The sequence below is a fragment of the Capra hircus genome, chromosome 20 (genome assembly GCF_001704415.2).
Source record: "Capra hircus breed San Clemente chromosome 20, ASM170441v1, whole genome shotgun sequence".
NCBI classification, from domain to species: Eukaryota; Metazoa; Chordata; class Mammalia; order Artiodactyla; family Bovidae; genus Capra; species Capra hircus.
Genome location: NC_030827.1, coordinates 24,592,392 through 24,664,480, shown reverse-complemented (window position 1 = coordinate 24,664,480; position 72,089 = coordinate 24,592,392). Strand labels below are relative to the sequence as shown.

General features: G+C 43.3%; 1 protein-coding gene across 1 annotated transcript; it reads left to right on the top strand.

Annotated features, from left to right (window-relative positions):
* On the top strand, positions 24,723–55,097 carry SNX18 (sorting nexin 18). The gene is made up of 2 exons (XM_013972781.2): positions 24,723–26,520; positions 51,391–55,097. The coding sequence occupies exons 1-2, from the start codon at positions 24,894–24,896 to the stop codon at positions 51,642–51,644; spliced, it is 1,881 nt and encodes a 626-aa protein (XP_013828235.2). The 5' UTR covers positions 24,723–24,893; the 3' UTR covers positions 51,645–55,097.

Below are 72,089 nucleotides of genomic sequence, written 5' to 3'. Positions count from 1 at the left end.
CCATCCATGGGTTCACAAAGAGGTGGACATGACTTAGCAAATGAACAACAACAAAGCTTAGTGATTTCGAGGTTTTTTGTTTCGGGTTTTTTTTTTTTTTTTTTTTTTTGGCCACACCTCCAACTTCCCCAAACAAGGATAGAACCTGTGCTCTAGGCAGTGGAAGTGTAGAGTCTTAATCATTGGACTGTCAGAGAAGTTCTATTTGGAGTTTTTTTTAATAGCTAAGAGTTATTGAGCACTGTCTAACTCTATGTCCTTTTATTTACACTGCTTGTATCAATTAATTTAACCCCAATAACAACCTTATGAGGCAGATTAAAGATGGGGAAATCAAGCTTAAAGGTTAAGTAACTTGCCCTGGGTAAACTGTGGAGCCAGGACTGAATTTTGGGCAGGCTGTTTCCAGAGTCTGCATGTTTAACCACTTTGAGAAAATCTGAGAACATTGAAAAACAAGAGAAGATGTCTCTGGGAAAAGAGGGAAGATTCTGGAAAAGATAAGATGAGGGAGGGAGCTCTTAGAAGAAGATGGGAAGGGCTGGAGAGGAGAGGACAAGTGAGTGGTTCTATGAGAAAGTCTACGCTGCCCTAAGATTACATCAGCCAAGCTGAAACACTGTTGTACAGTCTGTGTCTGACGATTCTAATAGCTGGATTCCCTGTGGAGCTGTGGTCTATTGTGTCTGTTGGTTCTTATTCAGGGCCTTGTCTCCTCATGTTTCTGGCACTCATTGAGAGGTAGAGTTGTACTTTAAAAAATAACTTATGGAAATATTTTTAAGTCTAGGCTTGTGTTAGTTATCCTCAAAAAAAGACTTTGGTTTATTTCTGGGAAATGCTGGCAATCTGGGATCAGCTTACTTCAAGTTCAAGGCCTGAGGTTTTTCTGAACCACCAGGTAATGATAAACCTTGCCTGGTATAAGCTGGCTTATTTCTGATTTACTCTTTCCCTTGTGGTTATGGGAGAGGTCTTTGGGGTCATAGGCCATAGCAAAGGATTGCTTGCCATGGAAGAAGTGCTATTAGAAATAATGAGAAAGCAGTGGATGGATCGCTGCACGTTTATCATGAGCTGATTCTGCATTTCCCCTCAGACCTCTGCTTTCTCTTTCCTATCAACTCTTGTTGATTGTTGATTCTGGGCTGTGGACTGAGGCAGGTGACGTGGGGAAAGGTCAGGGTGGGGTCACAATCAGTAGACTAGACAGAGAACTATAGAAATGGTCGAGTGTAAATTCAATGCTGAACTTTTAGAAATACCCTGAACAATCTAAACTCACTCTCTGATTCAGAGAGTCAACATGAGTTGTGAGGGTGCTGTGGGCTGCGACATCTCCCACATCATGAAAAGACAATGGGGTGGGGAGAGGAGGTTAGGCGGTCCTCCCTCAAGCACAAAAGGGCCCAGGTCAGTGGGCTCCCTGACCTTGCTTTTCCCACCAGACCTTCTCTTGGCTGTGAAGGGGGCTCCCAGGAGCTGAGGAGGGCAGACTATGAGCTGTGACTCAAAATTGGAAGGGGCTGGGATGGTCAGGGTCTGGGATTTGATTTTATCCTGTTTTTAAGCGAGTAAGTTAGCTTTAAAAAGCTAATTTGGGTAAAGAAAATATGGGGTGTATATATATACACACACACACACCCCCATATATACACACACAATGGAATATTACTCAGCTATAAAAGTAATAACTTATACACACACACACACAATGGAATATTACTCAGCTGTAAAAAGGAAAAATGCCATTTGTAGCAATATGGATGGACCTAGACATTATCATACTAAATGAAGTAAGTGAGAAAAAGAAAGACAAACACCATACAATATCACTTATATGTGGATTCTAAAAAATCATACAAATGAACTTATTTACAAAACAGATTCGCAGACATAGAAAACAAACTTGTGATTACCAAAGGGGATTACCAAAGGAGTTGGGGATTGGCACATACATACACACTACCATATCTAAAGCAGATAAACAAAGACCTACTGTATAGTACAGGGAACTCTACTCAGTATTCCATAATAACCTATATGGGAAAAGAATCGGAAAAAAGAATCAATATATGTATATATATAACTGAATCACTTTGCTGTACACCTGAAACTAATGTAACATTGTAAGTCAACTATACATCAATATAAAATAATTGGCAGAGGGGAGATGGTCATGATCTGGGATTCGATTTTATCCTATTTTTAAGCTAACAAATTAGCCTAAGTATTTCACGCACGCTAGTGGCAGACATTGACTTGGGTTTCACGGAGATGGGACTTTACTGCCCGTGGCATAGCACGGCCACTGCCACACTGGCATGGACTCTTCTTGCCTCTGGCAAGTCCCTTGAGGGTAACAGAGGGGCCTGGGATGGCCATCTGCATGGGCAGTGAGGGGTGCAACAGAAGATAACCTTGAACTTGGGAAACCTGCTGTTTAAGAACCAGCAGTGAACAGCTTCCCCTTTGCCCCAGGGGGACACTTGATCTCATTCCTCAAGGTTGCCCTTAGCAAACAACCCTGAGAAATGAACTGGGAAAATCATGGCCCTGCTTCATCCACATGCCAGCAAAAATGCCCAAGGGCCTTTCAGGTTTCATGGTAAATTCGTTTTCAGACAGAGGTGCTATAGGGGGATAACTTAAAATGTGCGTAACCTTAAAAAATTCTTACTTTCCATTTGCAGTCTCTAAACTTGGTGGTGAAAGCCCCAATTGTTAGGGTTCTGCTACTTGTGGGATCCCATCTGTCCAGTTAGCACGGCCTCCTTCACTGTTCTCTCCTGAAGTTTGCTGCCTCATTTCAGCGCTGTGCATGGTTTTAATCGTGTTCTTTGCATGCTCTGCTGATTTTGAAAGCAGTGTGCACAGTGGCATGTTTGCTGATCTTGGCATCAAGAAAGCTGGGTTTAGGTCCAAGCTCTACCATTTGCCAAACAGGACACCAACATGGCTGTCAGGCAATTCAAAGCTGGGGTAACATAATACCTTTCCTTTGTTTAGTGAAGTACACTTCAAGATGTTCATTTTGAAAGTAACTTCTCCTCCCAAAACGAGTTCCACTGCATTCTTTATCTCACTGAGGGACACCATCTATCTGTCCGGATTCTTATCTTCCATGCCTCTGCCTCAGGCTGGCAAGCTTTACCTTTTAAGTAGTGCTGTTCTTTTCATCCTCTACTCTCTCTTCTCACTGACACTGCTCATCTTGATCATGTTTCACCTGGAACCATTCAACAGTTCCCGCAGGAGCTTCTGGCCTCAGGTTCGCTATCCTTCAATAGAACCATCTTACTACTTCCTGCCTGGTCTTTTCATTTCGGTCGTTTCAAATGCCTCTCATCCTTGTCCAGTCAAATCCCCTTACAGCATGCTGTTTCCTTAAGTCCTTCTGTGCCTTACATTGTATTATTGTTACTTACTTCTTGTATTTCTTAGCTCCCAGCATGGTGTTTTAAATCACTGAGTCTTTGACGTTCTTCCTACCTGGAATGACAATCCTCTCTATCTAAGCCCCATTCCTTTAAAAACTCAGGTCTTCTAATAGCCAATTACATGGAAAGGAAATTAGGAGTATAAAACTGGAACGGATATTATAACCCAGGAAAACTCAAAACAATCAATAGAAAAATTACTAGAAGCAGTAAGAGAATTCAGCAAGGTAGCTTGATCAAAACAGTACCCAGAAACATCCATCAGTGGGAGAGGGAATGTTTCAGTGTATTATGGTACACCCACATAGTGTGATGTGATGGTGCAGTAGAAGGACAAGGGCATTTCCTATATCCGGACACGGAAATATTTCTAAGATATGTTGTTTAAAAAAGTTGCTTTACAGTGCATATAATATGCCACCTCTGTAAAGGAGGAGGGATAAATATATTTGTGCAAGGAAACTGTGTATGCAGGTCAAGAAGCGACAGTTAGAATTGGACAGATCTACTCACAGTCTGGAACAAGAGACTGGTTCTAAATTGGGAGAGGAGTACGTCAAAGCTATATATTGTCACCCTGCTTATTTAACTTATATGCAGAATGCCAGGCTTGATGAAGCACAAGCTGGAATCAAGATTGCCAGGAGAAATATTAATAGCCTCAGATATGCAGATGACACCACCCTTATGGCAGAAAGTGAAGAAGATGTTCTTGACGAAAGTATCTTGACGAAAGAGCATCTTGACGAAAGTAAAAGAGGAGAGTGAAAAAACTGGCTAAAATTCAACATTCAGAAAACTAAGATTATGGCATCTGATCCCATAACTTCATGCCAAAGAGATGTGGAAACAATGGAAACAGTTAGAGCCTTTATTTTTGGGGATCCAAAATCACTGCAGATGGTGACTGCAGCCATGAAATTAAAAGACACTTGCTCCTTGGAAGAAAAGCTATGACAAACCTAGACAGCATATTAAAAAGCAGAGACATTACTTTGCCAACAAAGATCCATCTAGTCAAAGCTATGGTTTTTCCAGAGGTCATGTGTGGGTGTGAGAGTTGGACTATAAAGAAAGCTGAGCACTGAAGAATTGATGCTTTTGAACTGTGGTGTTGGAGAAGACTCTTGAGAGTCCCTTGGACTGCAAGGAGATCAAACCAGTCAATTCAAAAGGAAATCAGTCTTGAATATTCATTGGAAGGACTGATGCTGAAGCTGAAACTCCCAATACTTTGGCCACCTGATGTGAAAAACTGACTCGTTGGAAAAGACCTTGATGCTGGGAAAGATTGAAGGCAAGAGGAGAATGGGACGACAGAGGATGAGATGGTTGGATGGCATCACTGACTCAATGGACATGAGTCTAAGTAAACTCTGGGAGTTGGTGATGAACAGGGAAGCCTGGCGTGCTGCAGTCCATGGGGTCACAAATAGCTGGATGTGACTGAGCAACTGAACTGAACTGAAGGAAACTCTTGAATGATAATGTTAAGCTACTGCTAAGTCACTTCAGTCGTGTCTGACTCTGTGCGACCCCATAGACGGCAGCCCACCAGGTTCCCCCATCCCTGGCATTCTCCAGGCAAGAACATTGGAGGGGGTTGCCATTTCCTTCTCCAATGCAGGAAAGTGGAAAGTAAAAGGGAAGTTGTACAGTCGTGTCTGACTCTTAGTGACCCCATGGACTGCAGCCTACCAGGCTGCTCCATCCATGGGATTTTCCATGCAAGAGTACTGGAGTGGAGTGCCATTGCCTTCTCCGTTGAATGATAATAAGAAAGTATAAAAGTTCTTGCTTTGGGGGACTTCCCTGGTGGTCCAGTGGTTAAGAATCTGCCTTGCAATGCAGGGGACAGGAGTTCGATTCCCAGTCAGGGAAATAGGATCACACATACTGCATAGAAACTAAGCCCTCGGGCCACAACTACTGAGCCCATGTCCTCTGGAGCCGACGTGCCACAACTAGAGAGAGTTTGTGTGCCACGACAAAGGATCTCACATGACGCAAGGAAGATCCAGCATGCTGCAACTGGGACCCAATGCAGCCATATTAATCAATTAACTAAAAGTTTTTGCTTTTGAACAGGGATAGTGGAGAGGGCTGGAAGGAGACAGGACAGTACGGGGGCAAGACTTCCTGCCGCACACTTTATATTGTTGAGTTTTGAATTAGATTAGCTTACTCAAAAGACTCAAAACAAAAACAAAAAACAAAACCTTAAGCAGTATCTCTGCTCCTTTATGTCTCCTTCACATGAGAAGAAGTCCAGTGCAGTGGCCAGGAACAGAGGCTTGGTGTCCAACATGTCTGGATTCAATCCCATGCCTCCACTTAACAACTTTTTGACTGAGGAAAGTCATATGTTCTCTGAGTCTCAATTTTCTTCCTTATAATTTGGGAATAACCGTCCTCAAAGTAACACTTTTAGATGCATATTGCAATGATGTTTGCAATGTAATTAACATGGTACTTTAAATAAAATCAGCACTTGGCATTTTATACATGCATATTGACATATATCTATATAATATACACACATATATACACACACAGTTAACCCTTGAATAACATGAGGGTGAGGGGTACTGAAACCCCAGCACTCAAAAATCCAAGTACTGCTATCTCTGTTTGAAAAACAAAGTAATTGGTAAATGGCTCATCTAAAGTAGTAACAGTTTAGATAGAATCAGGACTCAAATCCTAGATCTGCTGATTCCAGATACGGTGACCACTAATTGAAAACACACTTTCCCCCACATTTAAAGACAGACATTACTTTGCCAACAAAGGGCTGTCTAGTCAAGGCTATGGTTTTTCCAGTGGTCATGTATGGATGTGAGAGTTGGACTGTGAAGAAAGCTGAGTGCTGACGAATTGCTGCTTTTGAACTGTGGTGTTGGAGAAGACTCTTGAGAGTCCCTTGGACTGCAGAGAGATCCAACCAGTCCATTCTGAAGGAGATCAGCCCTGGGATTTCTTTGGAAGGAATGATGCTAAAGCTGAAACTCCAGTACTCTGGCCACCTCATGCGAAGAGTTGACTCATTGGAAAAGACTCTGATGCTGGGAAGGATTGAGGGCAGGAGGAAAAGGGGACGACAGAGGATGAGATGACTTGATGGCATCACTGACTTGATGGACGTGAGTTTGAGTGAACTCCAGGAGTTGGTGATGGACAGGGAGGCCTGGCGTGCTGCAATTCATGGGGTCACAAAGAGTCGGACACGACTGAGCAACTGAACTGACTGAACTGAAAATGGCCAAAAAACACACCAAATTTATGGTTACCAAAGGGGGTGGTGGAAGGGTAGATTAGGAGTTTGAGATTAAGCCATCTGCTATATATAAAATAGATAAACAACAAGTTCCTACTATATAGCACAGTTAAGTTCAGTTCACTCACTCAGTTGTGTCTGATTCTTTGCGACCCCATGGACTGCAGCATGCCAGGCTTCTCTGTCCATCACCAACTCCCGAAGCTTGCTCAAACTCATGTCCATTGAGTCAGTGATGCCATCCAACCATCTCATCCTCTGTCATCCCCTTCTTCTCCTGCCTTCAATCTTTCCCACCATCAGGGTCTTTTTCAATGAGTCGGTTCTTCGCATGAGGTGGCCAAAGTATTGGAGTTTCGGCTTCAGTCTTCCCAAGGAATATTCAAGACTGATTTCCTTTAGAATTGACTGGTTTGATCTCCTTGAAGTCCAAAGGACTCTCAAGAGTCTTCTTCAACACCACAGTTCAAAAGCATCAATTCTTTGCTGCTCAGCTAGCTTTCTTTATGGTCCAACTCTCATACTCATACATGACCTCTGGAAAAACCATAGCTTTGACTAGATGGATCTTTGTTGGCAAAGTGATGTCTCTGCTTTTTAATATGCTATCTAAGTTTGTCATAGCTTTTCTTCCAAGGAGCAAGTGTCTTTTAATTTCATGGGTGCAGTCACCATCTGCAGGTATTTTGGAGTCCAAGAAAATAAAGTCTGTCATTGTTTCCATTGTTTCCCCATCTATTTGGTATGAAGTGATGGGACTGAATGCCATGATCTTAGTTTTCTGAATGTTGAGTTTTAAGCCAGTTCTTTCACTTTCATCAAGAGGCTCTTCAGTTCCTCTTAGCTTTCTGTCATAAGGGTGGTATCATCTGCATATTTGAGGTTATTGACATTTCTACCATAAATCTTGATTCCAGGAACCATATTCAGTGTCCTGTAATAAACCATAATGTAAAAGAATATGAAAAAAATATATATATATAACTGAGTTACCTTGCTGTACATCAGAAACACAACATTGTAAATCAACTTCAATAAAAAATTAAAAAAATAAGGATCTATAAAATGAAAATATAGATACTATATTTGGGGGAGAAAAAATTCATATATGTAAATGGACCCTTGCAGTTCAAATCCATGCTTTTTGAGTCAACTGTCCACACACATGCGCATGCGCGTGCACACACACACACACCTATACATATAAAACACATACATATATGTTTTAGGAGAAGTATAGTTCATGCTACACAGCTACTTTTCAACAGGGCACAGACATTCTTTCTCCAGCCAGGATTTAGGCAGGTAAGAAGTAACTTGGACTTCAAAACACCTGGCTGCAAACTGGAAGCCAATAGAGCAAATGTTGCCCTTAGAAACATGTTACTAGATTCACATGTCTTCAAAATAGGGACATTTTACATCCAAACCAAGGTTTCTGGCTTTTTAGAAAAATTAAGGCATCTGGCAATACGAGGCCTGTATTACAGCAGACAGGTTTCCAAGAGGCAGTGCTGAGTGTCAGCGTCCTTTTTAGAAGAAGTGCTGCTGCTGCTGCTGCTGCTAAGTCGCTTCAGTCATGTCCGACTCTGCGACCCCACCAGGCTCCCCCATCTCTGGGATTCTCCCGGCAAGAACACTGGAGTGGGTTGCCATTTCCTTCTCCGATACATGAAAGTGAAAAGTGAAGGGGAAGTCGCTCAGTCGTGTCTGACTCTTTGCGACCCCATGGACTGCAGCCTACCAGGCTCCTCCGTCCATGGGATTTTCCAGGCAAGAACATTGGAGTGGGGTGCCATCGCCTTCTCCATTAGAAGAAGTGAGCTCCCCTCATTTCACCATAGGCCCCCAACTTCTAGCACTCACCACCCCAGCCTCCACCAGTCCCATTTATGCTACATCTCTGTCTCATGTCGGTATTCAAACTGATGATTTCTCACCTAAAATGTTATTTATCTCTCATACATCAGCATCTATGTTTCACATTTAAACAATAGGTCTGCTCTGTACCCACCTCAGGTAAGTCAGATTCCTGGATTAGCACATAGTTTTACCCTTGTATTATAAAAAAATGGGAACGCCCTCCTAGACTGCTGTGTTGTTTAAGTTCTCAGGAAGATAAATGTTCTATTTCAAACATATTCACTTCCCTTCCAACTTATTTCCTCATCTTAGAGACATTTGTTAGTGTGTTTTGATAGGCATCTTAGAGGAGTTAAGATATTGTGAAAACTGATCCTGAATAAATTTTCACTTAGGTTTTGTTTGGCTGTGTATCCTTTTAGGTTTGCTTATTGGTTTATTTCTCTGAATCTTAGATTTTCCTCCAATTTCTGACATCCAGGCAAAGGTGGATGAATGCAGTTCTGAAATGACAATGAGATAATCAGACAGTCAGAATTAACTGGCAAGAGAGATGGACACGGCTGCTCTAGGGAGAGCCACCATGGTCTGAGGAATGCAAGGGCTTTTCTCTACAGGATGACTTCTTTTTTTCCTGAGCTGCTGCTGCTGCTATGTAACTTCAGTTGTGTCCAACTCTGTAAAACCCCATAGATGGTGGCCTACCAGGGTACACTGTCCCTGGGATTCTCCAGGCAAGAACACTGGAGTGGGTTGCCATTTCCTTCTCCAATGCATGAAAGTGAAAAGTGAAAGTGAAGTCGCTGAGTCGTGTCCGATTCTTTGAGACCCCATGCACTGCAGCCTTCCAGGCTCCTCCATCCATGGGATTTTCCAGGCAAGAGTACTGGAGTGGGTTGCCATTGCCTTCTCCGTTCCTGACTAAAGGATGAAAATGGAAAACTCTTACTACTTCTATTCAGGAACTGAAACTCACCATATTTATCCCAAACATCTCCTTTGATTCTCCTACCTAAGTTGGCTAATGGTCTCTTGGTATTACGCTTATATTTCCTATGTTGTTGTTCAGTCACTAAGTCGTGTCCGACTCTTTGTGACCCCATGGACTGCAGCACACCAGGCTTCCCTGCCCTTCACTATCTCCCAGAGTTTGCTCAAACTCATGTCCATTGAGTCAGTGATGCCATCAAACTATCTCATCCTCTGTTGCCCCTTCTCCTCTCACCCTCAATCTTTCCTAGCATCAGGGTCTTTTCCAGTGAGTTGGCTCTTCCCATCAGGTGGCTAAAGTTTTGGAGCTTCAACTTCAGCATCAGTCCTTCCAATGAATATTCAGGATGCATTTCCTTTAGGATTGATTGACTGGTTGGATATTCTTGCAGTCCAAGAAGACTCTCAAGAGTCTTCTCCAGCACCACAGTTTGAAAGCATCAGTTCTTCAGCACTCAGCCTTCTTTATGGTTTAACTGACACATCCATACAGGACTACTGGAAAACCATAGCTTTGACTACAGAACTATATATTTTCTGTTTGTTGTAGAGTCACTCAGTCATGTCTGACTCTTTGTGACCCCATGGACTGCAGCACACCAGGCTTCCCTATCCATCACTAACTCCTGGAGCTTACTCAATCACATGTCCATTGAGTTGGTAATGTCATCCAACCATCTCATCCTCTATTATCCCCTTCTCCTCCTGCCTTTAATCTTTCCCAGCATCAGGGTCTTTTCAAATGAGTCAGCTCTTCGCATCAGGTGGCCAAAATCTTGGAGTTTCAGCTTCAACATCAGTCCTTCCAATGAATATTCAGGACTGATTTCTATTAGGATGTAGTGGTTGGATCTCCTTGCAGTCCAAGAGACCCTCATGAGTCTTTTCCAATACCACAGTTTAAAAACATAAATTCTTCAGTGTTCAGCTTTCTTTATAGTCCAACTCTCACATCCATACACAACTACTGGAAAAACCATAGCCATGACTAGATGGACTTTTGTTGGCAAAGTAATGTCTCTGCTTTTTAATATGCTGTCTAGCTTGCTCATAACCTTCCTTCCAAGGAGTAAGCGTCTTTTAATTTCAGGACTGCAATCACCACCTGCAGTGATTTTGGAGCCCCCTCCCCCAATAAAGCCTGTCACTGTTTCCATTGCTTCCCCATCTTTTTGCCATGAAGTGATGGGACCAGATGCCATGAACTTAGTTTTTTGAATGTTGAGTTTTAAGCCAGCTTTTTCACTCTCCTCTTTCACTTTCATCAAGAGGCTCTTTAGTTCTTCTTTTCTTTCTGCCATAAGGGTGGTGTCATCTGCATATCTGAGGTTACTGATATTTATCCCAGCAATCTTGATTCCAGCTTGTGCTTCTTCCAGCCCAGTATTTCTTATGACATACTCTGCATGTAAGTTAAATAAGCAGGGTGACAATATACAGCCTTGACATGCTCCTTTCCTGATTTAGAGCCACTCTGTTGTTCCGTGCCCAGTTCTAACTGTTGCTTCCTGACCTGCATACAGATTTCTCAAGAGGCAGGTCAGGTGGTCTGGTATTCCCATCTTTTGAAGAATTTTCCAGTTTATTGTGATCCACACAGTCAAAGGCGTTGGCATAGTCAATAAAGCAGAAATAGATGTTTTTCTGGAACTCTCTTACTTTATTGAGGATCCAGCAGATGCTGGAAATTTGATTTCTAGTTCCTCTGTCTTTTCTAAATCCAGCTTGAACATGTGGAAGTTTATGGTTCATGTATTATTAAAGCCTGGCTTGGAGAATTTTGAGCATTACTTTACTAGCATGTGAGATGAGTGCAATTGTGCGGTAGTTTGAGCATTCTTTGGCATTACCTTTCCTAGGGATTGGAATGAAAACTGACATTTTCCAGTCCTGTGGTCACTGATGAGTTTTCCAAATTTGCTGGCATATTGAGTGCAGAAAGTGAAGAGGAACTAAATAGCCTCTTGATGAAAGTGAAAGAGGAGAGCGAAAAAGTTGGCTTAAAGCTCAACATTCAGAAAACGAAGATCATGGCATCTGGTGCCATCACTTCATGGGAAATAGATGGGGAAACAGTGTCAGACTATTTTTGGGGGCTCCAAAATCACTGCAGATGGTGACTGCAGCCATGAAATTAAAAGACTCTTACTCCTTGGAAGAAAAGTTATGACCAACCTAGATAGCATATTGAAAAGCAGAGACCTTACTTTGCTAACTAAGGTCTGTCTAGTCAAGGCTATGGTTTTTCCAGCGGTCATATACGGATGTGAGAGTTGGACTGTGAAGAAAGCTGAGGGCTGAAGAATTGATGCTTTTGAACCGCGGTTGTGGAGAAGACTCTTGAGAGTCCCTTGGACTGCAAGGAGATCCAACCAGTCCATTCTGAAGGAGATCAGCCCTGGGATTTCTTTGGAAGAAATGATCCTGAAGCTGAAACTCCAGTACTTTGGCCACCTCATGCAAAGAGTTGACTCATTGGAAAAGACTCTGATGCTGGGAGGGATTCGGGGCAGGAGGAGAAGGGGACAACAGTAGATGAGATGGCTGGATGGCATCATTGGCTTGATGGACGTGAGTCTGAGTGAACTCCGGGAGCTGGTGATGGACAGTGAGGCCTGGCATGCTGCGATTCATGGGGTCGTCAAGAGTAGGACACGACTGAGCAACTGAACTGAACTGAACTGAGTGCAGCACTTTCACAGCATCATCTTTTAGAATTTGAAATAGCTCAACTGGAATTCCATCACCTCCACTAACTTTGTTCATAGTGATGCTTCCTAAGGCCCACTTGACTTCACATTCCAGGATGTCTGGCTCTAGGTGAGTGATCATATCATCGTGATTATCTGGGTCATGAAGATCTTTTTTTTGTACAGTTCTTCTGTGTATTCTTGCCACCTCTTCTTAATATCTTCTGCTTCTGTTAGGTCCATACCATTTCTGTCCTTTACTGAGCCCATCTTTGCGTGAAATTATCCCTTGGTATCTCTAATTTTTCTTGAAGAGATCTCTAGTCTTTCCCATTCTATCATTTCCCTCTATTTCTTTGCAGTGATCATTGAGGTAGGCTTTCTCATCTCTGCTTGCTATTCTTTGGAACTCTGCATTCGAAGGGGCACATCTTTCCTTTTCTACTTTGCTTTTTGCTTTCCTATAGCTACTGCATATTTGCTGACTTCCAACATGAAATGTTTCAGTGTCTCCTGCCATTAGGATAGCTACAGAGAATACAGGTGTGAACCAAGAATAACCTAGTCTGTAAGAACCATCACCTCAAACTCCTGGAATTTTCACTCTGAAATCCATGTAAGGGGGCAGCCTGGTGATGAATCTGTAACACAATGGGATAGTTGCCATAAAACAGGTAGAAACAGAATGCTGTGAGAACACGAGGGAAGGAATAAATTATTCTGCCAGGGTGGCCAAGAGATGGTTCTTGGGAGAAAGTTAACAGGATTTCAAAGTATGACCAACAGTTGTGCTAAGCAGATTACTACTCCAGGTAGAGGAAAGAGCCTGGGTAAAAGTCCCAAGTCTAGATAGGCACAGAGCCTATTGAGGAAACAATGGGAGAGCTAGTCTGGCTGAAGTGGAAAGCAAATAATACCAGCGCATTTACATTCCATTATAGTGAGAAATGAGCCTAAACTCAAGTAATGGTAGACTGGATGCAGGAGAAGGGTTAACCTCGGGACATAGGTGAGGGAGGGAGGAGCAGCAGGAGTTAAGCGTGACTGAAGTTTGCACTTCGGGGGCACTTCTGTACTCTGACACTATCACTAGGGGAGGAAAACCCAGGGTGGGCAGGTTTGGACACTTTGACCCCATTGAATGACTCCTCTGGCTAAATGTTAAGGAATGTTCTTCATTTTCATTTTCTGATGTGAATTTTTCTTCTGTGAATTTTTTTCTTTCATTTTTGAAGACATCACTCTCTTGCATTTCTTCTTACCTATCCAAACCCTCCTTCTCAAGCGTGCAGACAAAAAGATGCATCTGAAGGAAGCCCTCTGAAATAGGCTATGGTTCCTATCTCTTGTCTATGCTCTCTTACTATGGTAATTTCCCATTTTACAGCTTCTCAATTACCACCTAAACTGGTGACTTCCAATTCCATGTCTGCATCCTTCATCTCTCTCTGGATTCCAGACCTTTTTGTGCAACTGCCTACTGAACATTTCCAGCTGGGTGTCCTACAGGCACCTCAAACTCAACATCCAAAACTGCACTCTCATCTTCCCAAGCCAAACCTGCTCCCACGTATGTTTCATCTCAGCAGATGACTCCTCCATCTACTTGGCTGCCCAGGCTCCTCAACACAATTCTAAGTTTCATAGGACCATGTCATTCTTGGTGTCCGCTAGCACAGTGAGTGGCCCACACATAGCAGATGGGTGTAGGCACAACAAATGAAGGAGGCGGATCGGGTCCTTAGGTTTCTGACTTCTGTCAATCTCCTTGGAATAAAAGCCATTCTCTACCCTCCTCCTATCCCGTTTTGGTCTGAATTGATCAAACCGAGCACTATTTGCTTCAGAAAGACGTCCCTAAGTATCATCCCACCTCCGTCCATGATCTGCTAAATGTTGTAATTTCCTGTATATGCCCCAGTCATAGTTCATAGCAAATGACTTTCACGACAAGTGCATCCACCAACTCCCTAAAGGAAGAAGCAGGTATCTTCTTTATATCCTACTCCCTACTTGCTTGATGGAAGGAAGCAAAGAAGGAAGGACAAACTGACAGGAATTCTGCAGTTAAAAATGAGTATGGGGCTTGGAAGCAGTCTATGGCAGAGACAGATGTGAATTATCCATGGTGATGCCACTGGGGTGATTGCTTCTGCCCTGGAGGATGTGTGAGGGACACACGCTTCCATGTCTGTAGGAGCTGAGATGGAAGGTGGTCTCCAGTAATGAGTAACAAGGACTGGCAAGAATGTTCCCATCTAAAAGACAATTACTTTGAAGAAGTGCTAGTCCAGGGTAGCCAGATCTTCTGATCTCTCTCTCTCTTTTTTTTTTCCAAAAGAAATCGAAATAAATATATTTCTGAACGAGAAATCTCCTACATTTTAAATGCTGGTCAAACTAAAAATAGAGAAGGCAATGGAAACCCACTCCAGTACTCTTGCCTGGAAAATCCCATGGACGAAGAAGCCTGGTAGGCTGCAGTCCATGGGGTCGCTACTAGTTGGACATGACTGAGCGACGTCACTTTCACTTTTCACTTTTATGCATTGGAGAAGGAAATGGCAACCCACTCCAGTGTTCTTGCCTGGAGAATCCCAGGGATGGGGGAGCCTGGTGGGCTGCCGTCTATGGGGTCGCACAGAGTCGGACACGACTGAAGTGACTTAGCAGTAGCAGCAAACTAAAGAATGTAAAAGTCGCTCAGTCCTGTCCGACTGTTTGCGACCCCACAGACTATACAGTCCATGGAATTCTCCAGGCCAGAATTCTGGAGTAGGTAGCCAATCCCTTCTTCAGGGGATCTTCCCAACCCAGGGATTGAACCCAGGTCTCTTGCATTGCAGGCAGATTCTTTACCAGCTGAGCCACCAAGGAAGCCCAAGAATACTGGAGTGGGATTGAACCAGGGTCTCCTGCATTGCAGGTGGTTTCTTTACCAGCTGAGCTACCAGGAAAGCTGGTCAAACTAAACATTAGGCCAGATTCAGGCTTTAGCTTGACAAATTGTAATCTCTAGTACAAAACATTGAAGAATGTTGACTTTTAAACCATCAGATTGTGAAGAATTCCCTGGTGGTCCAGTGGTTAGGATGCTGTTCTTCCACTGCAGAAGGCATGGGTTTGATCCCTGGTCAGGGAATTAAGATTCTGCATGCCACATGGCCAAAACCGAAATGAAACACTATCAATTTTTGTATATATTGAAAATGAGACAGAGGCCACATTCAAAAGGGAAAAGTAAAAATGCAAATGGGGAAATCTATCTATAAGAACACCCTCATCAGTCGATAGCTGAGTTAACTTAGGAAACACATGTTTGAAGAAAATGGAAAATTTATAAAAGGTGTCGTTGAATTGAATATTGAATCAGGTTCTTGATTTGATTTTGGAGTAGAAATGAGCCATATATGAAAGAAGTCCAGTACTGAAAAATGAGGGATTTGTTCAATAGTTTCTTAGGTCCTTGTGTTATATTCAATAACACTGCAGAAAAAGCAAATCTCATAGAATCCAAATACGAAAGTGTATCTAAGTCACTGAACTCTCTGCTCACCTCAGGAATGAATTGTGCAATTTGGGGAACTGATTTTAATAAAGAATTGGACTATGTTTTAAATTATATTAAAATTACTTTTACGCTTTGAACATTATTAAAAAAACCATATGAACTAAGTACTTCATTAAATCCTATTGCAAACCTATGAATTATTTTTATTCTCATTTTTTCACACTAAGAAACAATTGATCGGAAAGATTTGTTCATTCATTCATTCATGTGACAAATATTTATTTGATTTAATATGCTGGGCATACAACAGTGAACAAAGCAGACAAAAAATCCCTGCCTTCATGGAACTTATTCTCCTGGTAAAATCAAGTAGTCACAGAGACATAATGATTAGTCTTCCTTTCAGACACAGAGCTGTCCTTGAACCCAGGCCTCCTGTTAAATCATTTACAAAACATCCAGCAAGTGGTCAGCACTCTTTAGCAGTAGCAGTTTTGAGGAGCCAGCAGGGGGCAGACCTACGACAATGGAAGTTCTCACGGCAGCTAAGTAGCCTCTGGCCCTCTCCCCAGCTTCATGACCTCAGCAGAGAGCCCTCCATGCAGTCTGTGACAGTGGAGATTACATCTGCTCTGTCATGGAAGAGCTTCTGTGAAAATACATCAGCAAATAAGATTTTAAAGGATGTGAGCGCTTGTAAAATCCTACGTATTTGTGTAATGCTTGATACAGTATGTTTTATATAATATTATACAAATAACTGAATACATAGATTAGCCAGCTGTGAAATTTTCAGCAATCTCAGAAAATGTGGAGTGGTGTTTTAGGTGGTTGAGTTAGCTTTAATGATGCTGCTTTAAAGAAGTGTCATTTGGGCCTTCCCTCAGGGTTCAGTAGTTAAAACTCCGCACTCCCACCTCAGGGGGCTTGGGTTTGATCCCTGGTTAGGGAACCAGATCCCACATGCTGCAACTAAGGGTTTGCATGCCGCAGCTAAAGATCCCACATGCTGCAAGGAAGGGATGATCCTGTGTGCCACAACTAAGTCCTGCAGCCAAATAAATAAAAATTATATATATATATATATATATATATATATATATATATATATATCATATCACGTGATCTAGTTGCTCAGTAGTGTCCGACTCTTTGCGACCCCATCGTCTGCCAGGCTCTCTGTCCATGGGATTCTCCAGGCAAGAATACTGCAGTGGGTTGCCAGTTCCTTCTCCAGGGAATCTTCCTGACCCAGGAATCAAACCTGGGTCTCCCACATTGCAAGCAGATTTTCTTTTACCATCTGAGCCACCATAAACATATACATATATGGGTTCCCCAGGTGGTGTTAGTGGTAGAGAACCTGCCTGCCAATGCAGGAGAACTAAGAGGCGCTGGTTCCATCCCTGGGTTGGGAAGAATTCCTGGAAGAGGTCAAGCAACCCACTCCAGTATTCTTGCCTGGAAAATTCCATGGACAAAAGAGCCTGGTGAGCTACAGTCCATAGGGTTGCAAAGAGTCGGACACGACTGGAGCAACTTAGCACATGCACATATATATGTGTGTGAGTGTGTGTGTTCAGTTGCTTCAGCTGTGCTTGAATCTTTGTGATCCTATGGATCGTAGCCCACCAGACTCCTTTGTCCATGGGATTTTCCCAGCAAGAACACTGGAGTGCATTCCATGCCCACCTCCAGGGGATCTTCCTAACCCAGGGATCAAACGTGTATCTTCTGCATTGCAGGCAGATTCTTTACCACTGAGCCACTGAGGAAGTCCATAAATATATTTAGCTGTCCTTAGAAACATTTAATTTCTGCCGGCAGTTGAGAGGCACAGGCAAATAGAGCCAGACACAGGAAGAGCTACTGAGAAGAGCTGACCTCCAGGGAGATGACAAGTGGACATCCCCTCATTTGTACACTGAACAAACATTTGTGGGTTTCCTACCATGTCTGTTTTGTTCATTGCTGTATTCTTAGTACCTCCAAACAAACTCGCTGCCGTGACTATATTAATGGGTTTATATTGGGTAGTAAGTGCTATGATGAAAAGTAGCACAGGATGAAAGAAGGAGATGGGGAAAGGGGAGGTGGTATTTGTCAGAGTAACTGAAGACAGCTGCCTCAATAAACAAACCCATGCAATCTTACTAGCTTACCCAACAAAGGTTTTTTTCTCTCCCAAAATTCAATTGCAGTTGGTGACTCAGGGGCCCGAGCTCCCTCCATCTTATTTCCAGGTTCTCCAAGGCAGGAGAAGAAAGGAGCAAAGGAAAATCCATGTTGATTTGGAATGAAATGAAAGTGCAGTATGGTGGACCTCTGGGGGAAGAGGAATTCAGACAGAGAAAACAGCAAAGAGAGTAAAGCTGAGCAAAGTGGGAAATCAACCACCCTTCTTAGACCTGTAAGAAAAGTGGGGTCACAGGGCAAACTCCCCAAATTGGAGAGACCCACGAGAGGATATAGAGAATCACAACTTCCTAGAGTAGAAACCTCTGCAGGAACCAAGGCTGGATAGGAAAACCTGAACTGTAATTCAGGAATTGCTGGAGGCTTAGTGTGGACAACTCTGAGAGTCACAAACTCCAGGGAGACCCAGTCGTCAGGGGGTCCCACACATCTGTGAGTTTCACCTCTTGGATCTCTACCACGTGCTCACAGTGAATATCAGAAATATTCTGGCATGGAAAAAGGAACCATTTTGAAATATTTCAGAGCATTCTGTTCTTCTTAACAAGAACTTCCCTGAGGAGAAACTTTCACCAGAGCCTAAGCTGCTTGGGCTTTAATGGAGCCCAGCTGAACTGTGGGCAGGGCCGTGCCCAACTCCAGCGTCCTCTAGCCATCTAGCCTTACTTAAGAGAAGCACATGCGAAGTTCAAAATCCAGAGACACAACCTCGCCAAAAGCTTGAGACCTAATCATAGACTAAAATGTTTCCTAGCCCCCTACATCTTACCATGTAGCACTAAAGGCCAATACCTCATGCCTGGCTAGCAAGAAAATTTTACAAGGCATACTAAAAGGCAAAAATATAGTTGGAATAGAGAAAGATCAAGCATTAGAACCAGATTCATATATGGCCAGGATGCTGGAATGATCAGATTGGGAAATTAAAACAACTATGATTAAAAAGCTAAGGGCTCTGATGAATAAAGGAGACAGTATACAAGTACTGATGGGCAGTGCAAGCAGAGAAATGGAAATTCGAGGAACTAAAAGAAATGCTAGAGCTCAAAAACACTGTAAAGAAATGAAGAATGCCTCTGATGGACTTAGAGTAGATTGCACATGATTGAAGAAAGGGTGCATGGGTACCCTTGTAGGAGATGCAGCTCTTCATGCCCTTGAACTTGGTCTGCTAGGTGGGGCTGTTGATGATGCACTGGAAGGGGTAGGGGCTCTTCCTGCCACTTGGGGCCACAGGGGCCCAGCACCATACATGACTTGTCCCCATCCTTCCTCTTCTCATGACTGCTTTTCAGCATCATACTGGAAGTCCTAGCCAAGGCAGCGAAGAATACGAAAAGTTATACAGTTTGGGAAGGAGGAAATAAAACTGTTTGCAGAGGATATGATTATTTATGCAGAAAAATCCAGTAGAATCAACAACAAATTCCCCCCCCCCCATAAAATCCATTATACATTATAGCAAGGTTGCAGGATGCAAGGATAATATACAAAAGCCAACTGTTTTCCTATACACACCAGCAATGAACAAGTGGAGCTAAAATTAAAAGCACAATACCACTTATACTAGTACCCCCTCAAAATGAACTACTTAGGCATACATCTAACAAAACACGCACAAGATGTACATGAAGAAACTACAAAAACGGGGGAAAGAAATGGAAGAACAATTACGCAAATGGAGAGATGGTCCATGTTCCTGAATAGGAATATTGCATATTGCCAAGATGTCAGCTCTTCCCAACTTGACCTATAGATCCAACGCAATTCCAATCAAAATCCCAGCAAGTTATTTTGTAGATATCCACTAACTGATTCTCAAGTTCATACAGAGAGGTAAAAACCTAGTATAGCCGACACAAAGTTGAAGGAGAAGAACAAAAGTTAAGACTGCTGAAACAACTCAACTTCAAATCTTCCTCTAAAGCTGCAGTAATCAGTACAGTGTAGTACTGGTGAAAGAACAGACAAATCAGTGAAACAGAGAGCCCAGTAACAGACTCATAAATAGAGTCAACTGACCTTTGACAAAAGAGCAAAGATAGGTTTTTCAATAAATAGTGCTGGAACAACTGGACAGCCACATGCAAAAAAAAAAAAAAAACAAATCTAGACACAAATCCTATACCCTTCACAAAAATTAACTCAAATGGATCAGAGACCTAAATGTACAAAATGTAAAATGATAAAAATCCTAGAAAATAACATAGGAGAAAACCTAGGTGACCTTGGGTATGACAATGACTTTTCAGATATAACTTCAAAGGTGCTATCCATGAAAAAAAAAATCGATAAGTTGGACTTCATTAACATTAAAAACTTCTGCTCTGTGAAAGATTACATCAAGAAAATGAGAAGACAGGCCACAGATTGGGAGAAATATTTGCAAAAGACACAGTTGATAAAGGACTGTTCTCTAAAATATTCAAAAGATTCTTCAAAATAAAAAATAAGAAAGTAACCCAATTTAAAAATGGGCCGAAGACCTTAATAGACACCTCACTGAAGAAGATATACAGATGGCAAATAAGCACATGCAAAGATGCTCCACTTCATATGTTATCAGGGAAATGCAAATTAAAACAACAATGGCATACCACTACAAGCTTCTTCAGTTCAGTTCAGTTCATTTCAGTTCAGTTCAGTTGCTCAGTCGTGTCTGACTCTTTGTCCACACTGGTGTAATGGAGTACTGGAGTTTCAGTTTCAGCATCAGTCCTTCCAAAGAACACCCAGGGATGATCTCCTTCAGAATGGGCTGGTTGGATCTCCTTGCAGTCCAAGGGACTCTCAACAGTCTTCTCCAACACCACAGTTCAAAAGCATCAATTCTTCGGCGCTCAGCTTTCTTCACAGTCCAACTCTCACATCCATACATGACTACTGGAAAAACCATAGCCTTGACTAGACGGACCTTTGTTGGCAAAGTAATGTCTCTGCTTTTGAATATGCTATCTAAGTTGGTCATAACTTTCCTTCCAAGGAGTAAGCGTCTTTTAATTTCATGGTTGCAATCACCATCTGCAGTTATTTTGGAGCCTAAAAAAATAAAGTCTGACACTGTTTCCACTGTCCCTCCCTCCTAATCCTTGGTAAACACTGATACCTTTTCTACTCCAAAGTTTTGCCTGTTTCAGTGTGTCATATAGTGGGAAACATACTATGGAGCCTTTTCAGATTGGCTTCTTTCATTCAGTAATGTGCATTTAAGATTCCTCCGTGTCTTTTCATACCTTGGTAGCTCATTTCTTTTTAGAACTGAATAGTATTTCATTGCCTGGGTACGCCACGGTTTATCCATTTACCTACAGAAGGACATCTTGGTTGCTTCCAAGTTTTGCCAATTATGAATAAAGCTGCTGTAAATATCTCTGTGCAGGTTTCTGTGTGGCTGTAAGTTAGCAATTCCTTTGGGTGAATATCAAGTAATGCGATTACTGAAGTATGTTTAATTTTGTCAGAAAATTCCAATGGTCTTCTGCAATGACTGTACCAGTTTGCATTCCCACCAGCAAAGAATGAGAGTCCCTGTTTACTGCAAATCCTCACTATCATTTGGTGTTATCAGTGTTCTGGATTTTGGCCTTTCTAATAACCTCATGCTGGAGAAGGAAATGGCAACCCACTCCAGTACTCTTGCCTGGAAAATTCTGTGGGTGGAGGAGCCTGGTAGGCTATAGTCCATGGGATTGCAAAGAGTCGGACACGACTGAGCAACTTCACTGACTTCAATAACCTCATGTGAAGAGTTGACTCATTGGAAAAGACTCTGATGCTGGGAGGGATTGGGGGCAGGAGGAGAAGGGGACAACCGAGGATGAGATGGCTGAACGGCATCACCGACTCGATGGACATGAGTTTGAGTGAACTCCGGGAGTTGGTGATGGACCGGGAGGCCTGGCGTGCTGCGATTCACGGGGTCGCAAAGAGTCGGACACGACTGAGCCTGAGCGACTGAACTGAACTGAACTGAGGAGGGAGGGAGGAGGGAAGGGATTAGCAGGCAGAACACAGAGGAGTCTTGGGGCAGTGAAAGTATTCTGTATGATAATGTAATGGTGAATACGTCATTATACATTTGTCCAAACCCACAGAATGTACAACACTGAGTGAATCCTAACAGAAACTCTGGACTTTGGGTGATGGATGTGTCCATGGGGAGGCTGTGTATGGGGGTGGTAGGAGAGGGGCAGGCTGTATACGGAAATATCTCTTTACTTTCTGCTCAGTTTTGCTATGAACCTACTACTGCTCTAAAAAACCAAAGTCTACTGGAAAAAAAAAAAAGCAAGGCATGCTTGTCTTGTTCCAGAAATAGCAGAGAAACCACTGCGGTTTCTCTCCAGTGGAAGAGAGGGATAGAAAGAGGGGCAGGAGCCCAGCCACCTAAGGGTGAGGCCTCCTACCTCTGAGGCCAAGGAAAGAAGTGTGAAAATGTCGTTTGGAGCCATTTAGTATTCCCTAGTGACTTGTTTTTAGAAAAGCATAATGAGATGGAAATAGTTGATGGTTATAATGATGATTCTGTAAATTGAGTTAATTGAAGTTCTGTAAATTGAAGTAATATGCTTCATTTTCTAGAGAAATCTCTTTGCAATGTACTACTATATCTACTTCCTTGAGTGAACATTTATAGGATTTAATACTTGAGTATATTTTCTAGCTATCCACGGCCTTTAAGGGGTGGGGTCTTTCCTGCTATTAGGGTGCCATGGGGCTAGGAACCATGTCCCTCTCGTTCATGACCGCTAAACATTTGCTCCTGCACTGGTTCTGCAAACAACCTCTGGAATCCAGCAGTTCCCCAGCCATGACTCTACAGAGAAGTCCAACCTATCTATAAATCCCCTCAAATTTCAGCAACATTCACACCTGAAACAGATTTTCAGTCTCCTTCTCTATTTGAAATCACAAAGCATCACAAGTTTCATGCTACTTAAATAACTCTTTAAGGTTAACTACCAGATGAATAGTAAAGGTGAAACAGAATAGATTTATCTTAAATATTTCGGATTAGCTTCTCAGGAGCTAATAAGTAAAATAAATTGTAATCTTGATGTTTCATAGATGTTGATGTCATGATTCTGAGCACATCAATTGCTGACATCAAAATTCAGTGACCTCTGTTACTTGCTGTGAGAACTGTCCTAACCCAGAATTTTCAGCTACAAGTGGTGTAATTCAGAAGTTGCTTACTGAACTGAATTAAGGGTTTGTATTAGGGATAAATACTGTGGGAGTAACTCTGGTATACTGGGTTGGTGGTTTTGTGCAGGAAGCTTAGAATTCCACAGCTCTTATGATTGTATACTCTTCTGGCTTGTTTCCCAGATTTGCTTGAAAAGGGTCAGAAGACAGGATGAAATTAATGACATATGAATGCTAACACCCAATTAGAGGTGTCTTCAAAGGAATAATTAGGCTAGACTTAATAAGAGGAGATTCTGAGAAGAAAAAGCTTTAGGCAAATTATACTCTGAAAGAAAAGAAAATGTGAAATAAGGCAACTCTAGGAGATTGGCGTTGATTTAAACTTCAGGAAGTGATTTTATCTACTTATCTTAAAAATAATATAAACATAGTGAGACAAATGAATGGAGAGGGGTGGTCACTGAGTCCAGACTAGGAGCAGGGGTCTGAATACTGGTAGCCTTCCTCCAGCACATATCCGGAGACTGAAATTAGGACCCCTGTTCTCTTTATAATGGAGAAGGAAATGGCAACCCACTCCAGTATTCTTGCTTGGAGAATCCCATCGACAGAGGAGGCTGGTGGGCTACAGTCCATGGGGTCACAAAGAGTCGGACAGAACTGAGTGACTTCACTTTCTTCTTTCTTTTCTTTCTTTCTTATGAAGGAGGACAAGGTTTTTGCTTTTCAAAATAACAACGGCAGCAGCAACAGCGGCAGCAAACACTTAAACGGTGCTTCCCACCTATAATGCTAGCTCTCTGTTTCATTTTCCTCCTCTGTAAATAGGGATTCCACGATTATCAAATCCCCACAAATCCCGGAGTGCAAAAAGTGACTTGCTCAAGGTCATACAGGCAGGGATTATCAGAAGACAGATCGACCCCAGTAGCCTGGGGCGGAAGCGTAAACTCTCATTCAAGCGTTTAAAATGCAAGCTTTCTCAGCACATTTATTTTAGTGTAAACTCTCCAATGCCTCCCTCCGCCACACCACCCTTAGCCTCTTAATTGGTGGAACGCAGCGCCTTCCTTACTTTGCTCTTGTCACGCTCCTGTCTTTTTTGACCAAAAACCTACAGTGGGTAGATGTTAGGGAGCTTCTCCGTCAGTTTACAGCGCCCCTCCCGGCATTCCGTCTTTCTTAGCGCAATAGCTAACCTTCACTGAAAACCCTTCAACAGACGCGTGGGTTTATGTCATTGTACGAGTATTCATTGAGCACTCAGAGTGGGAACGTTAATCAGCAATGAAAATATTAACTTACTTTCTAGGATACTTTTTGTTTTTCAACTTAAAAGCCTAAAAAAGAAAAATCTCAGTTCACTTCTGAATAGAAACCTTCACCCTCAAGCTCTCACCCCTGCGCCTCACTGAACGGCACTGGCCACAAGGGGGCAGTGGCGGCCACGGAGTCGAACCTGGGGTCGTGCGCGGCGGCTCGGCCATCGCTTGCTCTCGCCTGGAGCGCGACTCTCGGCCGTGGATTAGCGCAGCTGGGGACGTGGGAGGCCCCGGGCCCCGCCCCCGACCGGCGGCGGCGGCCCAGCGCGGCAGTCTGCGCTGCTAGCGGAGCGGCGCGGAGGGCGCGACCAGCGGGTGGGGGCTCAGGAGCGTGTACTGCCTTCGGGGCTCCTTTCCGCGCGCCAGGGCGCGGGCACCACCGCGGGCCCCTCGGGCGGGCGCCAGGCTCAGGGCGCCGGGGGTCAGGGGGCAGCCCGCCGGGGTGCCGGGACCATGGCGCTGCGCGCCCGGGCGCTCTACGACTTCAGGTCGGAGAACCCGGGCGAGATCTCGCTGCGGGAACACGAGGTGCTGAGCCTGTGCAGCGAACAGGACATCGAGGGCTGGCTCGAGGGGATCAACAGCCGCGGAGACCGCGGCCTCTTCCCGGCCTCTTACGTGCAGGTGATCCGCGCCCCCGAGCCCAGCCCGGCGGGCGACGGCGGCCCGGGCGCCCCGGCCCGCTACGCCAACGTGCCACCCGGCGGCTTCGAGCCCCTGCCTGCCGCGCCGCCCACCTCCTTCAAGCCGCCACCCGACGCCTTCCAGCCGCTGCTGCAACCGCAACAGGCGCCGCCGGCGAGCACCTTCCAGCCGCCGGGCTCGGGCTTCTCGTACGGCGGGAGCGCCCTGCAGCCGTCGCCGCAGCAGCTCTACGGCGGTGGCGGCTACCAGGCCAGCCAGGGTAGCGACGATGACTGGGACGATGAGTGGGACGACAGCTCCACCGTGGCTGACGAGCCGGGCGCACTGGGGAGCGGCGCTTACCCAGACCTCGACGGCTCGTCGTCTGGGGGCGTCGGCGCTGCTGGCCGCTACCGCCTGTCCACGCGCTCCGACTTGTCGCTGGGCTCCCGCGGCGGCTCTGCGCCCCCGCAGCACCACCCGTCGGGGGCCAAGAGCTCGGCCACCGTGAGCCGTAACCTCAACCGCTTCTCCACCTTCGTCAAGTCGGGCGGGGAGGCCTTCGTGCTGGGTGAGGCGTCGGGTTTCGTGAAGGATGGGGACAAGCTGTGTGTGGTGCTGGGCCCCTATGGCCCCGAGTGGCAGGAGAACCCCTATCCCTTCCAGTGCACCATCGACGACCCCACCAAGCAGACCAAGTTCAAGGGCATGAAGAGCTACATCTCGTACAAGCTGGTGCCTACGCACACGCAGGTACCGGTGCACCGGCGCTACAAGCACTTCGACTGGCTGTACGCGCGCCTGGCCGAGAAGTTCCCCGTCATCTCGGTGCCCCACCTGCCCGAGAAGCAGGCCACCGGCCGCTTCGAGGAGGACTTCATCTCCAAGCGCAGAAAGGGCCTCATCTGGTGGATGAACCACATGGCCAGCCACCCGGTGCTGGCACAGTGCGACGTCTTCCAGCACTTCCTGACCTGCCCCAGCAGCACCGACGAGAAGGCCTGGAAGCAGGGCAAGAGGAAGGCCGAGAAGGATGAGATGGTGGGCGCCAACTTCTTCCTGACCCTGAGCACGCCCCCCGCCGCCGCCCTCGACCTGCAGGAGGTGGAGAGCAAGATCGAAGGCTTCAAGAGCTTCACCAAGAAGATGGACGACAGCGCGCTGCAGCTCAACCACACAGCCAACGAGTTCGCGCGCAAGCAGGTGACCGGCTTCAAGAAGGAGTACCAGAGGGTGGGGCAGTCCTTCCGTGGCCTCAGCCAGGCCTTTGAGCTGGACCAGCAGGCCTTCTCGGCCGGCCTGAACCAGGCCATCGCCTTCACCGGAGATGCCTACGACGCCATCGGCGAGCTCTTCGCCGAGCAGCCCAGGCAAGACCTGGACCCGGTAATGGACCTGTTGGCGTTGTATCAGGGCCACCTGGCCAACTTCCCTGACATCATCCACGTCCAGAAAGGTAAAGCCTGGCCTTAAGAGCGTACGGTGTGGGATATGTTGTTCAGGCTGAGAGGGTCACTTTGACAGAAGTCCCATTGTCTGTTTCAGATTAATATCCCACAGGTCGGGATCCCGGCAGGGATGTGGGCAGCCAGACGGTGCCCCAAGGGTAGGGCGGATGGTGGGGTGGTAGCTTCCTCCTTAAAGTATTTCCAGACAGGCTGCGGGTACACTCTTCAGAGGAGGTTGGAAGAGCACTTTTGGCAACAGTGCTGTCATTTTAGAGTTTGAATAGCTGGGTAATGAGCTTCTGGGATCCGTCATCTTGTGTCTAGGGTAGAATGAGAAGGGGACCCAAGCCATGTTAGGCATCCATTTGAACACTGGCAATGTCACTTAGCCATGGGTTTCGGGAAGTGTGGAAATCAGGGGCAAGAGTGGATATCTGCAGAAAGGTAGGTCCTGCTTTTGCCCCTCTGCTCGTCTCAGCCCCTGCATTGGTAGAGAAATTAGGGTCAGTTCTCTGTAGGTACTACTTAAATGGGGCGGCATAGGAATTTCCTGCGCAGTCTTCTTGCTTGCAACCTTTATAAAATAAGGTAAAAGACTCAGCCAAATTTCAGGAAGTTTTAAGAAAATTGCTCTCTTTAAGCTTGGTCATTTTCAATTTGGTGTCTACTAACCGACTGAAATTAAGAGTATTATTTAGGAAAATGATGTAGGGAAGCTATGCAGAATGTATAGGATCTGAGTATTGTGTCTGAGAGCAGTGTTTCTGGTATCTCAGCGAGTTAGCTGCCCAACTGTCAGAGCTTGTTTTATTTAGTCGTCGTTAGTGTCCCTAAAGACTGAAGTTTGCAGATTGTTTTCTTAGAAAATAAGTTAGGGCAGAATTAGAGCAGTAATTCCTGCCTTAACGTTACTCGCTGGCTTGCATTCTGATAGCCTGCCTGGAGAGGGGTTGGAGTGGGGAGGCAGCCTTGCTGAGAGGTTTTCGGTTCAGTGTGGGGGAGGGGAGGACATCACTAATCACCTTCCTGAGGGGGTGGAAACCTCCTGGCCTTGGGTAATGAGTCGCTGGCTGCCCTTTCAGGTGGGACAACCCATTTACAAACAGCCCAGATCTTTAACCTGTTCTTCCTGGTATTAAACTAAAGTTTGTCTCTCTTGATTCTCTTTCTGTTGCCTGGAAACACACACAGTAAGTTTCTTCCTCGTCATGTCAGCCCATCAGACCCTTTGGGACAGCAGCTTCCTTCCTCTCTGCTGCACTCCTGCCTCTTCCGAATAGGTGACAGGCTTCTAACTCCCCAGAGCGGGGTCCTGCAAACATGCTGATGGTGGTATAGTCCCTGCTAAAATGCACTGTCCCAAACATCTGCAATACTAGTTTCAGTGGAGAACAGTAACTTTTTTGACAATTTACATCTTGTAAGTGCAGTATAAGGTTAAATTAGCTGTTTGGGCAGCCGTATCACTATTGACCTGCATTGAACCTGCATCTTTGTTCCCTGTGACCCCCCCTCTTTTGCATAAATTGCTATGAATTCTTGATATTTTAGTCGGTGCTGGTGCAACTGACTCTTTGAGCCTTTAATGCAGGATCTAACATTTAAATTCCACTGTGTTACATCATTCTGGATCCAGTGCTGGGTGCCTTTTTACATGTTTCTGTGAGTTTATGCAGATTGTTGGTAAACAGTTGAAAGGGTGGAGCCAGGTGCAGACTCCTGCAGTCACACGCAGGTGGCTGGCTACTACAGGGCAGCATCAGTTCATTCAGTGGCTTTCCTGTCTTCAGACCACACACTCAGCCTTGTTGAGTGGCTCTGCTGTCGAAGTGAGTAGAAAATACTTGATGTTTGCCATAAAGTCTATTTTGAGTTTATATGTAGTCTGTTAATTTAACACTAGAACTAAAATCGTCTCCTATTGGGATTTGAGAAACTTCCTTCATTAAAACCAGTACCATTTTTATGTTGTTTAAATAATTCAAGGGCCCTAAACATAATCTTCAGGAACTTCAGAAAGAACATCTGTTGATATTCAACATGGTTTGTCTCTGCTGTAGCCTTGGTGTGTGATGTACAGTGAGCCTGTGTCCCTGGATAACATGTCTTTAGAATGTACTGCCATTTAGAGCTGTAGTGTGCAATGCATACAGCTAAAAGCATTTGTTTACAGCCAGCATTTATCAAGGATGCTAGTGTTGGCCATTTTAAGAATACAGATGAGCTTTAAGCCCGGCTGAAGCTTTTTGAACATGTTCTGGATGTTCACATGATGGTATAGAGCAGAAGAAACATCCCCCTCCCGCCCCTGCTACGCAGTTGCTGTTGGAATGAATCTTCATCTGAGCACTTGGGAATTTTGTTTTCAGGTTGTTTTTTCCTTCAGGATCTCAAAACATAATCATATTGTAGGCCTTACTGTGACTTTTGAGAGAAGAGTCAAAAAAAAAAAAAAAAAAAAAGTGAAAATCTTTAAGCAGTTTGTGCGATCTTTTGTTGTATTTGGCCCAAAGTTTATATTAAGTCTTTGTTGTTTTCAGTAAGAGAAAAGTGGTTTTATCCCTTTTACATTTTACATGTTCTAATCATATATTACCCTGGAGAAAAGCTTGGCAACCCACTCCAGTGTTCTTGCCTGGAAAATCCCATGGACAGAGGAGCCTGACAGGCTACAGTCCATAGGATTGCACAGAGTTGGACACAACTGAAACGACTTAGCACGCACACAATCATATATTAAGAGACCCACATTCAGTTGAGTCAGAAAAAGATTAGAAAGTACTTTTTGATTACTAAAGCAGTTAAGAAGGGGCGTTAATTAGTTCTTTTACTCCCTTAATTTTTGGGGGAGAGGATGGGACCATTAGACTCCTCTGGAGCCTCTTCCTTATCCAGGAGACTGCTGCCATCAGCCAGCTTTCCCAGAGTTTTGGACCTGAGTTCTTCCATGCTGAGTCTGTAAGCCACACATAACTCTTTAAGTTAGTTACAGTTCAATAAAAATTTTAAAAATTCGGTTCCTTAGTCATACTAGCTATACTTCAAGTGCTTTATAGCCAGTGGCCACCATACTGGACAACAGAGATGAGGACTGTTTCCTTCCTTGCTCTAGGTTCCCATTGAACCATGTTGAGCTGGACTGTTGGCCAGAGTTTAACTGTCCATCCTGTCATGGGTTTCTCGCAAATCGATGATCTTTTCACATACTTCCAGATAGTTTTCTTTTCTCTTTATTATCACCTGGCATCCCCTCTCTATATGGACTTAAGGGATAAAAAGTAGGCGGGGCAACAGGTCCTGCCAGATCTTTCTCTACAGAACATCCTGGGTACCCAACCATCGAATACTTGTCCAGCGGGAGGAAGTCCACCGGCTTTGCCGCCTGCCTTCATGGCCCGTTCAGAGAACCCAGCTGGGTTCTAGATGGACATTTGAGGCTCATAAGGAACCATCTCCAGAAAGAGGGTGGAAAACGTAAATACCCTGCAGTGTGGTCGACTGGGGTTTACTGACCATGCTTAGTACTGAAACCACTTACGCTTAATAATGGTTTTAGTATAAGTGCTTTCTGCAGAAATGAAGAGATCCTTGTGTTTCCTTCAGTGAAAAGGGAATGTTAGAATTCTGATTAAAAAAAAAAAATCTACTGATGAAGTCTTAGATAAACAGACCTATTTTGGTTCATGGAGTTCAGTGTAGGAAGAAGGCAGTTTTCTGTAGTCTGAGGTACCGTAGATGGAATTCAGAACCTGTTTGAATTTTATTCATATTTTGCTTTGTTGTCACAGGAGCCCCTTAAATTCTTTGTTCATGGACCGTTCATTGATTGCTGATAACCAGCCTACACAAGTCTTTCAGTGAGCTTTGTAACCCTGTGCTCCTGATTTTCTTTTCTTGAAATGGCAGCCTCTTATCCCCTTCCTCTTAATCGTCCCTGCCTGCTATATGCTTTTATAATGCCAGTGTTAGTGAGTTTGGTGTGGTGTGTAGAATATATTTCACTATCAGTTTCTTAGCATATTCAATTCTGTTTCCAAAGATACGATTAATCTCTGGTATTTAATGAAGCTTAATCTGGAAGGCAGCGAGGGATGGTGGTTTAAAAGCTTTGGGCTTATCTCTTGGGGAATTCTGTGAAAGGGAAAAACTGTAATGTTAGATGATGAGAAATGTTGGTTTCATCTTTGTTTATGAATCTGGACTAGATAGCCAGAGGCAGTGACTTAAAGGGAAACTGTATTCCAGAGAAAAGGTATAAAATCATGTAAAAGTGATTGGTTGGTAAAGTATAGTCTGAGTATGTGAAGTGGGGATGCAGAACCAGACAAATAAACAGGCAGTCCTGTTTTCTGTGCTCGTAAATTAAACACGCAGGGTCTACTTCACTGCCATCTGTAAATGGTCCAGACGGAGCTTTCTTTTCAACAAAAAACAACCCCAGGACCTCAGGAATGGTACACCAGTAGTGAGCCTGTCAGTCTTGTGGGTAGAATTTCACCATTGTGCTTCCTGTCAGCACAGGGAGGGTTGGTCTTCTGTCCCTCAGACATTAATTAAAGATAGCCAGAGTCCCGGCAGGGCACTCGAGGTGAGACTGGGCCACTGCGAGCCCTTCGCTCTCTGCTCCCCATTCTCCTGTGTCTAAACATAGCCCTGAGAAGGTGGTGCCAGAAGTACAGAGAAGAGGTCTATTAAGCGGGCTGTTTACAAGCTCATCCTTACTTTGAAACCTCTGGGCTAGCAACTGAGGTCATTCACCTTTTTTGCTTTAGTCTCATCTTTAACTGTACCATTTCTCTTCCCCCATCCACTCCCAGCTATTTTTTAAGGAGACTTCAGTTCCAGCCTTACGATTTGGCCCAATCTGTATTTTCTTAGTGGAGACAAGGTTGCCTTTGGGGTTTTGTTATAGATGACTGAATCCCTTGATTAAAGCATCAGTGTGACTGGCCACCAATGTCTTGATCACAATTTAGGTGGGGACACTGCTCACATCACCTTGTCATTGGTTTCTCTGACTTCTTTTTTGAGCCCCGAAGCCCTCTACAGAATCGTATCAGGAAGTCTGGTCTGTTAGGCCGGTCGCTGTAGAGCCCAGAGGTGGCAGGGACCTGAACTTCCACTCACGGTCTTCTGAGGAATCCTGGGCTCAGCTGGACTGTCTGTCCTCTTGAAGTGTCATATGCACAGGCTCCTATCTGGTCATTTTTGAATTTTCGAAGACCATGTGGAACCCAAACAACCCTTACCAACATGACACTTTTCTTAAACAGATTCCTTCTTTTCAGGCTAAATACTCTGCTGTCTCTTGAAGTATTTTTTAAAACTAAAGTTTCATATCAAATTAGATTTAATTTGCTATCTATTTATGATGATCACACACACACATACAAATAGCACACTAATGCTTAGCTCTGTTTAGAGAGACTGTGCCCAGAAGACCTGAACTGTTCTTCATCCAGTGTTTACAGAGCACAGACTTGATTTGTGTCTGCAAAAGGGATGGACAGGACTCTGGTCCTCATGGAGGTTTTTGTTGTTGCAGTGGAGGTGCAGAGAAAGTCCCATCACGGAGTCTTTTGACTGGTGGCAGGGAAGCTGTGTGCCAGGGTGCTGAGAGTCCCCGGGGCTACACAGAGCAGATGGGGTTGGTCTGGGTCTGATGAGGGGCTGAGTTGGCTCTAGAGCCCCACAGCAGAGTCCGGTCACCACGGGCCAGCCCGACATCTGGGTGACCAGATGTGAGGGGATCCTTGGGCTGCTGTTTTAACCTCTTTGAGCCCCATTTTCTCCCTGACAGAGGGAACACTTCCTCGTAAGGTCATCATGAGGACCAAATGTTATGGGTTCTTAGTAGTTGCTCACTAAGCAATTGATTTTGCAAAGTATAAAGGTACTTTTAAGATGGGAGATACTCTCTCTTAAAAGACAATTCCAGAGATCTTATCATCCCTTCAGGCGGCCTTTTACCACCAGCATTGCAGACAAAGTATAAAACCCCATCGAGTCACGGGTACAGTAGTTGTGTGCTGTATTTTAATGCAGCTGTTGTTTTGCACAGCAGGGAAAATGGTGACAGAGGAATAATCCTTGGTGTAATTGGAGTCCCCAGTTTGCTGTTGTTCACATTAAGGGTTTATGTAAATTGTCTCTTGTCAGCCTCTCTTCCTCCAAATTACTGTGTCCTTGCACAAGTGCTGGCGTTTCTGAGCTTCAGTTCTATCACCTGAACTATGAGGTTCATGGTTTCCTAGATATCGTTTTGTTGGTTAACCCTTTTAATAGCATCATTCCTGCATTGAAAATAAAATATTCCAAAAAAAAAAACGAAAATAAAATATTCCAAAGTATATAGTGAACATTTTGACCTTGTTTCAGGCTTAGTTTCAAGAGCGTTCTATTTGTTTATGTGACTCTGTAATCTAGGGGCATGAAAATCGTTTATCGGTTGGCTTGAAAGAAAAGTCACGCACATTTAGTTCAGATCAGCAAACACACATCCAGGGCTTCCCCTGCCAGGTGTTGCAAATGTGAAAGTGATGACTCCCTGGCCTCCTGCCTGTGATGAGAGCTCCCAGGTGTTCCGACGCCATGGCGTGCTGGGTGGCTGGAGCAGCTTCCCTCTGACCCAGATGAGGGTGTAATTAATAGGGCCACCAAAGAGAGAAGGTGTGATCGGCTGTTTTCCCTCCTGCAAGCTGTAGTCACCTTGAGTTCTAAATACTGTCTCCTCTTCAGACGTAGAGCCAGTCTTGTATTGTTGATCTTGATTTGTAGCTCGGTTAAACTTCACGGTTAAATGAATTTTAGTCCACATTTCATTTCTTCTCCCTTTCCTTGGAACTCTGTATCTCTCACTGTGATGTGACTTTTTTCTTCTGATAAAGAAGTTTTATTTGTTATTTAGCAGGTAGGGAGACACTGGTTGGGGAGGGGAGCTTAACATCATTCAGTTTATTCATGAGATCTCTGAAAGCTAAACCTAATTTTATTCAACAAATTTTTAAGTGCCCATCATACATCAGACACTAGTAAAGATGCTAGGGTTGTACCAGAAGTCAAAGCAAAGATCACCACCCTTGTAGAGTTTGCATTCTAGCAGGGTGGAGACACAAAGAAAAACACACACTGAGTAATGTGTGTCCAAGTTTGGTATGTGTTCAGTTCAGTCACTCAGTCGTGTCCGACTCTTTGCGACCCCATGGACTGCAGCATGCCAGGCTTCTCTCTCCTTCACCATCACTCAAAAGCTTGCTCAGACTCATGTCTATCGAGTCAGTGATGCCATCCAGCCATCTCGTCTTCTGTCATCCCCTTTTCCTCCTGCCTTCAATCTTTCTCAGCATCAAGGTCTTTTCCAGTGAGTTGCTCTTCGCATCAGGTGGCCAAAGTACTAGAGCTTCAGCTTCAGCATCAGTCCTTCCAGTGAATATTCACGACACGATTGATTTCTTTTAGGATTCACTGGTTTGATCTCCTTGCTGTCCAAGGGACTCTCGGGGAACCGCACCTAAACCCACACCAGCCTCTCTGGGTCACCCCTCACGACCCAGGCCGGTCCCCACCTCCAGAGTGCAGTGGGAAAAACACCTCGGTCAGAAAGAATCTGGCAAGCGGGACCCAGGTGTGCCCACCACCCGCCTCAATGCCACAGCCTGGGCCTGTCCCCACCTCCAGAGCAGGTCACCGGGGGACCTTGGGGCCGAGGGGGAATGAACGCTCCTAAGGGTGGCACAGAAGTAGGCCAGACCGCCAAGCCACAGGTGCTCTGGGCGCAGAAGACCCTCTCCCTGCACACCGCGGTGGCCTGGCCCAGGTAAGGCTGGGCCAGTTGGTCTCTGCGGCCGGAGGGGCACAGGGCGGTGCTGGTTGACCTGATTAGGTGACCCCGGAGCTTGAGTCTGGAGCGCTGTGATAGTCACCTGCCTCATGGTATATGTTGGGGGAAAATAAAAGTGGAACAGAACAGGTGGGCTTGCGGAGGCAGGAGGCAGAATGAGGCACGTATTTAAAAGTACGATCATCGAGGCCTTGTTGAGAAGATGAGATTTAAGGAGGTGAGGGCGTTAACCAAACAGGTATGGGGGGAGAGTTCTTCAGGTAAGAGATACAGCTAGAGTAAAGGTGCTAGTGTGGGTGTGTGCTGGGCCTGCCGAGGAACGGCAGGGAGACTGGGTGATGGGTGCCAAGAGAGTCTGAGTGGGAGGTGAGGTCCCAGAAGGTTCGACTTACAGGGCTTCATAGGTCGTTGTCAGGATTTGGAGTGAAAGCCCTAGTTTGTCGGGAGCCATTACAGGTTTTGAAGGACGGAGTGATATACCAGTAGACCTTTTAATAGACTTACTCCAGTTGCTGTGCTGAGAAGAGAATGGGCAGGGATGAGGCAGGGTGGGGAGGTCCAAGGTAAGAGCTGCTGCTGCTGCTGCCAAGTTGCTTCAGTCATGTCCGACTCTGTGCAACCCCATAGACGGCAGCCCACCAGGCTCCCCCATCCCCGGGGTTCTCCAGGCAAGAACACTGGAGTGGGTTGCCATTTCCTTCTCCAGTGTGTGAAAGTGAAAAGTGAAAGGGAAGTCACTCAATTGTGTTCGACTTTTAGCGACCTCATGGACTACAGCCTACCAGGCTCCTCCGTCCATGGGATTTTCCAGGCAAGAGTACTGGAGTGGGGTGCCATTGCCTTCTCCAAAGGTAAGAGCTAGGGGCCAATAAATCTGATAATGTGGCTGAGAGATGATGAGACAGTGAGGTTTCACTCTAGACTGATTTTAAAGATGGGACCAGCAGGTTTTCCTAAAGGAATGAATGTGGCACCTGAGAGGAAGAGGAGACCTCAGAGTGAGTCTGGTTTGGGCTTCACCAATGCTAAGAGTGGAGTTTCCATCAGGTGAGATGAGGAAGGCTGTGAGTGACACAGGGGTGCGGATGGGCTATTAGGACTTGAGTGTAATCCTTGAGGGTGGACAGCCTCCTGCATTCTGTTCCACATCCCCTCCACCCAGTGCATTCACAGTCAAGCCCCAGGTCAAGTTCCTGTCCTTGGAGTATCCCAGCCCTTTTCTAAGTTGTCTTTGCTGATAGAATGCTGACTGGTGTGCCAGAGACTGTATGTTGCTTGGTTAGTGTGCAGGGATCGTGTTTTTATGTTCCTCAAGTATAAAATTCCACTATTTCATACATGCATAGTAAGTACTTGATGAATGCTTATTGAATTAATGAAGTAGGCACTCCAAAGTACTTCTTGGGTTAATTTTGAAATAGATTTCTTCTGTGAATTATAGAATGTTTTTTGTTTTTCTATTTATATGATGATGGATAGCAGGATTTAAAAGCGTACAGGAAATAAAGATAGGATCTGGATGTGTTTTATGGGTGAAGTCACGAACATGTGAGCAGTTTAAGTCTTAGACTTAAGTATCTACGAAATGACTTTCCAAAATTCATTGGACTAGGGAGGAGGAGAGGAAGTTTGAAAATGCTTCATTTTATGTGCTAGAAAAATTATGTACCTCATGATTAAACTTTATATTGATTCTTGGTGTTTAAACTCGTGTATGTTTCTCTCCTCTTTGATAAGCTTTCGTGATACTACTCTTTCCCTGGGGTCCCTTTTGCTTAATTCAAAACATGTGAATTAGAGCATGTGTGTTTAGGGTGTTGAGTGACTTGGATACACAAAGCACTGGGTGTGGGTGTTGAGCAGGAGGTGCCTGCCCTCAGGGAAAATGCAGTTCCATGAGGGAGGGAGAGTGTGTGTACTGAAAACTGAAATCAGAGGTGGATGCAACTTAGTGCCTGTGTAATAATAGTGCGTGAGAGTCCAGGGTTGTGTTAGAGGTTTGAGTGGTACCATTGGTTTTCCCTTTGAAAGATAGTTGTATTTTGCCTTTTGGAGGAACATTGATGGACAGTGCGTGGTTAATCCTGGGAATGCTTTAGGATAGGTTTGATAAGCATGTAAGAGCTGATACGCTCCATGCCCAGAGCCTAGGTCACTGAGGGAGGCTGACGGGTGAGTTAGCTGTCACTATGCAGTGTGACCCATACAGGCATGCTAGCACATGCCGTGGTGTGAAGTAGGGAGAGGAGATGTGGTTACTTATGCAGAGTTCAAGGGTGGCTCCTCCCTGTCTCAGTCGAAGAACAGTTTTGAAAAGCAGTTGGAAGTTTGCCTGGTGGGCAGCGCAGGGAAGGGCATTCTGGGCAGAGGGAACCATAAGTACAAAAATCAGGGACTAAACCCGGCTTCCTCCCACATCAGCCTTGGCATGGTTGCAGCTGGACATAGGGCCCCTTCCAGATGCACTGAATCTGAAAGGCGGGAACATGTAGCCTAGACACTGGTGTTCTTAAGAAAGGTCCTTGTGATTTTGATGCTGGAGGTGATGGAGGGAGCCTCACGGAAGATTAACAGGGGTATTGATGTGCTCGGTTCTGCAGTCCTGGTGACAGGTGTGAAGGGTAGCTTGGGGTGGGGCAAGATGGGAAGTTCTTGCAATAATTCAGGCAAGACATGGTGAAACACTAAACTGAGAAAATGTCTTTGGGGGTGGGGAAGAGGAGGCAGAAGGAGGTGTTGGCCAACAGGAGTGGGGGAAGGGGCAGGGAGAATAAAATGCGCTGCACACTGAGCCTGTGGAGCTGCCAGCAAAGATGCTAGACGATGCAGTGGGGTCTGCAGCCAACAAGTCAGACCCACCCAGGTGCCTGTTCATTTATAGCACTTGAGCTTAAGGGTGTTTTATATATATATATATGTATTTTTTTTAGGCCTCAATTTTGCCTCAACTTGCAAAGCGTCAAATATTTACTGTCTGATCCTTAAAGAAAATGTTTGCTGACCCTCCATTTGGAGGTCAGGCAGGTTAGAGAGTTGACGTATGTGTGGCTGTTGCTACCTTTTTTGAGTACTTACTGTGTGAGCAGCAGTATTCCGGGCAGTCACATCCACTGCATCTAATTCTCTTCAGGGGTGGGTGTGACAGCAGAGTGGTCGTGAGCCTGGACCTCAACCATATGGGGCTAAGTTCCCACCAGCAGCTTCGCTCAGCCTCAGTTTCTTTGTGTGACACTTGGAGTAACCATTTTCTATGGCAAATATGTCTCTAAGCATTAATGATTAGCTGTTGAATTAGTTTGCCAGGACTTCTGTAACAAATTAACCACAAACTGGGTGGCTTAAGAAAAGTATAAGTTTATTCTCTCCCAGTTCCGGAGTCTAGAAGTCTGACATGAAGACGTGGGCAGCGCCACTCCCGCTCCAAAGGCTGGAGGGGAGGACCCTTCCAGCTTCTGGTGGTTGCTGGCATTCCTTGTGGTTCCTGGCATGTGGACCCATGGCTCCAGTCTCTGCCTCCATCTTTACCTGACAGTCTCCCTGTGTGCTTATCTCCTCTTCTTTTAAGGATACTACCACATTGGATTTAGGGCCCATTCTTCCAGTATGTCCTTGTGCTTGCATGCTCGGTCACTCAGTCATGTCCGACTCTTTGCAACCCCATGGACTGTAGCCCGCCAAACTCCTCTATCCATGGGATTTCCCAGGCAAGCTTACTGGAGTGGGTTGCCATTTCTTCCCCCAGGGATCTTTGACCAAACCTGCGTCTCTTGCATTGGCAGGCGGGTTCTTTATCATTGAGCTACCTGGGAAGCCCAATCCAGTATAACCTCACCCAAACTAATTATGTGGGCAAAGACTCTGTTTCCAAATAAGGTCACAGTTCCAGTTCCAGGTGGATGTGAAGGAAATGCTGTTCAATCCAGTATAGCTATTTAACTCCCCAACTGGGTGCCAGGTGAGGCTCAAAGAAGTTGAGTGATTTCCAGGATCACACAGCTAATAAGGAGACCTAGGATTTGAGTTCACTTTTAGCCTTGACCTGAGATCAGTACTCTTTATGCTACAGTAGGTAGGATGCCTGCTAGAAAATTGTTTTATCCTATAGGCAGTCAGTAGCCACTAAAGGTTTGAAACTGAAGAGTGGCTTCTAAATTGTGATAAAAGTAGCAAATGTACATTGAGGGGTTTTGTGTGCCAGGCATGGTGCTTTGCACTGGATTATATCTATTTAAACCTCATGGAAGATTTTGAGGTAAGTTCTCTCATTATCCTCAGTTTGCAGGCAGGAAGGCGGTGAGCCATAGAACGTAACTGTGAGCTCTTGGCATGCGTCCCCCGAGTGCAACCTGGTTCCCAGGAAGCTGCTCCTGTTGGCTGAGTACAGACCTGCAGAGGCTTGTTAGTAGACCAGGCTCGAGGCGGGCTTTGAAAGAGCAGGTGAACTGAAGACACCTGTCAGGGAGAGTGGAAGGACTGGCGAGGGGTGGCTCTCTTGAATCTAGAGTTATTGTTTAGTTGCTAAGTCATGTCCAACTCTTTTGTGACCCCGTGGACTCTAGCCTGCCAGGCTATCCTGTCCATGGGATTTCCCAGGCAAGAATACTGGAGTGGGTTGCCGTTTCCTCCTCTGGGGGATCTTTCCGACCCAGGGATCCAACCCACGTCTCTTGCATCTCCTGCATTGCAGACAGATGCTTTACCACTGAGCCACCAGGGAAGCTTGAGTCTAGAGTTACCTTTGAAGTTTTAAGTTTGAGTGACAGAAAGTAGTGATGCCAAGAATAGAAATAGGTAGGTTTAAGAAAAGAAAGATTAGAGGGAAATAGAAGGAATGGGGCTGAAGGGATCCTTAGAAAATCTCATTTTCTGGACTTTTTATTATATTTCGTTATATTGACGTTTGTGATTTTCACAAAAGCCCACCTATTGCCTGCAGTGAGAAATCTCTATAAATGCTAGTAAATGTCAGCATGGGTAATCTATAAGTTTTCATGTTTTTTGAGTTATATTTTATGTCTGTTTTAAAATACTGTATTTCTATTTGTAGGTTGTTGTGACTTCAGATGTTTATTTATGATTGGTTCAGGAAGTCTAGATGTGGCCAGAGTAGAGACTCGTAGCCAGTGGAAACCTGGTCCCCGCCATTGGCAGAAAGCAGGGACACCCCAGGGCCAAGAGTGTTCTTAAGTTTAGAACTGTTGATTTAGGAATCATCCCCAAAGTGTAGTGATTGTAAAATGATGTGAAGGGCCGGTCATAATGGCCACAGCAAACACCACTGAGGGAAGGCATTAATGCTGGGCTGCTCACCACTTAGTACCCACCAGAGCTTAGGTAGCTGCTGGTAATGCTGGGGTTTACAATTACATTTCTAAAGTTAAAAACTAGATATTATTTGGGAAGAATACTTGAAAGAAAGAAAAAGATCCTTTGAAAATATTGTTCTAACTGTGGTAGTAACTGCAGCCCTCTGAGAAGCAGTCCTGGGAATCATGGGTCTGGCTTTGGATGTGTGCCTCACGTGTCTGTTTCTTTTCTACAGGGCCGGTGCCACCTCACTCTGTTCTTCCCCCATGGAGTGGGGCCTGTCGGCTTAGCTGCTTCTATTAGGTTTATGTTAGTCTGTGTGTATGTGTGCTCACTCGTGTCTGACTCTTTTGCGACTCCAGGGGCGATAGCCCACCAGGCTTCTCTGTCCATGGGATTCTCCAGGCAAGAATACTGGAGTGGGTTGCCATTTCCTTCTCTAAGGAGCTTCCCAATCCAGGGATTGCACCTGCATCTCCTGCATTGGCAGGCGAATTCTTTACTACTGTGCCACCTCTTAGCTTGGGCCTCCCTTTATCATCCTAGAAATAAAGAAACTTAAGATGTTACCTTTGGTTAAAGGTAGTTTCCAAAGTCCATTTTAGTCTTAGCTATAGGTATGTTTTGTTGTATATCAAAGGTCATTTAAATCCAAAGTACTTGCAGCTTGCAAATATCCCTGCTGCTGCTGCTGCTGCTGCTGCTGCTGCTGCTGCTGCTGCTGCTAAGTCGCTTCAGTTGTGCCTGACTCTGTGCGATCCCATAGACGGCAGCCACCAGGCTCCCCCATCCCTGGGATTCTCCAGGCAAGAACACTGGAGTGGGTTGCCATTTCCTTCTCCAGTGCATGAAAGTGAAAAGTAAAAGTGAAGTCGCTCAGTCGTGTCCGATTCTTAGCGACCCCATGGATTGCAGCCCACCAGGCTCCTCCGTCCATGGGATTTTCCAGGCAAGAGTACTGGAGTGGGGTGTCATTGCCTTGCCGCTTTATTTGTACAGACCAATATCCATGCGTGTATATCAGGAAACAAAAGGATTAGGAATTAGGAATTATCCACTGTGCACCTCAGGCATCAAGTGTATTCTCTGAATTTTAACCACACTATGGATTCTGTTTTATAGCATTTGTTGTTTTATTCAAGTTTTATTGTATGTTCATGATTATTAAGAATATTCCTTCTACCTTATTTTATTATGATTCTGTGGGTAGAAAACCTTTAAGAAAGAAAATGATACATGTTTTTATTATCCTCAGATTTTGGTCTTTATCTCGATTTGCTTGGCCGTAGACACATCAACATTTTCACGATTGTATCCAGAGTCTTCTGAAATAAAAACACTATTTTTACAGTATTCTCTTGAATCTGTCATCCTAGTATCTTTATCATGTATTTAATACTTAATATAAGCTGAAACACAAGGACCTTTATTATATATAACATTTCTTAGCTGTGAACAGAACAACCTATGTTACAAATGAGCCATAAGAGATATAATCACGTGATTTCTGTCTTCATTTCTGAAACAAGGTGAGCTGTATGGATATATGTACATAATGAGTAGAAGTAATCCAATGTTTTAAGATCTGGTGTACTCCAGTGAATGTTTTCATTCTTACCAAATGTCATCCTGCCTGTACACTTCTGGTGATTGCTGAATGGAGCTAAAAGGGCTGCTTAATTAGGAAATAATAAGACTTTTACCAGAACAAACAGCTTCTTATTGTTTCTTCAGGACCAAAACGTAGAGGCCTGAGTTCTTTAAGTGATTTTTTCATCATCAAGCAATCAGGTCTTTGTTGTTATTGTTATTATTTTATTTTTTTTTGTAATTTATTATTCTGGTCCTGCCCCTCTCTCTTCTTTTTGAATGACTCAAAAGTTCTCATTGTGAATTGAAAGTGAATTTTAAATTACTTGTATCTTTGAATTTTGATAGTTCTTGGCTCTAGGGACATTTTGTCCCTTCAAAAAGTTGCTCTCACTGATGAGTTCAGTGGTACAATTGCACCCTCTCAAGTTTATTTATGTGGTCCAAATCTGGAGCCCACTTAGTCAGACTTGATGCAGGAATAAATAGAATTGTGAGGGCCTGGAGGCGGTTCATGCATGCCTGCTGGGTTGCTCAGTCGTGTCCTACTCTTTGCGACCCCATAGACTGTAGCCCTCCAGGCTCCTCTGTCAATGGGATTTCCTAGGCAAGAATACTGGAGTGGGTTGCCCTTTCTTTCTCCATGGAGGTGGTTCATGAGTTGCTTACCCCAACATGAGGCGTCTGGAGGCTTGGTGTGGTGTGGTGTGGTGTGGTGTGGTGCCCTGTGTTCTGAGCCTGGTCCGTGGGGCTTTGAGATCTCAGGCAGGAGGCAGCCCCAGTTGGGCAGGTACAGGGAACTGCGTGGGTTAGGAAGCAGACCCAGATTCACACGTAGCTGACACCTTGTAAAGTTATTTACCTTGCCTAAGCCTCTTGTCCACCTCTGAAAATGAGTCATCCTTGCTTTTCTTTCCAGGTTAAAGATTTAAAAAAAACTAGACATGCGGGGTATAGACCACAGCTTTGCATAGAGCAGGTGCTCACATGGGACTGTTTTGCCTGGATGCATGGCCATCCTATCCTGCTCCTTTTATGTAGATGTCAGTCTTTGTTTTTGGAGCTATTTTACTAATAAAAAAAAATCAAAAAGTAAATATTGGAGCAGAAAGAGGGGAAGGAGGAGTCAACAAGTGGGTGGATAGAAACCAAAAGGAAGGAGGAAAGTGGAGGGGGAAAGAGTTACTGGGGAGTTAGCAGGGACCCAGGGGGGTGGGTACCAGTGATGAGAGGATGAGAGCAAAATAGGCCACGTTGGCCAAATTAGCATTTTCTTTCAACATTTTACAAGTACCAGGGAATGAAGAAAAACAGGTCTAGTTCACCCAGCTTCTGTACAGCTGTCCCTGTGCCCTTCAGCCTGTCTCCTGTTCTGTGCCTCACTGCCTGGGTTTTCTGGGGCAGGGTCCCAGGAAGACAAAATCTTGTTAATGTTCTTGGCACATTCATGATTTCAAAATTAAATGAAGTGCTTACTTTTTTCTTCTAATTCTTTTTTTTTAAAGGAAGAAAATGTAGCCTTTGGATCCCTGTTGCTTAGTGACTGAACCTTTTGTATAATTGGTCCGAGGAGGGACAAAGCATACGAGAATAAGAGATTTGGTTAAGGAAAGGAAGGCAAAGTTCAGGTGCAGAAGCTAGTGGGTTGGGAGCTTCTGAAGCAGCCAGCAAGCCTAGGGGGTAGGGTGGGGGCCTGAGAAGGTGAAGGTGGAGGAGAGGGCCTTACCCGGAGAAACTGAAGGGAGGCCAGATAACTTCAACTGAGTTGAGAGCCTCCCTGGTTAAAATGTCTGAGGCACTGCAGTATGTGAGTGGGTTTTTTTTTTTTTTTTTTTTTTTTGGCCTCTTTCTGGTTTTGCTGGGTCAGAAGTTGCCAGGGCAGTGCTTTCTTTCTGCAAATCAGAAGGAGATGATACAGCAGAGTTTAGTGTAGTGTAACTGTATTTGCTAATGTGCTTTATAGTTCAGCTCACGGAACCGATCAAAACTGACAAATGTAACACGGAACGATCAAATCTCTGAAAACAAGGTTGAGCAGCTGTCGTTGCTTGAGGGCAACAGAGAGCCGGCTGGTTGACTGTCCCTAACTGTCGTCCTGTTCTCTCCTGCCCTGGCATCACTGTTCGCTCTCTAGGGCTCAGACATCCCTTCCAGAGCAAGGCAGTCTCTGGCCAAGCCTGAAATCCTACCGCATTTTCTGCATGTATGTGTATTACTTTTTAAATTGCAAGGGAAAAAATAAACATTATATTTTTAAAAAGAAAACTGGGTATATTTTCCAAACACATTTCCCTAAGTGATTGCTCTCAAAATTTAAAGAAGTGGAAGACTGTTCCTGACTGTTGGCTATTCTTCACAAGTTCTCGTTGACTAGATGATACCAGAGCGTCAGTGTTCTCATTCTGCTGCTGCTAAGTCACTTCAGTCGTGTCCGACTCTGTGCGACCCCATAGACGGCAGCCCACCAGGCTCCGCCATCCCTGGGATTCTCCAGGCAAGAACACTGGAGTGGGTTGCCATTTTCAAAAACAAAATGGCAATGAAATGCTTCCTGAACAGTTTTACTAATGTACATAATTTAATGGCATGCTGTGTGAATAATGTGATGCTTTTGAAAATGGTGCTGACTTCCTGGATTGTAATTAATCTATGAATTTGAGCCCTTTAAGGTTATAATAATAATGAACTTAGTCATGTGATTGGATTCTTTTATGTGTCATTATTTTGTGTTCCCCACAAGCATGCGTAACATCATTCCTCTAAAATTGAGTGCATGTGGGTTATGAATTAGGATGCTCCTTCTGGCCTGAGCATGCTTTAAAATTATGCTCACATTGGTAAAATACCAGAACATGGGAGGAGACGAGTGGGAGTGAAGTTAGGACATGCGTTCTGCTGGGTTTGGTGATGGGGAAGTGGGCAAAACGCCTTTCTCTGAGCCTGGGTAATTTCAATAAGTATCAAAATGAACACAGTTAGGAATTTTGCATGTACAGAGTCAGCTAAGAATGCCAAAAAAGTCTGGGTCCTAAAGCAAGGTTGAAATACTGGTTTAGTTTTCCTTTTATGACTCCAAATGTAGAAAGGGAAGGACCCTTTTCAACAGAGTGGAGCAGAGGCCTTGACTGGAATGTTAAGTGGAAAGTGGCAGGGCTGGCAGGCAGGTAGGAAGGGTGAGTTCTTTGCCAGGAATTAGCTGTGGGACTTTGGACAAGTCAGAGCCTCTTGCTAGAGAGACTGAAAAAAACTACCAAAACCTCATCTAACCTTCACAACCTTATAGCTCATTGAAAAAAAAAATCGGAGACCCAACTCTGCCCTTCTTACCAAGGACTCAGTTCTCCCAGCTTCCCCAGTGGTACCTTGCCAAGGTGGAGTGGTGGGTGAGGAGGAGGTTGTCATGGTCCTGCTCCATCCCTTGGAATAAAGGTTTAGGGTGATCAGTTCCTGAGTGAACTTTCTATCCTGTGGAAATCCTTTAATACTTTGTCCAACTATTTTAATAGTTAGATTGAGTGCTCAGCTGCATGCCCCTTCTCAGCCTGGAAGCCTTTTTAGCAGGGTGACTCTGTATTATGAAAAGACTCTTTGCGGCCCATGGACTGTAGCCCGCCAGGCTCCTCTGTGCATGAAATTTTCCAGGCAAGAATACTGCAGTGGGTTGTCACGCCTTTCTCTAGGGGAGCTTCCTGGACCCAGGGATCAAACGCGCATCTCTTATGCCTCTTGCACTGGCAGGCGGGAGGCATACCACCAGCGCCACCTGGGAAGCGCATCTCTGTACTCCTTTCTGCCTCCCGGCCGCCGCAGAGATTCCCTGAGGAAGAAACACCTGAAATGTGTCCAGCTCAGCCCAGTGTCCTGCGTGGGAGCTAGATTGCTTTTGCCTGTTGGGGAGCACAGTCATGGGTGTGATGGAAATACATTGCCCACTTTCATGATACCTTTTCCTGTACTTCTAATAAATACCCTTTAAGAATTTATTTTTAGTTGTATAACTTGGGGAGGCTGCACCATTTTACATGTATTACCTTCTTGTTATTTTGTCTTGTTATTGGTACCTTAATGAAGAAAGTGTTCATTGTTCTGTAATTTCAGCCTCTTCTTATTTAATGTCAGAATTTAATAATTGCCTCTATTTTCTTTTCTTGATAAAATCTTATTTTGTCCATATATAACCCCATATGTTTGTCTTGTTTGTCTTTTAGCCCGAGAAATAATTTTGCAGTTATATACTTGTATTCCTACTCTGAAATGTGTTTCCCTCTGATCCCTCCTATTTTTAATTTTTTTTCACTTTAAAACAGTTGCTGTGCCCATGAGTATTATGGGTCTTTTGTTTAGTCCAGAAGCAACCACTTTTCACCTTAGGCTTTATTTTATTATTTCTCCCCCTTATTGTTTGATTTTCCTTACTGTTACAAAAGCAGGGTGACAGTGTGATGTTTGTGACAGAAGAGGGCTGGTAGGGGTTAGAGTCCTCCTAAATTAGCCACTATCAAAGTACAGCTTTCGGGGGAGGGGAGTTTGGGGGACAATGGATACATGTATATGTATGGCTGAACTCCTTCCCTGTTCACCTGAAATTATCACAACATTGTTAATCTGCTCTTCCCCAAAACAAAGTTAAAAAAAAAAAAAATACAGGTTTCGAAAACCTTTGCCTGTTTTTGTATTGACGGCATGATAAAAGTATGTGTTCCTGTTGGTCTTTAGATTCTGGGCCACGTTTCTAGCTTTTATTTACACTCCTCTTGGGTTTGGTACAGCTGAGAGAATACTTAAAATATGCTGTAATGTTTGTTACAACTCTGCAGCTGGTTACATTGTACCTCTGCAACTGATTCGTAGGCTACAAGTTAATATTTTAAGCTATCCTGGAAGTAGCAAGTCTGTAGGAATTTAACCCTGCCCCTAATAGTTTTTTTTCTCCAACACTTCACTCTTTAGAAGCTAAACCTGATTGAAAATGTGGCTATCTCTGCCTTGTGATGTTTAATATTTTAGAATTGGAAGTATGGGAAGCATAGATGTGTGTACAGATAATTCCCAGTTTGAGAATTGGCAAATAAACTGCAAGAATACACCATCTGTGACAAAACGTAAGTCCTAGTTCTAATAGTGAAACTATTTTACTTATAGCTAATGGATGTTTGTAATATCATTTCTATTGGAAAAGTATGTTCCCACTTTGACCTTGAGAGAAGCCAGAGTTTAGAAGGGCAGTGGGTAGAAGTGGGGTAGAGGAGAGCTTCGGGGAAACTCCAGAAAGTAGTTCTGTTCATCAATTCCCCAGTGGTTTTTCCTTTTTTCTGTATACTCTCAGACAGTAAACTAATTAACTTCCATAATTAGCTTATTGAATGATTTGACTTTATCTTTCTCATAAGAAAACACACTAAACCCTTAGTATTTGTTAAAAATGTATGGGGAAAACTAATCAGAGGCTTGTGAGGTGAATATTTAAACACAGAATGGTTTTCTTCTTGAAGGAAACGATTTTTTAACTGTCAATATTGTTTTGACTTACTTAAGATAACTTTTGAGGGGGCTTGGGGTTCAAGGTCTTTGGGTTGTCATCCTGAAATGTAACAGCGATGCTTAAAGAACAGGATTGCTGTCAACTTGGGAACTCTTTCGATTTTTCAAAAAGTATATTGCTGTCAGGCCTGTTTTTTGTTAATCATCTTTCTTCAGAAGGTGGGTCTGGAGGGAAACCAGTTTAACTACATTTTAGTTAAAAGACGTTGTGGTTTTAAAATTTGCTCCAAATTCATGGGTCCAGTTTTGTGAAGACATAATCTTCCTTGATGACACCTAGCACTCCCTCTTCTACCAGCGTGTATGTTTATGGAATGCTGTTCAGTACCTTCATTTTCTATCTTGTGTAGGTCTTTAATGGTTTCAGGAATGTAAATCTTGTCACCTCAAAAAATAATTCGAGTCCCTAAAATAGGAACCATGTCTCTTTCTGATAAACATATTCCACCTATTTCCTTGCTCCTTGCAATCCTGATGCGTTATGCTAATAGATTTGAATTGTATTAAGTGCCTTAAACCAAAATTCCAAGTGAAATTGCCCTTTGGGTACTTTTCTTCAGTGGTTTGTTCTGTTCTTCCTATTTTGCAAAATAATTTTTGGCTGGGCTATCCAACTGCACCAGAGCAAACAAAGGCAAAGCCCATCCAGGGATTGTATGTTACTATTTTTGGTGATAGTTCTTGGCTTATATAATTTTCCAAGAGAATCTGAGGGGGGCAGGTGGAGGGAAGACAAAACCCCCCACCCCCCATGTAAGTTTGAGTTTAAAATTTCAAAATAATGAAATATGTGCTGCCTTTTCGATTTTTTTTTTTTGTAGCACCCTAATTGTATGCTTCAAAGATAAGAAAGTCAGACATCTTATGCATATTTTTTAAAAGGCTCTACAGGCACAATTAATGAATTGAATGAGGTTACTAAGATTCCAGAGGGAACTTTTCAACACCTATATGGTTTATTTTACATATTCACAAGGTCTCCTGATGTGTATGTCAGAATAAAAGCCGGGGACCAGCAAGGAAGGTGAAAAAAGAGAAGGGGAGGGCAGGAGCTCCTGCCCTTGTCCCCAGCACCCTGCTCGCCAGCCCACTGTGCCTTTTTGCCTCTTCAGTCTCCAGTTTCTTTCCTGAATATTTGTGGTGTTTGCTTTGAAGTCTGCATTCAGATCCCATCTCTCCCGCCTCTTACTGGGTTACTGCTAACTTCGGGGCTCAAAGAATGTGGGTGGCTTTCTCAGTTTCCTTGTTGTAAAACAGCAGTAATGTCTGTAGCAGAGTTGCAGCAGGGTTAGACTTGGTACACAGAAAGTGCCTCACATATACGACTGTTTTAGGCAGCTCCCTTTTACTGTTACCTCCGCTTATTCCTGCCCTCACCCTGGCACCCTTTGTCCTCAGCACTGCCTGGCACAGAGCAGGTCCTCCAAGCATTTTCCCTTGTGACACGATTACATTATCTTGGAAGAAGCCATAGTCCGTTCCCGTGCAGAATTCCGTGCTTTGCAGCGCTGTTTCACTTCACGTCATGGCTGTGTGCTGGTCCTCAGTGTGCTTTCTCATGGTGTCTTCCTTGAGAGTTCCGGAGGCTGGGGACTTGAACACTTGGTGTGAGCCCCGCCATGTGCATCCCCCTTGCCAGCTCTGTGCTGTCCTTGTGTGTGTGTTAAGTTGCTTCAGTCGTGTCCAACTCTTTGCAACCCCACAGACTGTACCTGCCAGGCTCCCCTGTCCATGAGGATTCTCCAGACAAGAATGGAGTGGGTTGCCATGCCCTCCTCCAGGGGATCTTCCCCTCCCAGGGATCTAACTCATGTCTTCTGCAGCTTCGGCACGGCAGGTGGATTCTTGACTGCTGAGCCACTGGGGAAGCCAGGCCCTCCACAAATGTTGGTAAATGAGCTGAGATTATTGCCTCGGAAACCCAACTGTTCAGAGCTCTGTGTTATTTACAAAATGAATTCATAGCTGGGAGAAAAGTGAGTCTTCAATTCACAGCTCCTTTTTAGTATGTACGCTCAGAAAGCTTGAAGGTGACAAACGCCCAAAGCTCTTTAGGCCTTGGGGAGATTTAGTGCTTGTACTGTGTCCAGGAGTTTTGAAAATGTATTCTGATGTGATTCAGGTTGTGAAAACATCAGGCTTGTTCATCTGTAGATTGGTTTTTACGGATGCACGTCTGCAGGTCTGTGTCATAGAATGTCGTTTCTGAGAAGGTGGTGATCTCATCTGGAGGTGGATGAGCTGCAGGTTCATTGACCTTGGCACTGCTCAGGGCCAGGTTTCTGAGTTCCTCTGCACTGGACTCCAGTGACTGGAGCAAGTGACACCCGCAGCATATTCCCGGTGCCCCGCTGCCTCACGGCTGCTCAGGGATCCGTGCAGGGCAGGGCGTCAGTGCCTGTCCTCCGTGCTCAATAGCCGGCACCTCGGCCCTGAATCACACGAAATCAGATCGCCTGAGACTCTGCTCTCTTGATGCCTTGTTTGGGCTTCCCAGGTGGCGCGGTGGTAAAGAATCTACCTGCCAAGCAGGATACACAGGTTCCTTCCCTGGATCAGAAAAATCTCCTGAGGAAGGAAATGGCAACCCACTCCAATATTCTTGCCTGGGAAATCTCATGGACAGAGGAGCCTGGCGGGCTACAATCCACAGGGTTGCAAAAAGAGAGTCGGACACGACTTAGCAACTAAACAGTAACAGCAAGCTCTCTCTCAACCATTTTCAACGTAAATTTCATAGTTTCATATTCTCAGTCATCTTTTAGGTAATTTTTTCCTTTTTAGTTTTCTGTCTCATGCTTTCCTAGTTTATTCAACTTCAATTTTTATATATAAACGACGACACTTGTACAAATATAATGAGCATAAGTTCACTATAAGAAATTATTCTTTTCTGTCTCTAAGGAAGAGGAGCATTCTCTGTTTAGTGTAGACCACAGGCAGGCAGGTTGCATTGCTTCTTGAGGCTTGTCTGCTGTGGGGGAAGTGTTAACAGGGCCACATTTTCAAGGTGATGGCTACTTAGGGGATTGGATAGGGGTCTTCCTGTAGCCCTGTTAACATGGACAACATCTCCACTGTGTGGTTACGGGGGAAGCAGGATATTCTGTCTGCTCCAGGGCTCTCCTGCTTTTCAGGTTAAGGTCTTCTTTAGAATAGATAAATGAAAATATACAAACATACATACATTTATATCTGTAACATTTGTTGTTGATGAGTTTTAATTTCTCAGGTCTTGGAGTTGTGCAAAAGAACCAAAAGTGTTTAAGGATTTTATTTAATAGTAGGTTTACTCTATTTTGTAGTTTTGAAGAAATTTAGATGCAGGGCTTTTCCCCTGTATATTTCACCATTGGCTAAAACAACATTTCCACAACAAAGTTGCTCAGCTTCCCCACTGCCTTCTAAACAGGCTACCTTTCCCTCCACTTAGCATCATCACATCCTCAGACCAGCAAGCCTGGTGTCCCAAGTGTTTCTCTCGTCTTTCATCATGGTTCAGTAGAATGGATGCATGTGGGGTCAGGAATCTGGATTCTTGAGCTGGCTGTGCTCAAGTGATTTGAACTTTATCATCACTCATTTTTAAGAACACATGACTAGTCTTTATTTTTCCTACCTCCTATGCATATTCAGGCTTTTGTGCTTTTTTTAATGACTGTGCTTCTAGGGGAAGATCTGCCCTCATGTGGCACTTGCTGCAGAAACCATCCTCTCCACCCCACCCCACCCCCAACCCCTTGGGCCCTGCATCCTCTGGTGATGTTTCTTGGCCACAGGCTATGACACCTCTGGCTTCATTCCCAGGTCACCATTAGGGCAAACTCAATACTCACTGTTCTTTACAGCCTGTAAAGAGAAGGAGGCATATTTTTACTGCACAGGGCCATTATGCTACAGGTATGGATCTTCTGGTAGAATGTGGAGTCAGAATCAGGCATGCATGTAGTATGCTCCACTTTAGAGATGACCTTCTTAATATATGTGTATATAGTGGTGTTGGTGGCTCAGATGGTAAAAAAAATCTTAACTGCAATGTGGGAGACCCAGTTTTGATGGCTGGGTTGGAAAGATCCCCTGGAGAAGTGAATGGCTACCCACTCCAGTGTTCATGACTGGAGAATTCCATGGACAGAGGAGCCTAGCAGGCTAGTCCATGGGGTTGCCACGAGTCGGATGTGACTGAGCGACTAACACACACACATACAGAGTGGTGTTACACTTTGTCCCTTAAGAATGTTAAAATTACAGAGTTTCTTGGTTTGTCTTTAGGAAAAATTCCTTGCAGTTTTTTGTCTGTAGTATATAGTATCTCTGCTGTTGGAAGAGATGAAACATACTATTTGGTCAATGGCAAAGGCTAGTTTTGATAAGTGAATTTGTAGCAGTGGAGGTATTTTCAGAAACTTTACCAGATTTCTTCTTTTTTAATAAATAATTATAGTCACCCCTTTAAATGCCGGAGGACTTCAAAATAGTTCAGGCAAGTATTTATAATGCCCAACATTCTGTTTACTATGTAGCTGTAACACTGGGATACATATGTATTTTTTATTTTTTTATATGTATTTTTAAATTAATTTTTTTTTTTAAACTACAGGAGCTCTTACCAAAGTAAAGGAGAGTAGGCGACATGTGGAAGAAGGGAAGATGGAAGTCCAAAAGGCTGATGGCATTCAGGATCGCTGTAACACTATTTCTTTTGCTACTTTGGCTGAAATTCACCACTTCCATCAAATTCGAGTAAGAGACTTTAAATCACAAATGCAGCATTTCTTACAACAACAAATAATATTTTTCCAAAAAGTGACGCAGAAGTTGGAAGAGGCTCTTCACAAATATGATAGTGTTTAATGACTGGACGTTGGATTGTGGACTTTTTTTTTCAGTTCAAGGATAATTTCTACAGCAGAATACAAACTGCTATCAAAGAACTATTGCCAACTATCAGCAGTGGCACAAGGATGGTTTTGTGTTCAACTGAAACTGGGCTGAATATATAATTATGTAGGAAAGAAACAGTTAATATGTTTATATAACAGAAACAGTACCACACATTGTAACTAAATTATACTCTGTATGCCTACACTACCATTGTAACTTTTGGAATAATGAGTATACTATTTGCCTTATTGCTTTTTGAAGTATGGGTATTTTAGTGCATACTTTGTAGACCTCAAAACCCATGAAGGGTCTCAAAGAAGCTGGCTGGTTAAAAGCCTGCTCTGGATGCCTTTTTACTCTCATAGATTGGGATTACCTAAATTCAGCCTATTCTCTGTTTACAAACTCCAACTAGAGCAGCTATGCGACTTTGTGCCTTTAGACTCTTGGTTTTTCATTTCTCCACCCCCTACCCCCTTTTTAAAGCAACCACAACTTTTCTGATGGAAAGAGTGAAAGGCCAGTGCACATAATGATGAACTGCTGGGAACCTCCTGTTGGCACTGGGGGCAGGGTGGGAGGATCAGCTGTCACCAGTTTGCCCAGCGAGTTTTGTCCCCTGATAGATGCTGGCGAGCACAGAGGAGGGAGCCTCAAGTTCACCTTCAGATAGGGTGTCTGTTAGGGAAGAAAATGGTGCCACTCTGCTCCCTTAGATGCTGCAGTAGCCTAGTCTCTTCACTCAAGTGTCCTGGAAACTTGACGTGGAGATTTAATCAAACATGTCTTACAACCCAGAGAAGGGGTCTAATCTGTTGGGGACATGAGCACAGAATCAGTGACAATACACACTCGGTTTTAATTCTTAGGAGAGTTTTCTTTTCTTTTTTTCCTTTTTTAGCTTGAAATTTTTCTTTCAATATTCAGTGTGTGTGTGTGTGTGTGTGTGTGTGTGTGTGTGTATGTGTGTGTGTTTTAATGGATCTACACTGTTAACTGATTGAGACTCCACTGTGATTCACTTGTTTACTTAATCAAAAACTTTTCAGGGATGTCTGTAAAATTCAGTGTTATACGTGATGAAAAGTAATGTTGGTTGATCTAATGAGGGACCAGAAATAATTTCTACTATTCCAAATGCTGATGGAAAAAAGTAAAATTTTTTTTAAGTGTTGATAAGCCCCAAGGACATTTAACCTTAAAAATTACTTTAAGTATATTCTTTTATTACTATAAGGGAAATACAAATGGCTGATAAATACCAAAAATATTCAAAAGCAGCTTAATCTAAAAAGCACAAAGAGATTTTGGTTTGAAATACCAGAATCTCAATGTTTTTATAGTTGCTGAGCTCAGTAATGTGATTCTTGAGTTTACAGATTTTAAAACTGTCACTGAAAGGTTAAAGTGTCTACTGTTTTTAATGAAGTCAAACTTATGCTGCCTCAGAAATCCCTGGGTATTCAAGTGGTAACATAGAAGTAAAAAGGTCAGTTTGAAATGTTGGTGAGTCACATTGATTAAAAGAAAAGGGTCAATTTGCATATAGTCATACAAAGTGAAGGTTATTGAAATGATTTCTCAATAGCACATTTACTCTATGAAGTAATCTCACATGGGTTGAATTTTTAAGATCAGATTTGATCAAAACTTTATACCTTAGGTAACTTAGAGCCAGATTTAACATCATGTGGCTTTGTCTCTACTACCGACATGTGGAACTGTAACCAAATATATTGTTCTCTAAAAAAATAACTTTCTCCTGTTGATTGCAAGATACAGTTCTATAAATGAAACCCATGTATATATATATATGTTAATTTTATTGCAGAAGTTTAGAGATGATAATGATAGCATTTAATTTAAGTTTGAGTCTGTATTGGACAAATAAGCACTATGCTTTTCAAATGATTGGAAAATCATTTTTATTTGCCTCCTTTTTTTGACAGTGGTTTGATTTTTTGTTTAAGTAAAAATCACTAAACTTGTGCAATGGTAGCATGGAAATTATCTGAGGTGTCTTGTATGATTGTGCTTTGGCCAGGGTGGACATAGTTCAAATTGTAAGAGCTAAAGATTAAAGAGCAAGAAGGTATAGGTTCATGCTGCCTATTTAGAAGAGAACTTTCATTCTTCAGAGCTATATAACATGATAATGCCACTGATTCATAAGGGGTTTAAATTAATTCTAAGGGGTAGGACACCAGAATCATTAGTGTTCATTTTCATCTAAGATCTTTCTCTCTCTAACGTTCTTGGTCCTATTGAAACATTTCAGTATACAAAAATACTGCGATGTTAATACCCAAGAGAAAAGCCATCGTAATGTGTATGCTGGTCATTATGATCAGTGTGGTACAATTTTTAAAAAATAAACTATCATGCCCTTCATGCCATTATTTGTCTTTTTTTCTGTAATTCATAATCTATGATTCAAATGTGTATTTAGAGCAGGGTGTGCACTTGAGCCTGGCTTTGCTGTTTTAATTAGAAACAGTTGTAGCTGTTCGTGTGCTGTAACTATAATGCAGCAAGACTGGTTCTGCAGCTGTGCCCTGGAGCTCTGTCACTCTGCTAGACTCTCTTATCTGAAGGTATATTTCAAACCTGGAATAAGGGAACACGTTGGAAAGTAAAATGGAAAGCCAGTGCTCATTGGCTTGAATGGAGTTGTAACTGGGATTTTCTTGGGCTTCACTAGTACTTTTGTCTTACATTTATTCTTAACAACACAGCAGCTTCTTAAATGCCAGCTTTTAATTGTCTTGAATTTTGCTGCTGTTCTCATCATTAAGGACGTGAAAAGTGTTTTGGTCTCTCAAATGAAGCATGTAAAGTTTATATATAAACCTTTAAATGTCATTCTTTCCTAAGTTCATTTTTTTCTGTTAATTTACCAAGCCCGTTTTTCCATTTATGCTTTTATTTCTTCGGAATTGAATACCATGGTCAATACTTTTAAATCCATAGGCATTATCCAATATTCTCATTTCCAACCTTGTCTTTGGCTGACAGAATAAGTAAAACAGGGTATTATTTATTTGTAGACTAAAAATATTGAATATTGTTTTATTTCCTTCACAATATTATGGTTAGTGCAGATCAGCCATGTTTATCTTTTAAAAAATAAACAAAGGTTGCTTTATTTCTCAGCTTCAATGGAATATTATAATTATTTTTTTCTCCAGTAATCAAGGAGGCATTTATTTAACGTGAAAGACTTAAACAGAAAAATAGAAGACTGAATTCACTGTCTTGAGCTTCCACCTGCAGTTGCTGTATAAATTGTTCATGAAATTCTGTACTGTTTGATTAATTTAAATCCGTAAGCCATTTGGAAGTCCCACTGAATATCTGCTTGTGTTAGTAACTTCAGTAACTTTTGAGCTTATAACAATAAATTGTGAGTGAGGTGTTTTGAAATAGTAGCTACTGTGTGTCTAGCACCTGACACATAGTAGGTGCTTAAGTAGTTGCGTGTTTTCTCTGTTGGGAATTGTCGCTATTGGTTGCCAGAGGCAAGCCAGCTCCAACTAGCCTAATCCGAAATGCGAAGGGTCGCGATGGGTACAGGGACCTGGAAATCCCACACAGGGCCAAACTCTAGAACTAAGCTTGCCATCCATGTGGGGCTTTGTAATCTGTCAGGTTCTTATCTTTATGGGTCTATTTTATTTATTTTCCTGTGGCTTGGCTTTCTCAGCCTCTTCTGATACATCTAAAATGGCCAAGCTATCTTGCAGTTCACAGATTTCCTTAGGCCAGTGGTGGAAACCTGACCCAAACTGGAGACGTCATCTGCGGCCCAAGATTGAGGGGTGGGACATGAGAAGGAGAAGGTCTCTTAAACGGTGTTTGAAAGAAGAAAGGAAGCCACAGGAACTAATGTGAAATTCAGCATTTAATTCCGCTTGGTCAGGGTCAGAATTAGCCATGACAAGTTCCCCTTGGTCACAGGTAGAAGCAACAAACGATTTTCCATGTGGTAAGTTCTGCTGAGGCTGAGGAGTGGTGGCGTAAACTTCTAGGCAGAGTACAGAAGGGTGCTCTGCTAGGGGTCTGGGGGCAGGCCCCTGGAAAAACCCAACTCAGGGATTTGCCTCTATCCCAGGCCTCTGACATTGTGGGCAGTTAATCTAGGACTGAGTCATAGCTAAAGCCTTTCTAGGGATCACGAGTTCCTCCTCCTTGGTCTTGATTTCCCAATCCCATTATTCCTGTGGCAGAGATGGAGCTTCCAAAGGTGGCTTGTTTTATTAAGTCTTGTTTAGTCACTCAGCCACGTCCAACTCTTTGTACCTCTTTGGACTGTAGCCTGCCAGGCTTCTCTGTCCATGGGATTCTCCAGGCAAGAATACTGGAGTGGGTTGCAATTTCCTTCTCCAGGGAGTCTTCCCAACCCAGGGATCAAACCTGGGTCTCTTGCATTGCAGGCAGATTCTTTACCTGCTGAGCCATTGAGGAAGTTCCATTTCCTTGGAGGAACTTGTACCAGAAGCCAGCATTACCTGTGAAGCTACCCTAAAAGGGACTTAGAAAGACACAAGATGTGTGACATTCCTTTGCTGTGCATCCCATTAGCATATGTGGAAATGATTTCTAAGTTTGAAGTGGCCAGATGCATCAGATCTTATTTTTCTAGTGGTTTAAATTTTCAGTTACTCCAAGAAATAGCTCTCAGGACTTAATAACTGCTGAGTTGCTGGACTTCTCTGCCTACATAATGGGGAAGCTGACCCAGCATATCTGTGAGAAAGAGAATGCATTGGAGCCAGGGGTCATGTACTAGCTCCTACTCTCTGAATGACCTCAGGCAACTCACCAGCCCATCTCTGGGCCTCCATTTCCTCCATTGTAAGATAGGCCTATTTAGATTTTATTGAATTATTGAGAGTAGTGGATTAACCAGTATGTATAGCCCTTCACCATTCAGCAGTATTCCCTCTCTAAATAACAACAATGGGAAGTGATAAAAATTCCAGAAGTAGGTACTTAGTAAATGATAGCAATGTTCCCAAATGCTGTGTGACCTTGAGGTAGTCACTTAACTTCTCTGAGCCAGTTTTCTGTCTGTGGCTAGGAGAGACTGCTTCACAGAAATTGCAAGAATTGAATGACACATAAAGAGCCCTGAGCCCAGTGCATGGCAAGAGTAAGAATGATAGATTGTGATTATGTGAGAAGGGATGAGATGTTATAGGGACCTCGTATAAGCTATAAGGAACCCACACCCTGGTCCCCGTCAGACAGGAGTTCCGACTGTCACCTTGTACCTGTCTTGGCCAGCTCTCCCCCATCCAGCTCTGGCTCAGGTCTAAACTCCTCTCCAGGTTCCCAGAATCCTAGCACAGCATCCTTACATATTCTGCCTAGCAGCATAATTCATTGCTTCTCAGACTCTAAATTCTTCCTGCTGCGGTGGGCAGGGGCTCAGCTCTCTACGGATCAGCCCTTGTCCATAAGGCTCCCTACTTGGTTTTAAAGAGTTAAATACCAGTATGTTTACAAAATTGTCCTGTAGCTCTTACCACAATGAAGAAGACAGCTCAGAATTCTGCTTTTGTTCACCAAATTAATAACGGTTTTATTGATGTCTGCTGTGTTCACACCCTAAAATTATATACTTGAGGCCTAGGATGAACAAAGAGGGGCAACATGCTCTTGTGTTCAGTGTCTCAGCCCTGACCTCATGAAATGCACATTTAGACACATTTCAAAATGACTGTCATTGTGTTCATTCTGGGAAGTGGAATTTTTCGAATGACTTTTGGAGCAACCATGCCCTGTATCAAAGAAGACATCCATGTAGACCAAGTTTGGTTAGACAATGTCGTAGTTCAGCTTTTGTTCAACCTCACGGTTTTAGGAAACGCAGTTTTCGTTTTAAATTCAAAATGGTTTACTTGGGGAGAAGAATGTTTTTTAAAAGTTGGAGTATGGTTTAGTATCTAGCAAATTTGTTTCAGCTTAAATCCTGCAGTGTTTCAGTGTATCTGTTGATGTTCAGAGTCTATAGTTTGGATCACTTATGTCCTGGCCTCTGTTTGTGAACTGATTTTGAGTCACCTGGAGTAGTGAGGTGCTAGCTGCATACTCAGTACAAGGCTGCAGCCACGTGAGACCAAGTCCATGTTCTTTATCTGAACCCAAATGCCTATGGAAAAAGCAAAGCCTTCCCTTGGGGGAAGCAGGGAGGCCTTCTTAACGAGTGGTGCTTTTTAATGGCTTCTATTCTAGAATCCATGGAAAGAAAATTTGACGTTTTAGGTACCCATGCTGATAGGTGATCCCATGATAAACTGCACAGTTACCTGAAAGAGTAAGACAATAGGTATCAAACATCTAAAAAAATAAATATCTTCATATACTAATATAGAATTTTCTCAAGAAAAATTACATGACGAAAAGAATGTGTTATCCTTTGAGTAAAAGAGGAAATTCTATTTGGTTATACACGCTGGGACTATTTCTGCAGAGACAAGCAGTTGGTGACAAGAGTAACATTGTTTGCTTTGGGGTCTGGGAACTGGATGATGGGTGAGAGGGAGATTTTTTTATTATATGACTTTTTATATCTTTGAAAGTTTGAATGTATTTTCTATTTTAAAAATAAGGATAAATTTTAAAGTTGACAGAGGTACTAGTCAAAAAAAAAAAAAAATATATATATATATATATACACACAAAGGAGGTTGGAGCTGCCTCTGAGACCTGGAAGCAGGTTGTCCAAATGTAGAAGGAACAGTCTCCTGTGGACAATGGACTCACAATAGTGAGCAAATTAGCCTTCATTGTGATAGTCCTTGTTGAAATCCAACAGCATTACTAAGTATCCTATTACCAGGATGGGTAAAGTAAACTGTAAAGAGTGAAAGTGAAGTGAAAATCGCTCAGTCATGTCCAGCCCTTTGTGACTCCATGGACTATATGGTCCATGGAATTCTCCAGGCCAGAGTACTGGAGTGGGTAGCCTATCCCTTCTCCAGGGGATCTTACCAACCCAGGAGCTGAACCCGAGTCTCCTGTATTACAGACAGATTCTTTCCCAACCAAGCTATTAGGTAAGCCAGACTGTGAAGAGAGGTAGGACCAAACCATAGCCTTGTTTTCTGTAGCCCAGTTTACTCTCTTGCCTTCCTCCCTGCCCAGTGAAACCTTCCACAGTGCTCCCTTGTGTCTGGTCCCTTCCCTGAAACCCTGTCACTTTTGTGATGACATTTAGCAAATAAGCACACATGGATCCTGGGCTGAGATGGATTTCTTTTTCCTGCTGCTTACATCTAGAGTGTGTGGTACTATTCCTGGCCATTAAGTACATTATCTATAGAACTGACTTAAACAAAACCATTTTGCAAGCAAGGATACAGGCTTCTAGACATTCTGTGATGGTTACACTAGCCAGAAAGAGGCAGAGTTGGGATCTGAACCCAGGTCACCTGATTCCAACGCTGCTTCCAGTGGCTTAGAAATAAAAAACCTGCATGCAGTGTAGGAGCCGCAGGAGACGTGGGTTCAATCCCTGGGTTGGGAAGAGTCCCTGGAGGAGGGCATGGCAACCCACTCCAGTATTCTTGCCTGGAGAATCCCTACACACAGAGGAGCCTGGTGGGTTGTGGTCCATGAGGTTGCCAAGAGTCGGCCATGACTGAGGCGAGTTAGCACACACGCACGCACCTGACTCCGGGATCACCTAACCCCACAACTCGGTCCTCCTAGTTGAGAACAGAGGTGCAAGTGCTTGAGCCTAGGAGGAGGAGGTGTGATATTCCCCTTGAGGACCTGCCCTGTCCTCCTCCTGGTGCCCCAGCAGGCAGCATGAAGGGCCCAGGCAGTAAGTGCGGGAGGGGGGACTGTGCTTAGAGAGCAAAGGATGTCTGGGACTCGCCCAGTTCACGAATTACACCAAATTGCATTTTAGGGAAAAAGGAAAGGCCAGAAAATCTTAGCCCTCTGCATTCACACTACCAGCACAAGTGGTTAGCCTTCTTGTGAGGGCCGTTTTCCACAAAGACAGACCTGTGTTCTGGTTCCAGGAGGAAGGAGCCTGTGGCTGCAGGAGGAGGGGGCTGGGGAATGGCAGTGCAGTCAGCCCAAAGCAGCGATGAGCCATCGTTTTGACTGTCAAGTCCACAAACACCAGGTTGCTGCTGTATGTTTTCCCTAGACACAACTGGCAGAGTTTCCCTAAACACAAAGGCACAAGCTGAGCTCCAGAATCAAGAGGAAAGCTGGCCTCCTGGCCTCTGAGTGTTGGGGCAGGGGGTCTCATGGGTCAAGACCGAGAACTCACTACAATGGAAGCTGTTTGGCGTTTGAAGCCCTAAATAAGATGAGGAAGTCACCACTGCCCTGGCTGTGTTTTCACTCCTTCAACAGGAAAACTTTGACTGGAGCTAGACGACATATCCTCTCCTGCTTTACTCTGTGGGAAACCAAACCCTCATCAAAAGGTTGCTGTGAAAATGTAGTCACCCCAATGTCATCACTTACTTTGGAAAGCTTGATGAATCCATTGGTACAGTAGAGAGATCCTGGCTGTTGAATAAATACGTACTGATGCCTATTTTCTAGGTTTTGTGCTAGGCTCTAGGAATATAGCAGTTAATAAAACCAACCAAAATCTCTGCCCTCACATATTTACATTCTAGTGGGAAAGACATAATAATCAAATGTATTAGTGAAATATGGTATATTTAGATGATGATAAGTGGCATGGAGAAAAATAAACTGGGGTGGAGGTGGGGATGAGTAGAGAGAGGTGGGAGAATTTGTTATTTTAAATAAAGAGGTCAGGACAGGCCTCCCAACCTGAAGTAAAGAACTGAAGGACTTGAGAGTGAGCCCAGTGGACACCCAGGGGAAGAACATTCCAGAAATTCAACAGCAAATGCAAAGGCCTCAGCGTGTTTGAGGATTTGACAGTCAAAATGATGACTGATCACCAAGGGAGGCTGGGTGGGGTGGGAGTGGGAAGTGGGGGGAAGGGTGGAGGTAACACAGGGCTGAGTAGGAGGAGATGAGGCCCAGAGGTGTGGATTCAGGTCATAGGTGGCCATATACAGGCTGTTGTGAGGATTTTGGCTTTTCCTCTAAGATGGGAGCCAATGAAAGGTATGAGGGAAAGAGCATGACCTGCCTCATATTTTGACAGCGTGACTTTAGCTGCTTGCTGGCAGCAGCAAAAGCAGAAGCAGGGAGACAAGTTGGGAGGCTTTGTGTTAGTCCAGACACAATGGAGGCCACACTAAATGCGGGCAGTGGGAGATGAGGACAGCTGGGTGGAGACCCCTGACCAGGGTGCTGTGTCCCCACTCTGGAGCTTATGAAGCACAGATACAGTGCCTTCCTGGTTTTCTGTGGCCCCATGGCTGACAACCACTCCTTCCAATTAGATAACTTTTTACTCTGTAATTTCACAGTCCGTCTTGCTCTGATTCAAGAGCTATTCATCTCGCCTTAGCAAGACTCTTCCTATTAAGTATTGATTTTGTAGCTAAGCTCTCAGAGAATACCCTATGGAAGTCCGTAGGGCCTCTTCATCACTGTCCCCAGGTATAAGAGCCTGACTAGAGCTCTGACACAGAATATTAACTTCCGTGGTTCTGTATGCACGCATCTGTATTTCAGCAGTAGATTGACTATCCTGGTCACAGCCTGAGAATCTTGTCTCTCTCTTGGCACAGTGATGTCTGCCTGGTTGCCATGGAAGCTAACCTCTGACCAGTGCTGGGATCTCCAGCATAGGGGTTGAGGGCCCAGTGCTTGCCTCTCCATCCACCCTGGAGACCTCCCAATTGCTTAGTCAGGATGTTGCCACATGATATTTGAAAACTGAATTGACAACTTGACTGTTCACAGTCCTTCTCACTGCTGCTGCTGCTGCTGCTGCTAAGTCGCTTCAGTCGTGTCTGACTCTGTGCGACCCCATAGGCAGTAGCCCACCAGGCTCCCCCATCCCTGGGATTCTCCAGGCAAGAACACTGGAGTGGGTTGCCATTTCCTTCTCCAATGCATGAAAGTGAAACGGGAAAGTGAAGTCGCTCAGTCGTGTCCGACTCTCAGCGACCCCATGGACTGCAGCCCACCAGGCTCCTCCGTCCATGGGATTTTCCAGGCAAGAGTACTGGAGTGGGCTGCCATCGCCTTCTCCATCCTTCTCACTATGCATTGGCAAGTGCATGAAGATGCGTTGCTGTTCATGGTCGGGCCTGCACCATGACCAACACCCACTGGGCGCCCAGGGTGCCCCGGTGGTACCATTGTCTGTCCTTAGTGAGACTTTTTATTGAAATTTCCTTTGGCTCCCATTTGTTCATCTGTGTTTTGTTTTAGTTTTTTACAATTTTCTTTGAATATCACAAATGAATTAATAAAACTTTAAGGGGTTCCTACGTCAGTCTCTCCTGCTTTCATTTATGGTATTTTTTGACCCTGGCTTTACATTGGCATCACTTGAAGAGCTTTAAAAATATATATATATATATTTAAATGCCTGGACCCCACTCTAGACCAATTGAATCTGAATCTAGAAAGTGGGGCACAGGCTTCAGCCTGTTTTAAAAGCTCCCCAGATGATTTTGATGCACAACTTGGCTTTCTTTCTTCCAGTCAGTATAAACAGGGCCTGGCACCAGCAGGCTGTTGCAGCATCTTATTCACTAGGCTCTCAAATGTACTCTCTACGTGAGGCCTTACAGAGAGTCAGATACAGGGAAGGGATTGAAAGAAGAAAATGTTCATTATATAAATTTCAAATCTGTTCCTTTCCCAGAACACATGGTCTGTCATGAACTGTGAATTAATACATAATGTTATTTCATTGTGTTTTATATGTGTTAAAATGAATGATCTGTTAAATATAGAATATACCATAAAATCTTTTTCCTTCTTTAATTCATCAGGGCTTTAGAGAATTAGGAGTGGCTTCGGCCTGCAGAGCAGAGTGCAGGGCTGGGACTTCTGAGAGCCAGGTCTTCCTTTTCCCACCTAAGACTGTGCAGATCCATTAATTCTCTCTTGAAAGGAAGATTTTTATGATTCTGTCATGAAGGTGGGGAAACTGAGGTTCAGAGAATGTAAAAGCTAGTTATGTGAAAGTCCTTGTGTAGGGTTTTAAAGTTGACTGTTTTTTTCAAATGCCACCAGGGTCACACACCCACAGTGGACCTCACACCAACGAGCCTTTTGTAAGCTGTTTCTTCTACCGGGACGGGCTTCCAAGTCTTCTTTGTCTGACTGAATCTCACTCCTGTGGGATTGGATTCAGGCATTGCCTCTTCCTGGCAACTGTCCCTGTCCTGCCTTCCCACCCTGACTTCCTGCATGAGAACCTCCTGTGCCCGCAAGGTACCCAGTCTTCCCTCTGCTTTGCCATGTCTTGCACTGAATGATATCCTTTTGCTTCTTCTCTTCCTCCTCTAGTCAGCCAGCTTTTCTCTGTATTTTCCAGTGTTTAAAGTGCTTGGTGTATTTACAGGTCGATTATAAGAAGGAAATAAGACTGGGTGAACCCAGAGTACTACAATCTCAGTGTTGTGTGTTCTATTTGTTATGCATTTACGATTAACTGGAATCTCTTTGCTATATTCTAGAACCTCTGTTCTATTAAAAAAATTTTTTTAAATTCATTTTTGGCTGCACTGGCTCTTCGTTGCTGTACTCAGACTTTCTCTGGTTGCGGCGAGCTGGGGCTACTCTCCAGTGGCAGGGCGTGGGTTTCTCATTAAAGTGGCTTCTCTTATTGTGGAGCACAGGCTCTAGGCATATGGGCTTAGTTGCCCCGCAGCATGTAGAATCTTACCAGCCCAGGGATTGAACCCGTGTCCCCTGCATTGGGAGGTGGATTCTTAACCACTGGACCACCAGGGCAGACCCCTCTCTTCTATTTTAAATTGATGGGCAGGCCTTGCCAAAATCAGAAGGAGAGAGTACCTCCTGGGGAGCAGCTTGCTCTTTGGTGAAAGCCTAACATCCTCAACATCCATGGTAATGCAGCATTTTGTCAGGCTTTTATTAATGGGGGTTAAGTTTGCTTGGGCTTCCCTGGTGGCTCAGAGGTTAAAGCATCTGCCTGCAATGTGGGAGACCCAAGTTCTATCCCTGGGTTGGGAAGATCCCCTGGAGAAGGAAGTGGCAGCCCACTCCAGTATTCTCGCCTGGAGAATCCCATGGATGGAGGAGCCTGGTAGGCTACAGTCTACCCGGTTGCAAACAGTCGGACATGACGGAGCAACTTCGCTTTACTTTACTTACTTTAAGTTTGGTTACAATTTTTTTTTCTTTTTGGTCCCAAATGATGCTGCAGTGAGCATCTTTACTCACTGTGTTAATTTCCTATTGTTGCTGTAACAAATTATCACACACTTGGTAGCTTAAAACAAATATATTGGAACTTCCCTGGTGGTTCAGTGGGTAGAATACACACCCTGCAATGCAGAGGGCCCAGGTCTGATCCCTGGTTGGGGAACTAGATCCCGCACGCTACAACTAAGGAGTTGCAGTAATGAATAAATAAAAATAAATAAATACATTATCTTACAGTTCTGGACAGAGGAGCCTCGTAGGCTACAGTCCATGGGGTCACTAAAAGTTGGACACGACTGAGCGACTTCACTTTCACTTTTCATTTTCATTCATTGGAGAAGAAAATGGCAACCCACTCCAGTGTTCTTGCCTGGAGAATCCCAGGGACAGAGGAGCCTGGTGGGCTTCCACCTATGGGGTCGCGCAGAGTCGGACACGACTGACATGACTTAGCAGCAGCAGCAGCAGCACAGTTCTGGAGGTTAGAAAACAAAAATAGATTTCATTGAGCTAAAATGAAAGTATTGGCAGGGCTGCATTTTTTCTACGGTGACTCAAGGGAGAATCCTTTTTCTTGCCTTTACCAGCTTCTGAATATCACTGCCTTCCTTGCCTCCTGGCTTTCTTCCATCTTCAAAACCAGCAGACATTGAATGAGTCTTTCCCACACCAGCACTGAATCACTCTTACACTGACTTTTCTGCCACCCACCCCTTATCCACATTTAGATAACCCTTGGGATTTCATTGGGCCCACCTGGTATCATCCAGGAGCATCTTATATTAAGGTCAGATGATTAGCAACTGTAATTCCATTTGCAGCCTTTATTACCTCCTGCCATGAATACGACATACTCACAGGTATTCAAATTCTAGGGATTAAATTGCTAGGCATCTTTGGGTGACCATTATTTAGCTTAACATACCTACATCTTTGAACATTTATATGACTGTCTTTGTTGAATAAATTAACTAGAAATGAACTTGCAGAGTTGGGGATTGACGGGAGACACACAAAATTTTTCTTGAATTATTTCGGGTTTTTTTTTTTTTTTTGCTTGTAGGATCTTAGTTCCCCAACCAGGGATTGAATGCAGGCCCTTGGCAGTGAAATCCCCAAGTCCTAACCACTAGACTGGGAATTCCTAAGTTCTGAATCTTTAATGTTTAAACATTTGCCAGTCTGACTCTTAAAAGTCAATTAGTACTCCAGAATTTGAAAACTGAGGAATTCTGACATGTACATTGACATTAAGAAGCTGAGGAGACACAAAAGGGTTTGTGATCCAAAACTTGATTGAGTTTGCATTTTGAAGGTCTAATGCAAGTGTGTTTTTCATCTACTTAATCTTTGAAACTGTGTTTTGCTTAGGTTAATATTTAAATAATTTTGCATTCTCTAAGTACCATCACCCTTGATGACTAAGGGTATGGCACAGAATCAATGAGAAGGGAAATACCCTGTGTTGGACATTTTCTTGCTAGCAATTCGTGAAATAGAATCTGAATCCACTAGCTTATTAATTTATTAATTAGTCCATTAGTATTTAATATATTCTTAATGCACACCTGCCTGACCTCCAAGAATTTCCAAAGCAGTGAAAGGGATAAGACACAAGTGCCATTACATGGCAGATCATTTGAGGATGGACTGTACTTGTGTAAAATTCGTCCACTGAAATTTATATGGTCTAACATTATAATAGATCACCTTTATTTTGGAAAACTTTATGATTTTTAACTAAATAGATAAATGAGCAATATATCGATATAGCATGTAGTGGCCAAACTTTTGTCTGAGTATAAAAATTTAAGTCTCAAAAAATAATCTAAAAATTTGATTACCTGAAATAAGCCAGTCACAAAAAAACAAATTCCACTTATAAGAGGTACCTAGAGTAGTCAGATTCATAGACATGGAAATTAGATTCGTGGTTGCCAGGGCTGAGGAGAAGGGAAGATGGGACTTGTTGTGTGATGGGTATAGAGTTTCAGTTTTGCTATTAGATGAAAGGATTTCTGGAGATCAGTGATAGAACAATGGAAATATACTAAATACTACTAAACTGTACACTCAAAAATTATTGAGATGGCAAATTTTATGTGTTTTACCCATGATTTTTAAAAATCTAAGAGATGATTGTCTACTAAGCAGTCATAGGAGGAAGTTACTGCAAACATTTATTAAGTGCCAACTGTGTTGGGCAACTCCATGCATCATTTTGTTTAATCCTCCCAACAATCCTCTGTAGTAGGTATTATTTGATCTGTTTTGTAGGTGAAAAAATTTGAGTAACTTGCCCAGAGTCACACAAACTGGGATTTGAACTGGCTTTTTCTTTCTCCTGTGTCCTCATGCCTAATCACTAAAGGTGCATGAGTGAGATGAAAGTGATTTACACTGAGAACACTATCCCAAATATTCTCTAAAGTAGTTGTTGTTGTTTTTCAGTCACTAAGTTGTATCTGATTCTTTGTGACCCCATGGACACACCAGGGGGGTGTCTTTGCAGCACGCCAGGCTTCCCTGTCCTTCACTGTCTCCCAGAGTTTGCTCAAACTCATGTCTGTTGAGTCAGTGATGCCATCCAGCCATCTCATCCTCTGTCACCCCCCTCTCCTCCTGCCCTTAATCTTTCCCAGCATCAAGGTCTTTTCTGATGAGTTGACTCTTTGCATCAGGTGACCAAAGTATTGGAGCTTCAGCTTCATCAGTCCTTCCATGAATATTCAAGGTTAACTTCCTTTAGGATTCACTGGTTTGATCTCCTTGTTGTCCAAGGACATGGTAGACATGGTCATATTAAAAGTGACACAAGGACACACACTTACTTAGCTGGAATATAAAATTCCTAGAAACATTCATTGGCTTCCCCAGCTAAGGTTTATCTTACTAAGTAATAGGATGTTAATTCCTTTTCTTTCTTCCCTTCTTCCCTCCTTTCATTCTTTCAATATTAGAGTAATGTCTATATCATGGTCACACAGAGCAGTATAATAATAGTATATATATAATATGTATATAATTAGAGCTGCCTCTACCCATATCATTCTTTCATCCAGAGAGGGCTGGGAAAGATCTGTAATGGGTGAAGGGCTTGCCCCTCCTGTTCCTCTTCTGACGTGGGCCCTGGATGACATCACATAAAAAGTTATTTCCTGCTTGGTCCTTATCTCGAATGCTGACTAAATTATTAGCCTTACTTCCTTTACTTATGTGTAATGGAATTTAGGAATAAAAGTAAAACCACTTCCTATTGGAGTTTATACTTAGGTCCCTTAAAGGTCATGTACTTGGATGCTTTTTCCATCTCTGGGGACTGTAAAGTTCTTTGATGCAGACAAAGAACAACATAAAATGTCATGCTGAAATTCAGTGGGAGTCCTGGATTACCTACTACTCATGTACTAGTGAATGGCTTTCTGACCCCAAAACTTGCTGAAGATTGGAAAGGAGTAAAAGCATGGAGGTTTTAAAATTAATTTTAAAAGACAGCTGTTTAAACTAAATCACCCCCATGTGGTTCTTGGATGGTGCCCTATGCAGTGTGAGGTAATGGGAAAGGCACCGGACTTGAATTCTCATTTTGGCAAGAGAAGGTGGAACTGCTGATCACAAAGGGAGGCATGGCACTGACTGACAAACCTATGTGAAATGTAAACCTTCAGGATCCCGATCCCCTAAGGAGAGATGGTGATGTCTGAATTTGTGCTCTTCATTAGGAGACCGGCTGGATATCAAGTAGCCACTCCCAAGAGGTGAGCTCTGAGAAGCTTACATTTTATCAGTTATCAATGTCCATATTAAGATGGCTCTATGATAAAGAGTCAAGCTAGTAAATCACTAAGCCAGTTGTCTCCTTTACCCCTTTTTATGAGCGTAAATTTTCCCTTTGTCTCCCCAAACTTCATTCATTCATTCATTCATTGTCAAATGCTGAAATAGGGTGCTTTTTATGAAACGCAAATGGAGAATGTCATTTGTTGAATTCATGGTCTTGAGAAAGCAAAATACTCCGAGTCTTCTGACTATTGACTTTTAAATAGAGCTTGTATGTCATTATTATTCCCCTTATCAACAGGAAGCAGATATACAAAGGACAAAATCTCATACCAGGCAACAAGTTTAAAAAATTTATATATATTTTTTTTCATCAGACCATGATTATTTAGGGGAAGCTTAGCATTCAGTTTGGATTTTTCTGAAATGAGGTTTTTGTTTTTCTGATGATAAAATTAATACATGATAAGTAATACCTATTAAGTATAAGGAAGTATTATAAAAACAATTGCTCCCATTAATTGAGCAGTTTTCCGTTACCCATGGAACTCCCTGCTAAGTGCTTGGCCTCCATGAGTTCATTCCATCCTAAGAGCCCTTTCCTGACAAAGATGCTCAGGCACCAAGAGTGAGGTAACTCTCCAGAGGGATTTAAATCCAGGTCATCTAACTCAAAGGACACGGCTTTATACCTGGGTTGGGAAGATCCCCTGGAGGAGGAAATGGCAACCCACTCCAGTATTATTGCCTGGAAATCCCATGGATGGAGGAGCCTGGAGGGCTACAGTCCATAGGGTCACAAAGAGTCAGACACGACTGAAGTGACTTAGCATGCACACATACCATCTAACTCCAGAGCCTGTGTTCTTAATTATTATATAATCTTCGCTGTTTGTTTCTGGCCTGTTTTCTAAAAGTATGATAAATATATAGGCAGATAAATTGTTTGTGATATTTAAACATTCTCTATATCATTTGAGTAGAATGTGATGGTTATGAGAAGGGACTATAAGGAAAGGGACCATCTCTTCTCCTCCGCCTTTTGGATGCACGCTGTTAGGCGGAGTCCCAGTAGTAGCTCTAACCCTGGCAGGACTCGTTTGACCTCTCAGGAGACCCTTAAGAGCCTCTCCTACAGTTTTTTGTATGGATCTGATTCTTTATATTTCCCTTTCTGCTTGAAATAGCTTGAATAGTTTCTTTTCTAGAGCTGAACCCTGGACTAATAATGACAAATTTATTACATGCATTTTATAATACATGCAATTTTTATAATTGAAACCAGATACAAGTTATTTTTTCAGGTTAATATTTTCTCAGAAATATTGAATAAATTTTACAATGAAGTATTTACTTTTTGGTCTGAGCCACCAGGGAAGCCCCACTATTCCTTTATATAAATGTAGCATCACTTATCTTCTATTCCTTTATTAGTGAGCATTTAGATTCTTTTCAGATTTTTACTGTTATAAATGAGTACTTTTTGGACATAGTGCATTAGTTTCGTATTGCTGTTGTGACAGATTACTGTAGACTTAACAGCTTAAAACAACATGACGTTTGGGAAGCCAGAAGTCCAAAATTAATCTTACTGGGCTGAGTTCCAGGTGTTGGGCAGGACTGCATTCATTCTGGAGGTTCTAGGGGAAGAGTCACTTCCTTGCCTTTTCCTCAGGCTGCCCACATTCCTCGGCTCCTGGACGCTTCCATCTTCAAAGACAGCAATGGCTGGTTGAATCCTTCTCATGATGCATCCCTCTGACACTGACTCTCCTGTCCCCTTCTTTTGCTCATATAACCCTAGTGATTACATTGTGTCTACCTAGGTAATCTGTGATCATCTCTCCATCTCAAAGTCATCTGCTTAGCTCCCTCAGTCCCACCTGCAACCTGATTCTTCCCTGCCACATAGCATAACATATTCACAAGTTCCAGGAATCAGGATGTGGGGAATCATTTGGGAGAACCATGCTTCTGCCTACCACATGCAGTAAGTCTGCTCTGAGGAGTCCGTCCAGCAGCAAAAAGCTGAGATCCGGATAAAGGAAAATTTTAAAGGCTTCTGACATGTCAAATATAATTGTACCAACTTATATCCCATTGGAAAGTTTAAAAAATTCCCATCTCATTCTCATCACAGTGCTACTAGCCTGGAATATTACTGTCTGGCATAGAAGATTAATAAACACAACACCTGCATGTCATGAAAAATTCAAAAGGTACAAAAGAATACACAAAATAGATCTCCTGCTTATCTGTATCCTCCAGAGGCTACCACTGATGCCAGTTTCTTATATATCATTGTAGAGTTATTCTGTACATATATAAGCATTCATGTAGACTGTCTCTCCTTTTTATATACATGGTAATATACTATGCACATTCTTCTGATCTTCTCATAGATTTTTGAATTAGGAGTGGTATGAGTAAATAGATATAATATTATAATATATATCTCTGATCTAGAATATAATATCTCTGATCTAGAAGTTACTATATGTTCTAAAATAACCACAATTAAGATTTATTTGAGGACTTTCCTAGTGGTCCAGTGGTTAAGAAACCACCTTACAATGCAAGAGACACAGGTTCAATTCCTAGTTGGGGACCTAATCTCATGTGCCACAACTAAGACCTGATGCAGCCAAAATAAATACATTTTTTTAATGAAAAAAGATTTATTTCAGTGAATGATGGACCATATAGAGACCCTGACATCTCTTACTTACAAGCATGAGTGCATTAGGATTTCATTTTTTGTAGGTACAAAGGCGTATTAAAGGAAATTCAATCTCTGAAGAGACATATGCAACTCCATCATTAGATCTTAATGCTGTGAAAATGGATGGTGTATTCTGTAATGAGAAAACAGTAGCTGTTTCAAGCTACAGAGAAATTTATGGTATAATATATAAAAATGTGAAATAAATAAGATTACTATGAATTCATATTTTCATAAAGAATTATTCTGTCACCATTATGTAATAATCTCTTTCTGAAACTCTCTGTAACATTCCCCAATTATGGTTTAGAAGGTAGTAATTTTAATGGAAGCAATCTATTATTAATATCAAAGAAATTCAGCCCAGCTTCCTTATATTCAAATAATCATTTATAAAGCACAGAGAAAAATATCATTCACAATAGTAGCAAAAACTGAACATATAGGAAAAAACATTAAACACATAAAAATAAGCTATGAAATTTTATGAGAATATTAAAGATTATAATGAATAAATGGAGAGATAGAATTTTTTAGAAAGTATAGTCTTAAAAATCATAAAACTTGCCTCTAGTCTCCACATTTAATATAAACACAATCAAAACTCCAGTAAATTTTTGAAGGAAATTATTAAAATGATGCTAAACTTAATCTAGTAATTAAAGTGTGCTATTCTAGAGAAGAAGAGTACAAAAGAAATTTTTTGCCTTCTAGATATTGAGCCTTATTATAAAGTTATAATCATTACCATAGTATGACATAAAGGCAGGACTAAACAGATCAAAGGAACAGAATATGATGTCTAGAAATAGATTTTAATTTTAATGGAAACAAGTAGATGCAAAAGAAGGCCCTCAAATCGTTGCAGAAAAGATATCATTATTCATAAATAAACAGGGGCCAATTTGCTTCTTGTTTAAAAGCAAATTATATATATATATGTTTTTGCATTGCAGCCCAGAGATATGGGATCTTAATTCCCTGACAAGCGATCGAATGCATGCCCCCTGCAGCGGAAGCATGAAGTCTTAACCACTGCAACACCAGAGAAGTCCCCAGAAAACAAATTATAATTCTTACAACAAAATAATAAACTCATATATATCAGATTTCTTTACAAAGTGAAGTCACTCAAGTTATGTCCGACTCTGCAACCCCATGGACGGTAGCTTGCCAGGCTCCTCCATCCATTGGATTTTCCAGGCCAGAGTACTGGAGTGGGTTGCCATTTCCTTCTCCAGGGGATCTTCCCGACCCAAGGATTGAACTGGGGTCTCCCATGTTACAGGCAGACTCCTTAACGTCTGAGCCACCAGGGAAGTCCTTTCTTTACAAACCATAAACCATAAACACTTAAGGTGGACATTTACTGGAATTTCTTTTTATAATCTTGAGGAAGGGAATAAGTTTGCTTCCTTAGTTTTCTTCTCTTTTAGGATTTTACAAAATACTGTCCACCCCACATTCTTTCTCTAGATTTGTCAAACTTGTGCAAGTACAATCAAATTTTGCTGATTTGGGAACAAAGGTGACTTAGCCTTTAAGCAGAAGTATGGATGCGTGTGTGTGTGTGTGTGTGTGTGTGCACACGCGCATATGTGGTGGGGAGA

Excerpts from the sequence above, each read along its gene's own strand:
- SNX18 (XM_013972781.2), top strand. The coding sequence starts at position 24,894 with ATGGCGCTGCGCGCCCGGGCGCTCTACGACTTCAGGTCGGAGAACCCG. Across the intron at positions 26,521-51,390 it reads CATCATCCACGTCCAGAAAG|GAGCTCTTACCAAAGTAAAG; the intron begins GTAAAGCCTGGC and ends TTTAAACTACAG.